The sequence below is a fragment of the Salvelinus namaycush genome, unplaced genomic scaffold (assembly GCF_016432855.1).
Source record: "Salvelinus namaycush isolate Seneca unplaced genomic scaffold, SaNama_1.0 Scaffold177, whole genome shotgun sequence".
In the NCBI taxonomy this organism is placed as follows: domain Eukaryota; kingdom Metazoa; phylum Chordata; class Actinopteri; order Salmoniformes; family Salmonidae; genus Salvelinus; species Salvelinus namaycush.
Window position 1 is genome coordinate 207,522 of NW_024058530.1, and position 72,089 is coordinate 279,610.

A 72,089-nucleotide genomic window follows, 5' to 3' on the forward strand; every position below is an offset into this window, starting at 1 on the left:
TAGGTGTTACCTCACCTAAAATGAACTGGGGTCACGAGGAATTAGTATAGGTGTTACCTAACCTAAAATGAACTGGGTCACGAGGAATTAGTATAGGTGTTACCTAACCTAAAATGAACTGGGGTCACGAGGAATTAGTATAGGTGTTACCTAACCTAAAATGAACTGGGTCACGAGGAATTAGTATAGGTGTTACCTCACCTAAAATGAACTGGGGTCACGAGGAATTAGTATAGGTGTTACCTCACTTAAAATGAACTGGGGTCACGAGGAATTAGTATAGGTGTTACCTAACCTAAAATGAACTGGGGTCACGAGGAATTGGTATAGTGGTTACCAAACCTAAAATGAACTTTTAATTATTTTTATGTGGTGTGGTTATGGAGAATCGTGGGGAAAAGGAGACCAAGAATCGTTAGACTCGGTGGAGAGACACTGTCGCCGTGTTGTGGAGTTTACTGGATGGGGTCTTTTCAGTGCAGTTAAATTGGGTCTGCAGGAGGATGGAAATGTTTTGAAGAGGTATTTAAATGGTTTCCGAAGGACAGGGAAAGAAAGGGTGAGGAAACATTTCAATGGTGTCGAAAGCCCTGTATACTATACATCTCTAATGAGGAATGATCAACCTCAATTGATATTAACGGAACAGGGGGATTTAATTATATAATTAATGAGAAACACCATTCTCTATTCAACTTGGACCATTACTTTAGGAGATCATTATTTCCGTAGAGAGTTATAAAGAGTTGTAATTCTAAGATGATTAGTTATTCAAATTGGGTTTTTTTTATCACGTGTTTGAAAGGGGAAAATGACCAGTTCCCTGAGGTCCTACTCTTTGGGGTACTTATACAGTGATACTGTGTTCAGACTGCATATAGAAATGAAAATATATGTCAATAAGGAATGACAGTTACTTCAAATGGATTGTGATATATGTATTGCTGATTTCATTTTGTGTTTTTGATTTGATACACAATTCCCCAGATTGGGATCCTGGAGTGGGAATTCTGTGAGGGGTTAGGGTGCAGATTGGGATCCTGGAGTGGGAATTCTGTGAGGGGTTAGGGTGCAGATTGGGATCCTGGAGTGGGAATTCTGTGAGGGGTTAGGGTGCTAACTTCATGATCTAGTAACTCCTCCTAGAGGTCGCCAGTAAAATAAGGGAGTATGGACTAATTTAGAAAATGTTTTTTAGCAGTAACATTATGTTATGCTTTTTGACATTAGTCTTAGAGATGTTATTAAGAAAAGGTTAATGTAATTCTTCGTCATATAGTCAATGTTTATCTGAATTTCCTGGAACAGAAATGTAATGAACTTAACTGTTGTTGTGATCTGTGCTTTGTTGAGGTTATCATGGAAGGTGACGTCAGATCGTGTCTTAATGCATGGTAGGAATAATTTGACCACAGACAGTGTGTGTAAACCTCAAAACCCTCCCTCACCGGCTGAAGAAAGAGCGACAAAGGCGCGCAATGAGAGACGGTGACTTTTACCACTTCTATCTGAGTCCGAGCCATAAACCAGGTCCGGAGTGCTGAGAGCGCCTGTGGAGTGAGTGTGGAGAGAGAGAACAAGTTCAGGTGAGAGACTTGTGTACGCGGGAGAAACGGAAGTATCTCCTTGGATATTAAAATCGGGACATTATCAAGGGCCATGAAATGTGACAGGTAAAAGTTACATGTGCCGTTGGGAAAATGAACTGTCAACGATATCTGAAGAAGACACGCTAGAATGATAAGTTCCGGGTGAAGGAAAGGGGGGGGTGGTGGTATACGCCCTGGTAACTATTTAAACTGGGTGAAGGAAAGGGGGGGTGGTGGTATACGCCCTGGTAACTATTTAAACTGGGTGAAGGAAAGGGGGGGTGGTGGTATACGCCCTGGTAACTATTTAAACTGGGTGAAGGAAAGGGGGGGTGGTATACACCCTGGTAACTATTTAAACTGGGTGAAGGAAAGGGGGGGTGGTGGTATACGCCCTGGTAACTATTTAAACTGGGTGAAGGAAGGGGGGGGTGGTGGTATACGCCCTGGTAACTATTTAAACTGGGTGAAGGAAAGGGGGGGTGGTGGTATACACCCTGGTAACTATTTAAACTGGGTGAAGGAAAGGGGGGGGTGGTGGTATACGCCCTGGTAACTATTTAAACTGGGTGAAGGAAAGGGGGGGGTGGTGGTATACGCCCTGGTAACTATTTAAACTGAAAATGCATTGAGATACTGATCTTTCTTTACCAGGCCACTCATGACAGGAAAACCGGCAATAAAGAGTTGTTTATAAATGTATGTTCTAACAGGGATGATGTGTGAAGTTGATAAGCTGGAATATGATCCTTAGTCTCAGAGCATTGAGTTCAGTCATTCTACATTCGGGTTGGATAATTTATCAAATGTTTTAGTTGTGATTGGGATACAGCGAGAGAGAACTGCTGAAGCACGATGAGGGGTGGGGCCCAGAGAGTCTCCAGACACTTATCTCTAAGTGGCATCGTGAGGGGAGGTGGTTTGTTTGGGGGAATCACTGGATGATGGCTTAGGACAACCATGAAAGTTTTTCTATTTGACCCTGTATTCAGAGTTTTTATGTTACATCTCATCAATGAGTGGTGCTAAGTTATTAAACATGTACTTTGTTTCTCTTTTCTTTTCAAGTCAATATGTTTTCAGGTTTCGTGGAACATGAGGGTGTTCATTGTTCCAGAGGAGGGAATGATGTATATTGACTAACTGATTTGAGAATGTGTTACTATGTTTATAACTGTAGAAAATGCATTAGGAGTATAGTGTGTTATGGGTTAGATGTAATGATAGAGTATAGTGTGTTATGGGTTAGATGTAATGATAGAGGAGTATAGTGTGTTATGGGGTAGATGTAATGATAGAGTATAGTGTGTTATGGGTTAGATGTAATGATAGAGGAGTATAGTGTGTTATGGGTTAGATGTAATGATAGAGTATAGTGTGTTATGGGTTAGATGTAATGATAGAGTATAGTGTGTTATGGGTTAGATGTAATGATAGAGTATAGTGTGTTATGGGGTAGATGTAATGATAGAGGAGTATAGTGTGTTATGGGTTAGATGTAATGATAGAGTATAGTGTGTTATGGGTTAGATGTAATGATAGAGTATAGTGTGTTATGGGTTAGATGTAATGATATAGTATAGTGTGTTATGGGTTAGATGTAATGATAGAGTATAGTGTGTTATGGGGTAGATGTAATGATAGAGGAGTATAGTGTGTTATGGGTTAGATGTAATGATAGAGTATAGTGTGTTATGGGTTAGATGTAATGATAGAGGAGTATAGTGTGTTATGGGTTAGATGTAATGATAGAGGAGTATAGTGTGTTATGGGTTAGATGTAATGATAGAGTATAGTGTGTTATGGGTTAGATGTAATGATAGAGGAGTATAGTGTGTTATGGGTTAGAAGTAATGATAGAGTATAGTGTGTTATGGGTTAGATGTAATGATAGAGTATAGTGTGTTATGGGTTAGATGTAATGATAGAGGAGTATAGTGTGTTATGGGTTAGATGTAATGATAGAGTATAGTGTGTTATGGGTTAGATGTAATGATAGAGTATAGTGTGTTATGGGTTAGATGTAATGATAGAGGAGTATAGTGTGTTATGGGTTAGATGTAATGATAGAGTATAGTGTGTTATGGGTTAGATGTAATGATAGAGTATAGTGTGTTATGGGTTAGATGTAATGATAGAGGAGTATAGTGAGTTATGGGTTAGATGTAATGATAGAGTATAGTGTGTTATGGGGTAGATGTTATGATAGAGGAGTATAGTGTGTTATGGGTTAGATGTAATGATAGAGTATAGTGTGTTATGGGTTAGATGTAATGATAGAGGAGTATAGTGTGTTATGGGTTAGATGTAATGATAGAGGAGTATAGTGTGTTATGGGTTAGATGTAATGATAGAGTATAGTGTGTTATGGGTTAGATGTAATGATAGAGGAGTATAGTGTGTTATGGGTTAGAAGTAATGATAGAGTATAGTGTGTTATGGGTTAGATGTAATGATAGAGTATAGTGTGTTATGGGTTAGATGTAATGATAGAGGAGTATAGTGTGTTATGGGTTAGATGTAATGATAGAGTATAGTGTGTTATGGGTTAGATGTAATGATAGAGTATAGTGTGTTATGGGTTAGATGTAATGATAGAGGAGTATAGTGTGTTATGGGTTAGATGTAATGATAGAGTATAGTGTGTTATGGGTTAGATGTAATGATATAGTATAGTGTGTTATGGGTTAGATGTAATGATAGAGGAGTATAGTGTGTTATGGGTTAGATGTAATGATAGAGTATAGTGTGTTATGGGTTAGATGTAATGATAGAGGAGTATAGTGTGTTATGGGTTAGATGTAATGATAGAGTATAGTGTGTTATGGGTTAGATGTAATGATATAGTATAGTGTGTTATGGGTTAGATGTAGTGATAGAGGAGTATCATTCCCAGAGACTGTATATTGCTACAGGAAATCGCTCATAGAAGAGGGAGAGCAGCTAACTGTACACAATATGGGGATTTAGTTGAACATTACACACACCTAGATCATGGTGAGAGTAGAAGAGATACCAGTGGCATTTCAGACACTATGGTAAACCTTCAGGACACCTGTGAGTTTTGTTAGGTTGGATATTATTCCCAACTCATTCATTTTCCAATGTGATACCAATGTGATACCAATGTGGTGCCAATGTGGTGCCAATGTGATGCCAATGTGATACCAATGTAATGCCAATGTAATGCCAATGTGATACCAATGTAATACCAATGTGATACCAATGTAATACCATTGTGATGCCAATGTGATGCCAATGTGATGCCGATGTGATGCCGATGTGATGCCAATGTGATGCCAATGGATTCTGTTCAAATATGATTCCAATACCAAGTTAATTAGTTTATCTTAAATGATCTCAGTATGTATTGTTAGGTTCTTATTTTTCAGAGTAAATAACCCACGGACACTAGAGAAGCTTTAACCAAGTTTAGTTCTTCCCCAGAGGTTCTGTACAGCTGTAATTCAGACAACCCAACATTTGTCCCATCCAGATATTTATATCCCACTTAAAACACTCCTCCTTCTCTTCAATCATTTCATCTTATGGTCCTACAGGAAGAGAGTAAAAAGGGTAACAGGATACCAAACCTTTATTACTCCCTTCAGGTGACCTGTCCACACCTCCTGACCTCAACCCCTCCTTCATCTAATCCGCAGATGTCCATCTGTCTCCCCTGTTTCACACTTTGCTCTACTCTCGTCCCCCAACACATTCCACAGCTATCTGTCTTTCTACAGAGACCCAGTCTCTTTTACTCCTTAATATACTATGTGTCTAATCGATCATGTCTTTAATATCTCAATGTTCAAACTGTCGAATCCAACAGTCCCTCGTCTTGAACAATAGCATCCTAATGTTCAATTCATATAAACTTGGAAATTACTAATACATGTATAAACAATGATAATAAAACATGAATTAAAAAACTAACACATGATTATAATACAATAATTAAACAAATAAACTACTGAACAAACAATGGACAGACAGTCACTGTGAGGTTTACAAATTCAGAGACTTATGGCCTCTGAATTATGATCACACAACAAAATGCCATTCCAGCTGAATCTGCTGTCTCCTTCAATGGCAGATGGAGCAGCTTTTAGTTTCTCCACTTTCCCCTTCTGGTTCATAGGAGAGTGATAGTACAAGACTTGGAAAGCAACAAAAATACATAAAACATAACAGTATTAACAATGTGATAAGCTATGCATAATTATATATGCATGAAAACCAAAGTCTGAGACCATGACAATTCCCACTCTCTCTTCACCTGACTCTATGCCTCCAGGATAATTTCCTGCTGGGTTCCACAGTAATGAGAGCTCTAAAAAGCTTCCTCATGCTTTCACCCAGTCTTCCCCTTTAGGCCCCAGGTTCTGAGAGGTGGTCCCAAGTCATGTCACTTTCACTTTGTTCCCCATTCCTCCATTTCACCTGATAGGCACGTCACCTGATATGCAAGTGCGTATCCCTAATCCACATTACATCCTCTTGAGGTAACTCAGCACTGTATCTGCTTTCACATCAATGCCTTCAACATGTTGTTCACAGTACAATTACCCCTCTATCCTCTATCATATGATGCATTAACCCATAAAGCTGCTAAACCCCAAACCAGCTATGATGTTTATAGTAGTTCCCAGACCCAACCCATCTGTATGTCTTACAGTGGAATCTAGTCTCTCTCTCTCTCCACTTCCTGTGTCATGGTGTCTTCACTCACCCATTATGCAGCTGGACTTCACTTCACGTGAGAACTATGCCCCCCCCCCCCCCCCCCCCCCCCCCACCAAGGAGAGACACTACGATCTTAACCACTGCAGGTACTGTACGGAGTAGTGTGTCTCTCAAACCAGCGCTGTCCCAACACCCCCTCCCCCTAATACAGAGACACTACGATCTTAACCACTGCAGGTACTGTACGGAGGAGTGTGTCTCTCAAACCAACGCTGTCCCAACACCCCCTCCCCCTGCTACAGAGACACTACGATCTTAACCACTGCAGGTACTGTACGGAGTAGTGTGACTCTCAAACCAACACTGTCCCAACACCCCCTCCTGCTGTATCTGGATGAACACTCAATCTCCAGAATTCAGCCTGTGCCCTTGGTTATATCTCTGCTTTCACCTGAGGATTTACACACTGCAACACATGGGTCATTTCCTGACAACATCATTTGTGATATTTGAATAACCGCATCCCCTGTTCTCCCATTGGTCCCCCTAGTTACCAGTAACCAATCCATGTGACATGAGTCTTCATAACTGATATCCCTACAATGCTACTACAGTAACCACTGCTACTTCCAACATGACACATGACTATAGTCTCACAATACCCCTCATTTGTGTAGTAGTCCAGTTCCATGCTATCAATATAGCATCCTACGCTACTAGTACTGCTCCTTCAGTTACTGTCCCTACAGCTCCTTCAGTTACTGTCCCTACAGCTCCTTCAGTTACTATCCCTACAGCTCCTTCAGTTACTGTCCCTACAGCTCCTTCAGTTACTGTCCCTACAGCTCCTTCAGTTACTGTCCCTACAGCTCCTTCAGTTACTGTCCCTACAGCTCCTTCAGTTACTGTCCCTACAGCTCCTTCAGTTACTGTTCCTACTGCTCCTTCAGTTCCTGTCCCTATTGCTCCTTCAGTTACTGTCCCTACTGCTCCTTCAGTTACTGTCCCTACAGCCTCTGCCGTGAGAATACCTCCTGCATGTAATCTGTCAAATGTTCACCGGCTGTTAGAAATTGTAGAAAAATGAATGAGTTGTTAATAATATCCAACCTAACAAAACCCACAGGTGTCCTGAAGGTTTACCATAGTGTCTGAAATGCCACTGGTATCTCTTCTACTCTCACCATGATCTAGGTATGTGTAATGTTCAACTAAATACCCATATTGTGTACAGTTAGCTGCTCTCCCTCTTCTATGAGCTATTTCCTGTAGCAATATACCGTCTCTGGGAATGATACTCCTCTATCATTACATCTAACCCATAACACACTATACTCTATCATTACATCTAACCCATAACACACTATACTCTTAATGCATTTACTACAGTTATAAACACATTCTCAAATCAGTTAGTCAATATACATCATTCCCTCCTCTGGAACAATGAACACCCTCATGTTCCACGAAACCTGAAAACATATTGACTTGAAAAGAAAAGAGAAACAAAGTACATGTTTAATAACTTAGCACCACTCATTGATGAGATGTAACATAAAAACTCTGAATACAGGGTCAAATAAAAAAACTTTCATGGTTGTTCCAAGCTGTCATCCAGTGATTCCTCCAAACAAACCACCTCCCCTCACGATGACACTTAGAGATAAGTGTCTGGAGACTCTCTCGGCCCCACCCCTCATCGTGCTTCAGCAGTTCTCTCTCGCTGTATCCCAATCACAACTAAAACATTTGATAAATTATCCAACCCGAATGTAGAATGACTGAACTCAATGCTTACTCTGAGACTAAGGATCAAATTCTAGCTTATCAACTTCACACACATCATCCCTGTTAGAACATACATTTATAAACAACTTTTTATTGCCGGTATTCCTGTCATGAGTGGCCTGGTAAAGAAAGATCAGTATCTCAATGCATTTTCAGTTTAAATAGTTACCAGGGCGTATACCACCACCCCCCCTTTCCTTCACCCAGTTTAAATAGTTACCAGGGCGTATACCACCACCCCCCCTTTCCTTCACCCAGTTTAAATAGTTACCAGGGAGTATACCACCCCCCCCCCCTTTCCTTCACCCAGTTTAAATAGTTACCAGGGCGTATACCACCACCCCCCCTTTCCTTCACCCAGTTTAAATAGTTACCAGGGCGTATACCACCACCCCCCCTTTCCTTCACCCAGTTTAAATAGTTACCAGGGCGTATACCACCACCCCCCCCTTTCCTTCACCTAGTTTAAATAGTTACCAGGGCGTATACCACCACACCCCCCTCTTTCCTTCACCCAGCACTTATCATTCCAGCGTGTCTTCTTCAGATATCGTTTACAGTTCATTTCCCCAACGGCACATGTAATTTTTACCTGTCACATTTCATGGCCCTTGATAATGTCCCGAATTTAATATCCAAGTAGATACTTCCGTTTCTCCCACGTACACAAGTCTCTCACCTGAACTTGTTCTCTCTCTCCACACTCACTCCACAGGCGCTCTCAGCACTCCGGACCTGGTTTATGGCTCGGACTCAGATAGGAGTGGTAAAAGTCACCGACTCTCATTGCGCGCCTTTGTCGCACTTTCTTCAGCCGGTGAGGGAGGGTTTTGAGGTTTACACACACTGTCTGTGGTCAAATTATTCCTACCATGCATTAAGACACGATCTGACGTCACCTTCCATGATAACCTCAACAAAGCACAGATCACAACAACAGTTAAATTCATTACATTTCTGTTTCAGGGAATTCAGACAAACATTGACTATATGACAAATTATGACATTAACCTTTTCTTAAAACTTCTTATGGCTGGGGGGCAGTATTGAGTAGCTTGGATGAATAAGGTGCCCAGAGTAAACTGCCTGCTACTCAGTCCCAGTTGCTAATATGCATATTATTAGACATTTGGATAGAAAACACTGAAGTTTCTAAAACTGTTTGAATGATGTCTTAGATTTAGATACTTGTCATTAGATTTAAATAATGTTTCCATATCTCAGTATCTTTAGAGTCTCCTGTGAGGCAGATCAAGTTGCACTATGGTCAGGAGGAGAGCAGCTTCTTGAAGGTTTTGGGGAAACATTCCCCCAGATGAATCCAAATGTAGAGGCCTTTAAGACAGACAGGAGGAGGAGGCTCGTTCTCCTACAGCTGGACAGCATGTGTCCAGCAGCAATCAAATCAGCTGGACTATGGAGGTCTGCCCTGTACTTAAGATTGAAGGTGTTTGATAGTTTATGTGTTAGGAAGGGGGAGGAAATTGAGATGTATTTTGTCACTTGATAAATGCTAGAGGTAATGATTTAATTCTAAAAGAAACTGGAATTAATTAATTCTAAAAGAAACTGGATTTCCCTCTGTATACAAATGTTTTAAAGTAATTGATCAACTGGTGATTTCTTGTATTTTAATGTTAAAGGAAACTGTAAGGGAGGACAGAACCTCGGAGACAGAGACTCCACCTATGGAGACAGAGACTCCGCCTATGGAGACAGAGACTCCGCCTCTGGAGACAGAGACTCCGCCTCTGGAGACAGAGACTCCGCCTCTGGAGACAGAGACTCCGCCTCTGGAGACAGAGACTCCACCTCTGGAGACAGAGACTCCACCTCTGGAGACAGAGACTCCACCTATGGAGACAGAGAAACCACCTATGGAGACAGAGACTCCACCTCTGGAGACAGAGACTCCACCTCTGGAGACAGAGACTCCACCTCTGGAGACAGAGACTCCACCTCTGGAGACAGAGACTCCACCTACGGAGACAGAGACTCCACCTACGGAGACAGAGACTCCACCTACGGAGACAGAGACTCCACCTACGGAGACAGAGACTCCACCTACGGAGACAGAGACTCCACCTACGGAGACAGAGACTCCACCTCTGGAGACAGAGACTCCACCTCTGGAGACAGAGACTCCACCTCTGGAGACAGAGACTCCACCTCTGGAGACAGAGTCTCCACCTCTGGAGACAGAGACTCCACTTCTGGAGACAGAGACTCCACCTATGGAGACAGAGACTCCACCTCTGGAGACAGAGACTCCACCTCTGGAGGCAGAGACTCCACCTATGGAGACAGAGACTCCACCTATGGAGACAGAGACAGACAGAGACTCCACCTATGGAGACAGAGACTCCACCTATGGAGACTTCACCTATGGAGACAGGCCTCCCTGTTGCCTCACCACAAACTTCAATGACACTAGAGGTTTGGAACGTTAAATGACCTTTTCCACTTTTAGCATCAAATGATAAAGTATAATATTAGTTCTAGGATTCTCATTGTAACTTAACAATCAGGATGGCTTTATTTATTACTGTACCTGTATTGATTTCAGTCTCTAGTGGAAATGCAGGAGATACGACGTCTCCAAGATGAGGCTACCATCTCTCTCTGGCTGCAGACCAGGAGAAAGTATGTATATAATATAGCTGAGTAAATCTGTTCAGATCACATCAACGGCATTCCAACAGGAAACACTTACTTTTTCATACACGAAACAGAAGAATTCAATACTTATTTTTTGCCACAGGAGATGAAACATCGTCGTTTTGAGGAGTGGGAGAGCAGGCAGAGGAAGGTAAGGGATTTCACCAAGTTGATATCATCTGTATATTATGTAAGAGATAAACGCAGACGTTTTGTACATTACCTTGGAGATAATGGACGACGCAGCAGGACAAGGCGGAGCCGAGTCCCTTTGTGGAGTTATTTTTTTAACGTACAGAAAGGAGGCGTTTATCCTGCTTATACTACAGTTACCAAAGACAATAATACTAAAGCACACATTTATCTGCAGAAGCTCTGCTGCTGCTTGCTGCTACTGCTACTATGCACTGTCTTCCTGCTCCCAGCACCACCCCAGACTCCACCTGTTAGGTTCTGTGTTCCTGCCGGGGGCTTTGGTATAGCTTACCACACTCACTGCTGTAGGCTATTTTATATTGATGCTTTTGTTGGTCAATTTCTTCAACAGATGATCAGGTCTATCTTATCAGCAATTAAGATCTCAGAAGTGGGTTTGACTGAAACTTGACCTTTCATCACAAGTATCGGGTCATAACAAGGTGAACGAGTCCAAGCATCTTCTGACAGGTGGCTGTTTATCATCAGGCCTGCGGCAGCCTTGTGTTCTCAGACAACCAGTGGTATTGTCAGAACCTCAGATAGCCAGGTGGGGTCCAGACAGGAGGAGTATGAACGTAGACTGGTTTCTGCCTTCTGATAGTGTCTGAAGGGCACAACACTCAGAACAGGTGTTAATACACACACAGAGGTCTCCTAGAAGAGGAGACCTTACAGTTCATCATAACACCATTTATTAACCCTTTAAAAGGTATGAGACCTTGGTTTAACCCCTTCACTTTGCTTGGGTAGTGAGCTACCCTGAATGAGCAGAGCCTATATCACCAAGGCTTGCATTATTCATTACTAAATAAATGGTTATATGTATTTCTATGTGCTGTTTTCTTTCTGAACTGGTTTTAATGCCCATTCTAGAATTCAACAATGCTGTGGTATAAATATATTTATAACTTAACACTGACAGTAGTGCATATTGTAGTCAATAGAGGAGAGAAGACAGAGGGGGGTCTCTCATCCAAAGGAGCCTGATGGAGGGCCCTTTAAGATCAAATACCAGGATGGGAGGCAGCGGATTAGGAGATTCCTGCTCTCTGAATCCATTCAGGTAAATCATTAATTTACTTGTTTGTCACGCCCTGGCCTTAGTATTCTTTGTTTTCTGTAATATTTTGGTTAGGTCAGGGTGTGACAGGAGGGATGTTTGTACGTATTTGTCTCGTCTTGGGTGGTTGTATTGTATAGGGTTTTTTTGTAGAGGTTATGGGGTTGTGTTTAGTATAGATGTCTAGGTATGTCTATGGTTGCCTGAATGGTCCTCAATCAGAGACAGCTGTCTTTCATTGTCTCTGATTGGGAGCCATATTTAAGGCAGCCATAGGCATTAGGCTTTTGTGGGTAATTGTCTATGTGTAGTGTTTAGTGTCAGCACCATTTTGTTGATTTAGCTTCATGGTCGTCTGTTTGTTGTTTTTGTTCGTTTGTCGTCTTCATAATAAAAGAAGATGTCTTTCTATCACGCTGCGCCTTGGTCCTCTCTTCAAAGTTACGACGATCGTGACAGAATTACCCACCAAACCAGGATCAAGCAGTGTGATAAGCGGCAGCAGGAACGTACACAGGATTCATGGACTTGGGAGGAGATACTGGATGGTAAGGGACCTTGGGCACAACCGGGAGAATATCGCCTCCCTCGTGAAGAGCTGGAGGCAGCTAAAGCCGAGCGGAGGTGATATGAGGAGGCAGCACGGAAGCAAGGCTGGAAGCCCGCGAGTCAAACCCAAAAATATATTGGGGGGGGCTACAACGGAGTGTGGCGAAGTCAGGGAGGAGACCTGCGCCAACTCCCTATGCTTATCGTGGAGAGCGAGAGTACGGGCAGACACCGTGTTACGCAGTAGAGCGCATGGTGTCTCCTGTACGTGTGCATAGCCCGGTGCAGGTTATTCCACCTCCCCGCACTGGCAGGGCTAGATTGGGCATTGAGCCAGGTGCCATGAAGCCGGCTCAACGCGTCTGGTCTCCAGTGCGTCTCCTCGGGCCGGCATACATGGCACCAGCCTTACGCATGGTGTCCCCGGTTCGCCAACACAGCCCAGTGCGGGTTATTCCACCTCCCCGCACTGGTCGGGCTACGGGGAGCATTCAACCAGGTAAGGTTGGGCAGGCTCAGTGCTCAAGGGAGCCAGTACGCCTGCACGGTCCGGTATATCCGGCGCCACCTCCCCGCCCCAGCCCAGTACCACCTGTGCCTACACCACGCACCAGGCTTCCAGTGCGTCTCCAGAGCCCTGTTCCTCCTCCACGCACTCGCCCTATGGTGCGTGTCTCCAGCCCGGTACCACCACTTCCGGCACCACGCACCAAGCCTCCTGTGCGTCTCCAGAGTCCTGTGCGTCCTGTTGCTGCTCCCCGCACTAACCTTAAGGTGCGTGTCCTTAGCCCGGTACCACCAGTTCCGGCACCATGCACCAGGCCTACTGTGCGCCTCAGCCGGCCAGAGTCTGCCGTCTGCCCAGTGCCGCCTGCACTGCCCGTCTACCCAGAGCCTCCTGGGCTATCCGTCAGGCCAGCGCCGTCTGAACTGCACGTCTGTCCCGAGCCGTCAGAGTTGCCCGTCTGTCCCGAGCCGTCAGAGTTGCCCGTCTGTCCCGAGGCGTCAGAGCTGCCCGTCTGTCCCGAGCCGTCAGAGCTGCCCGTCTGTCCCGAGCCGTCAGAGCTGCCCGTCTGTCCCGAGCCGTCAGAGCTGCCCGTCTGTCCCGAGCCGTCAGAGCTGCCCGTCTGTCCCGAGCCGTCAGAGCTGCCCGTCTGTCCCGAGCCGTCAGAGCTGCCCGTCTGTCCCGAGCCGCTAGAGCCGTCCGCCAGACAGGAGCCGCTAGAGCCGCCCGCCAGCCAGGAGCAGCCAGAGCCGCCCGCCAGCCAGGAGCAGCCAGAGCCGCCCGCCAGCCAGGAGCAGCCAGAGCCGCCCGCCAGCCAGGAGCAGCCAGAGCCGCCCGCCAGCCAGGAGCAGCCAGAGCCGCCCGCCAGCCAGGAGCAGCCAGAGCCGCCCGCCAGCCATGACCAGCCAGAGCCGCCAGTCAGCCAGGAGCCGCCAGTCAGCCATGATCTGCCAGAGCCGCCAGTCAGCCAGGATCTGCCAGAGCCACCAAAGCGGGTATTAACTATGGTGGAGTGGGGGCCACGTCCCGCACCCGAGCCGCCGCCGTAGGAAGGCCCACCCGGACCCTCCCTTTCTGTGTCAGGTTTTGCGGCCGGAGTCCGCACCTTTGGGGGGGGGGGGGGGGGGGGGTACTGTCACGCCCTGGCCTTAGTATTCTTTGTTTTCTGTAATATTTTGGTTAGGTCAGGGTGTGACAGGAGGGATGTTTGTGTGTATTTGTCTCATCTTGGGTGGTTGTATTGTATAGTTTTTTTTTGTAGAGGTTATGGGGTTGTGTTTAGTATAGATGTCTAGGTATGTCTATGGTTGCCTGAATGGTTCTCAATCAGAGACAGCTGTCTTTCATTGTCTCTGATTGGGAGCCATATTTAAGGCAGCCATAGGCATTAGGCTTTTGTGGGTAATTGTCTATGTGTAGTGTTTAGTGTCAGCACTATTTTGTTGATTTAGCTTCACGGTCGTGTTTTTGTTCGTTTGTTTCGTCTTCATAATAAAAGAAGATGTCTTTCTATCACGCTGCGCCTTGTTCCTCTATTCAAAGTTACGACGATCTAGACATTGTTGATAAACTCAGTACTATTAATGTAAATTTCAGAATGAATTACAATTGTTAATGTTGGTCTTTTGTTACACCACCCATAAATAAATACCCCACCCAGGAATAAATACAAAAATAACCCCAAAAATAAATAAATGTATAAATAAATTCCCCTCCCAGATATAAAGAAATAAATTCCCCACCCAGAAATAAATACAGAAACACAATTCAAATCTCTCTCTCTTTCTCTCTCTCCGTCTCTCAGAAACTTCAGACAGGGTGGAGCCGATTACTGCAGGTAAGAAGTCACAAATAGCCCCTTGTAGCATGTCTAGTATTACTACTCTATATTAACAGGTCTAATATTACTACTCTATATTAACAGGTCTAATATTACTACTCTATATTAACAGGTCTAGTATTACTACTCTATATTAACAGGTCTAATATTACTACTCTATATTAACAGGTCTAATATTACTACTCTATATTAACAGGTCTAATATTACTACTCTATATTAACAGGTCTAATAGTACTACTCTATATTAACAGGTCTAGTATTACTTCTCTATATTAACAGGTCTATTATTACTACTCTATATTAACAGGTCTATTATTACTACTCTATACAACCAGAACATTTAAAAGGGGACATCTTACATACATCGTAAATGAAAAGTTATTCACACTATATTGTGAGTATCAAGGTATTTTGAGAGACATCTGGTGGTCAGAGAAGGTTACTGCATGTCTATTTAATTACTCACCGACCAGTCATATGGACATCTGCCTTCAGAATGATGCTCCATCACTTCCTCTGGTCTTCTCAAACTGCTGTCCTACAGTAGTAGTAGTAGTAGTAGTAGTAATAGTAGTAGTAGTAGTAGTAGTAGTAACAATAGTAGTAGTAGTAGTAGTAGCAGCAGTAGTGGTAGTAGTAGTAGTGACTATATCGTAGTAGTAGTAGTAGTAGTAGTAGTAGTAGTAGTAGTAGTAGTAGTAGTAGTAGTAGTAGTAGCAGCAGTAGTAGTAGTAGTAGTAGTAGTAGTAGTAGTAGCAGTAGTAGTAATAGTAGTAGTAGTGGTAGTAGTAGCAGTAGCAGTAGTGGTAGTAGCAGCAGTAGTGGTAGTAGTAGTAGTAGCAGTAGTAGTAGTAGTAGTAGTAGTATTAGTAACAGTAGTAGTAGTAGTAGTAATAGTAGTAGTACTAGTAGCAGCAGCAGTAGTGGTAGTAGTAGTAGTTAGTATCAGGAAAAGAGAGAGACGAGCTCAGTGTTGACAGCTCAGTGTTGACAGCCCAGTGTTGACAGCTCAGTGTAGACAGCTCAGTGTTGACAGCTCAGTGTTGACAGCTCAGTGTTGACAGCCCAGTGTTGACAGCTCAGTGTTGACAGCTCAGTGTTGACAGCTCAGTGTTGACAGCTCAGTGTTGATAACTCAGTGTTGACAGCTCAGTGTTGACAGCTCAGTGTTGACAGCCCAGTGTTGATAGCTCAGTGTAGACAGCTCAGTGTTGATAGCTCAGTGTTGACAGCTCAGTGTTGACAGCCCAGTGTTGATAGCTCGGTGTTGACAACTCAGTGTTGACAGCTCAGTGTTGACAGCTCAGTGTTGACAGGCCAGTGTTGACAGCTCAGTGTTGATAACTCAGTGTTGACAGCTCAGTGTTGACAGCTCAGTGTTGACAGCCCAGTGTTGATAGCTCGGTGTTGACAGCTCAGTGTTGATAGCTCAGTGTTGACAGCTCAGTGTTGACAGCTCAGCTCTGTACTGTAGAGAATCATCTAAGACAAACAATGTCCAAACACTGATGTCTTACAAAGTTCCATTTCTTTATTTCAACAATATCAGTCTCATGTGGTATCAGAGTTCCATTGGAATAGATTCCCAGCATCAATATGAAACATCACCATGGCAACTGGAAGCTACATCCACATCACTGATTACTACCCACTGGGTAATGGGCTCAACAAACAGACCATAATAAACACATGTATTACTCATCAATCCTTCACTGTGACCTCTGAACCCTGAACCAAATGTTATGTGAGCAGAGCGTAGCCTGTCTGTCCACTAGTGAGAACTGTAGAGATATGTTTAAGGTTTCAACTTGAAACATAACATCATAACAACAGCAGTATCCTGATGAACTTTGATTGATGAAGGTCAGCAAATAGAAAACAACAGTGTGACTGTGGTAAAACAATAACACTCCTATGTTTCACTCACAGTGGAGGAAAATACAGTGGGATTCTCTCTAACTGGTCTCCTCTCTAACCCCTACACAAAACAGTTGTCTCTCTAACTGGTCTCCTCTCTAACCCTACACAAAACAGTTGTCTCTCTAACTAGTCTCCTCTCTAACCCCTACACAAAACAGTTGTCTGTAACTAGTCTCCTCTCTAACCACTACAAAAAAAAGTTGTCTCTCTAACTAGTCTCCTCTCTAACCCCTACACAAAACAGTTGTCTCTATCTGGTCTCCTCTCTAACCACTACACAAAACAGTTGTCTCTCTAACTAGTCTCCTCTCTAACCCCTACACAAAACAGTTGTCTCTCTAACTAGTCTCCTCTCTAACCCCTACACAAAACAGTTGTCTCTAACTAGTCTCCTCTCTAACCCCTACACAAAACAGTTGTCTCTAACTAGTCTCCTCTCTAACCCCTACACAAAACAGTTGTCTCTCTAACTAGTCTCCTCTCTAACCCCTACACAAAACAGTTGTCTCTAACTAGTCTCCTCTCTAACCCCTACACAAAACAGTTGTCTCTCTAACTAGTCTCCTCTCTAACCCCTACACAAAACAGTTGTCTCTCTAACTAGTCTCCTCTCTAACCCCTACACAAAACAGTTGTCTCTCTAACTAGTCTCCTCTCTAACCCCTACACAAAACAGTTGTCTCTCTAACTAGTCTCCTCTCTAACCCCTACACAAAACAGTTGTCTCATCCAACTCATCCTTCTTCCTTCTCTTCCATAATCGACATCCAAGTCTTCGGCGCCCGGGGCGTGGGTTAACAGTGGATTAACTGCCTTGCTCAGGGGCAGAACGACAGATTTTGACCAAGACAGGATCAGACAGTATTCTGACCTGTTTTCCCACCAATGACACTCATCACAGGACAGACTATCACGTTGTTCTAGACAGGATCAGACAGTATTCTGACCTGTTTTCCCACCATGACACTCATCACAGGACAGACTATCACGTTGTTCTAGACAGGATCAGACAGTATTCTGACCTGTTTTCCCACCATGACACTCATCACAGGACAGACTATCACGTTGTTCTAGACAGGATCAAACAGTATTCTGACCTGTTTTCCCACCAATGACACTCATCACAGGACAGACTATCACGTTGTTCTAGACAGGATCAGACAGTATTCTGACCTGTTTTCCCACCATGACACTCATCACAGGACAGACTATCACGTTGTTCTAGACAGGATCAGACAGTATTCTGACCTGTTTTCCCACCATGACACTCATCACAGGACAGACTATCACGTTATTCTAGACAGGATCAGACAGTATTCTGACCTGTTTTCCCACCATGACACTCATCACAGGACAGACTATCACGTTGTTCTAGACAGGATCAGACAGTATTCTGACCTGTTTTCCCACCATGACACTCATCACAGGACAGACTATCACATTGTTCTAGACAGGATCAGACAGTATTCTGACCTGTTTTCCCACCATGACACTCATCACAGCACAGACTATCACGTTGTTCTTACATTGTCAGATAAATATCATGTGATTATCTCTAACTTCTCCAATCCCTCCATGAAAAAGTCATCTCATCTCTAACCTCGTTGTCAGGCGAATTCAGTGAAATGGTGAACTAGGTTACATCTGCCCAGACATTCCTCAGATCTTCATCAGTTCTCCCTGTCGTCTTCTTCTCCCTTCTTCTACCTCTCCATGTATCCCAGCACTTCTTCAGGCTAGTTACAATAACTCACTTGCACATCTCCCACAGTCTATCTATCAGTCCCTCTATCTCTCCATCCCTTTCCACAATCGCTCTATCCTTCTCCTCCATCTGTCTATCCTTCTCCTTCATCTGTCTATTCTTCTCCTCCATCTGTCTGCTGAACTCCCTCTGCAACTTTGTCTGTGAGATCATGATGTTCCTCTGTAACTCAGGTAGGACTATCTTCATCATGTTTCTCTCTGCTTCAACTCTGGCCTCTCCTTCATAGTTCTCCATCATCTCCTCTATCTCCTGTCTGTGTCTCTCCTCCATCTCCCTCCTCTCATTCTCTGTCTTCTCTCTCAATCTCTCCAGCTTTCTCTCCATCTCCTCCCTCCTATCAGACTCCCTCTTCAGCTCCCTCTCCAGTTCTATTTTCTTCTCCTCATCCCTCTCTTCTTTCACCTGTCTCTCCAGTTCACTGGTTCTTTCACTGAGTGTTCTGATATCTCCCTCATGTTCCTGGATCACTCCCTCTATCTTTATCAGAGAGTCCTGGAACTCCTTCTGAAGCCTCTCTCTCAAGTCTCTCTCCTCCCTCTGTTTCCTTTCTCCTTTCTCTCTCTGGATCTTTCCCTCCATCTCTCTAACCTGGGTCTCTGCCTCCTGGTAGGTCTGACTGCTGTAGAATCTCTCTCTGTTTCCTGCCACCATCTCCTCTACCTGATCCAGCAGCTCTGATACCTGAGTGCCATGGGCCCTGTCCTTAATGTTGAGGACGTGGTACCTGCTCCCACTTTTCTCTACAAGCTGCTGGAGGTCCTGACTTCCAGCTTGGAGAAACTCCTCAATGCTCTGCTCTTTCAGGACATCATCATGGGTGAATAGAATCACAGTGTGGTCCCAACAACCCTCCCCAAACATCTCCTCTATTCTCTCCAGCACCCCTCTCTCCTCCCCCTTAGAGGGCTCCACTGGTATGACCAGGAGGAAGGTGTGGGGTCCCGGGGCAGACAGACGGACACAGAGCCCCACATCCTGTCTCATCTCCTCCAGAGAGAATCCAGGACAGAACCAGTCTGGAGTGTCCACCATCACCAGCCGTCTCCCACACACGTCCCCCTCTCTCCTCTTACTCCTCTGGGTCACTGCAGAGGGGCTGGCCTGGGCCCCAAACTCCTCTCTGCCCAGGATGGTGTTTCCTGCTGCACTCCTCCCAGCCCCAGTCCTCCCCAGCAGCACCAGTCTCAGCTCAGACACACTGGGAGACACTGGGGAATCTGGACTGCTGCTCTCTCCTCCCACTGCAACACAACACACAGCACTGATCAACACTCTGACTCTCTGGAGGATGTACAACAGTGTCAAATATAATATAATCTACATCCATAACTCACTATCTGGAGGATGTACAACAGAGTCAAATATAATATAATCTACATCCATAACTCACTATCTGGAGGATGTACAACAGAGTCAAATATAATATAATCTACATCCATAACTCACTATCTGGAGGATGTACAACAGAGTCAAATATAATATAATCTATATCCATAACTCACTATCTGGAGGATGTACAACAGAGTCAAATATAATATAATCTACATCCATAACTCACTATCTGGAGGAGGTACAACAGAGTCAAATATAATATAATCTACATCCATAACTCACTATCTGGAGGATGTACAACAGAGTCAAATATAATATAATCTACATCCATAACTCACTCTCTGGAGGAATTAACTCCATGCTGATGGTCCTCCTCAGTGGAAGTGTGGGGTCTGTATCTGAGGTCTCTCCTCCCACTGTAACACAACATAGAGAACTGGTCAACATACTGACTCATCAGAGACACATTTAAAACATAGTATAAACAAACTACAAATACATTACACATCATAGTGAAATATAGATTATTGGAGAAAATAGAGAATATCAAGATTGATGACAGTTTGAGACAACATATATAACTCACTAAGTGAAGGATGGTTCACTATAGACTAGAAACAGTAGGAGACAACAGAACAATAGTGATAACTCACTAAGTGAAGGATAGTCCACTATAGACTAGAAACAGTAGGAGACAACAGGACAATAGTGATAACTCACTAAGTGAAGGATGGTCCACTATAGACTAGAAACAGTAGGAGACAACAGGACAATAGTGATAACTCACTAAGTGAAGGATGGTCCACTATAGACTAGAAACAGTAGAAGACAACAGGACAATATTGATAACTCACTAAGTGAAGGATAGTCCACTATAGACTAGAAACAGTAGGAGACAACAGGACAATAGTGATAACTCACTAAGTGAAGGATGGTCCACTATAGACTAGAAACAGTAGGAGACAACAGGACAACATGTATAACTCACTAAGTGAAGGATGGTCAACTATAGACTAGAAACAGTAGGAGACAACAGGACAGTATTGATATCTCACTAAGTGAAGGATGGTCCACTATAGACTAGAAACAGTAGGAGACAACAGGACGATATTGATAACTCACTAAGTGAAGGATGGTCCACTATAGACTAGAAACAGTAGGAGACAACAGGACAATAGTGATAACTCACTAAGTGGAGGATGGTCCTTGCTGTGTCTCCTCCTGACTGGGAGTATGGAACCTGTATCTGACGTCTCTCCATGTTCTAAAATAATAGAACAACCATTTAGAATGGGAACATTTACCTCAGTGACACATGAAGGCACATAGACCTACTGAAGGGGAGTTCTGGGTTTCTATTGAAATGTTAAGTATCACATATCTCACTCACCAGTCATCTGGGCTGAGATCTCTCTTCTCAGTCTCTCTACCTCAGTCTTCACATCACATATCTGTTGAGCTGAAATAACAAAGGAGGACTAGGATCTGAATTCTGTGTTAAAGACTTTAGACAGAAATATGATGCAGAGGGAAAGTATGAAGTGATGGACAACAATATTCACAACTCAGTGGAGAGTCGACAATAACCTGAGAATTGAGGAAAGTACAGAAGACTAAATGTATTAATGGTGTGAATAATCTTACCCAGTTCAGCATTTTCATTGTTGACATCCTCCACCTGTTTGTCTCTTTCCTTTAACTGCTTCTCTCTCTCCTCTAGTAGCTTATCTTTCTCTTCTACTTCCTGCCTCCTCTCTTTTAGTTCATTTGCTTTTTCCTCCAGTAGTTTGTCTCTCTCTTCCAGTTGTTTGTCTCTCTCTTCCAGTAGTCTGTCCTTCTCTTCCAGTAGTCTGTCTCTCTCTTCCAGTCGTTTGTCTCTCTCTTCCAGTAGTCTGTCCTTCTCTCCCAGTCTGTGTTTGCTGTCCTCTAGTTGAAGGTCTTTTTCCTGCAGTAGGACTCTGAAGTTCTCTACTTGGCTGTTCTTGTCCTGCAGGTTCTTTCTCAGTGCCTCTAGTTGAATGTCTCTATCCTTTAGTTGCCTGTCTTTCTCTTCCAGTTGGATTTCTTTCTCGTCTAATAGTTTCTCCCTCTGTCCCATTATCTGGTTCTTCTCCTCCAGGAGTCTCTCTTTCTCTCTCACTTCCTGGGTCATATCATCCAGTTGTGTGTCTTTCTCCTCTAGTTGTTTCATCATCTTCTGTCTTAATTTCTCTTTTAATTCTTTTTCCATCTTCAACTCTGAGAGAGAGCAATTAACATATTTAATTGGTTGTTTGAATAAGTAATGTATTAATTCATTCAATAGTATGCCTATAAAGACGTTATCATTTGATGGAGGTGGTACAATTATTAGTAATTATTTCCTCCAGTCAACAGTTATCTGAGCTGAACCAATCATCAACTGGTCTATTGACTATTTGATACATTACAAATGAATTAGTCTGAAAAACTGAATGACATCACTCATGTTCCCTGATTCAATCCTCTCTCCTCCAGACTCTCTCATACTTACCAAGCTCACCAGCTGATGCCTCCCTCTTCAGCTTCTTCTCCTGGGTCTCATCTTGTAAATACTGTGAACCTGATCCTATGGTGTAAAACAGAGAGGTGAGTTCTGTGTGGTAGACTACATCACTATATACAGAACAAACAGGACCAATCAGATTTCTCCTGTCATTCAAGCCTCCCTCATGTAGGGACTGTGGGCACCAATGAGATCTGGTTAACTTCATAAATAATGTTTTGTTATTGTCCTATCTCTGATCAAATGATTATGTTCATTGTTGGTGATAAGTAGCATTGGGCTCTATGGCAGATACAGGATATTGTGTCAGGAGGCAGGGTTCTATGGAATATACATTCAGTAGAATCTGAAGAACATCTGACATCATAATCCAACCTACCTTGAGAACATTTGGGGCGAGTATTGATAAATGTAAAGAAACTGATTTAATTTGTAGTCTTGAAGAAGACACACTGCTGTTCACAAGGCCTGTAGTTTTTATAGTATCAGATTAACACTCTGGTCTGTTCTTTGTCTTGTATTATTGGTTGTCAATAAACAAAACAGACAAATAAGTAATTACTCACGTGAAGCTGATCATCCATTATCCAAGATGGAGAGTCATGAATAATGATCATGTAAAACAGAATGCATTAGTTAATATTGTTCATTGAATTACTGTCTCATTACATAATATAATGAAATACCATACATCATATTGGAATGACTGTTCATCACATTCATTACTAATGTACATCTAGGGAAAGGGATGTAAGCAGCACTACTATGTGAGCAGTCTGAGAATGACTGAATGCATCATAATAAGACATCAAGCTAAATTCAAGCTGATTCTATTTTCATTTTGGTGTGTGAAATGTTGAGCTATATGGCAGATATATTGTGGGAGGTTTATGGTATTGCTCCTGAGCATCCATTATCCAAGATGGAGAGGAATGAATATTGATACTGTATAACAAAATGTATGAGTTATTACAGTTACATTCAATCCAATTTCAGTCATATTACTCAATCAAATACCATACATCATATTGATATGACTGTTCATCACATTCATTACTAATGTACATCTAGGGAAAGGGATGTAAGCAGCACTACTATGTGAGCAGTCTGAGAATGACTGAATGCTTCATAATAAGACATCAAGCTGAATTCAAGATGATTCCATGTTAATTTTGGTGTGTGAAATGTTGAGCTCTATGGCAGATATATTGTGGAAGGACTATGTGAAATGTTGACCTCTGTAGCAGATATATTGTGGGAGATCTATGATATGAAAATTCTGGATAATTTGAAGAACATCTGACATCTTAATCCAACCTACCTTGAGAACATTTGGGGAGAGAATTGATAAATGTAAAGAAACTGATTTAATTTGTAGCCTTGAAGAAGACACACTGCTGTTCACAAGGCCTGTAGTTTTTATAGTATCAGATTAACACTCTGGTCTGTTTTTTGTCTTGTGTTTTTGGTTGTCAATAAACAAAACAGACAAATAAGTAATTACTCACGTCGTCCTGATCATCCATTATCCAAGATGGAGAGTCATGAATAATGATCATGTAAAACAGAATGCATTAGTTATTATTGTTCATTGAATTTCTGTCTCATTACATCATTTAATGAAATACCATACATCATATTGGAATGACTGTTCATCACATTCATTACTAATGTACATCTAGGGAAAGGGATGTAAGCAGCACTACTATGTGAGCAGTCTGAGAATGACTGAATGCTTCATAATAAGACATCAAGATAAATTCAAGCTGATTCTATTTTAATTTTGGTGTGTGAATTGTTGAGCTATATGGCAGATATATTGTGGGAGGTTTATGGTAATGCTCCTGATCATCCATTATCCAAGATGGAGAGGAATGAATATTGATAATGTATAACAAAATGTATGAGTTATTACAGTTACATTCAATCCAATTTGAGTCACATGACATTATTCAATCAAATACCATACATCATATTGATATGACTGTTCATCACATTCATTACTAATGTACATCTAGGGAAAGGGATGTAAGCAGTGCTACTACTGGAACAGTCTAAACATCACAGAATGATTCATACTAGGACATCAAACTGAATTCATGTCACGTTCGTTGAAAGATGGATTGGACCAAGGTGCAACGTGGTAGGCGTACATCATCAATTTATTAAATCAACACCAAAAACAAGAAAGAATAATTGACACGTAAAGTTTTGTAGAGCTAACACAGCAACTAACCAAAAACAAGAACCATACCCGGCCAACAAAGAAATAGAAAAACTAGAATGCCCACCCAAATCAAACCCTGACCTAACCAAATAGAGAAATAAAAAGGCTCTCTAAGGTCAGGGCGTGACAATTCAAGCTGATTCCATGTTCATTTTGGAGTGTGATATGTTGAGCTCTATGGCAGAAATATTGTGGGAAGGCTATGTGAAATGGTGACCTCTATAGCAGATGTATTGTGGGAGGACTATGTGAAATATTGACCTCTATGGCAAATATATTGTGGGAGGACTATGTGAAATATTGACCTCTATGGCAGATATATTGTGGGAGGACTATGTGAAATGGTGACCTCTATAGCTGTCACGTTCCTGACCTGTTTTCTGTTAATTTTGTATGTGTTTAGTTGGTCAGGGCGTGAGTTGGGGTGGGCATTCTATGTTTTGTGTTTCTATGATTAGGTCACTTGTAATTAGCCTTATATGGTTCTCAATCAGGGACAGGTGTTTGACGTTTCCTCTGATTGAGAACCATATAAAGGCTGGCTGTTCACAATGTTTGTTTGTGGGTGGTTGTCTTCCGTGTCTGTGTCTGTGCACCGCGTTCTTCGTGTTATGTAAGTTCGTTTGTTCGGGTCTGTTTGACTTCGTTTATTATTTTGTATATTCTCAAGTATGTTTAGTTTTCGTCATGTTTAATAAATTTTCATGTCGTATCACAACGCTGCGTTTTGGTCAAATCCCTACTCCTCCTCTTCGTCTTAAGAGGAGGAGGACAACCGTTACAATAGCAGATATATTGTGGGAGGACTATGTGAAATGGTGACCTCTATAGCAGATATATTGTGGGAGGACTATGTGAAATATTGACCTCTATAGCAGATATATTGTGGGAGGACTATGTGAAATATTGACCTCTATAGCAGATATATTGTGGGAGGACTATGTGAAATATTGACCTCTATAGCAGATATATTGTGGGAGGACTATGTGAAATGGTGAGCTCTATAGCAGATATATTGTGGGAGGACTATGTGAAATATTGACCTCTATAGCAGATATATTGTGGGAGGACTATGTGAAATATTGACCTCTATAGCAGATATATTGTGGGAGGACTATGTGAAATATTGACCTCTATAGCAGATATATTGTGGGAGGACTATGTGAAATATTGACCTCTATAGCAGATATATTGTGGGAGGACTATGTGAAATATTGACCTCTATAGCAGATATATTGTGGGAGGACTATGTGAAATATTGACCTCTATAGCAGATATATTGTGGGAGGACTATGTGAAATATTGACCTCTATAGCAGATATATTGTGGGAGGACTATGTGAAATATTGACCTCTATAGCAGATATATTGTGGGAGGACTATGTGAAATGGTGACCTCTATAGCAGATATATTGTGGGAGGACTATGTGAAATATTGACCTCTATAGCAGATATATTGTGGGAGGACTATGTGAAATATTGACCTCTATAGCAGATATATTGTGGGAGGACTATGTGAAATATTGACCTCTATGGCAGATATATTGTGGGAGATCTATGATATGAAAATTCTGGATAATTTGAAGAACATCTATACATCTTAATCCAACCTACCTTGAGAACATTTGGGGAGAGTATTGATAAATGTAAAGAAACTGATTTAATTTGTAGCCTTGAAGAAGACACACTGCTGTTCACAAGGCCTGTAGTTTTTATAGTATCAGATTAACACTCTGGTCTGTTCTTTGTCTTGTGTTTTGGTTGTCAATAAACAAAACAGACAAATAAGTAATTACTCACGTCGTCCTGATCATCCATTATCCAAGATGGAGAGTCATGAATAATGATCATGTAAAACAAAATGCATTAGTTATTATTGTTCATTGAATTACTGTCTCATTACATAATATAATGAAATACCATACAACAAATTGCAATGACTGTTCATCACATTCATTACTAATGTACATCTAGGGAAAGGGATGTAAGCAGCACTACTATGTGAGCAGTCTGAGAATGACTGAATGCTTCATAATAAGACATCAAGCTAAATTCAAGCTGATTCTGTTTTAATTTAGGTGTGTGAAATGTTGAGCTATATGGCAGATATATTGTGGGAGATCTATGGTATGTAAATTCTGGATAATTTGAAGAACATCTATACATCTTAATCCAACCCACCTTGAGAACATTTGGGGAGAGTATTGATAAATGTAAAGAAACTGATTTAATGTGTAGCCTTGAAGAAGACACACTGCTGTTCACAAGGCCTGTAGTTTTTATAGTATCAGATTAACACTCTGATCTGTTCTTTGTCTTGTGTTATTGGTTGTCAATAAACAAAACAGACAAATAAGTAATTACTCACCACCTCCTGATCATCCATTATCCAAGATGGAGAGTCATGAATAATGATCATATAAAACAGAATGCATTAGTTATTATTGTTCATTGAATTTCTGTCTCATTACATAATTTAATGAAATACCATACATCATATTGGAATGACTGTTCATCACATTCATTACTAATGTACATCTAGGGAAAGGGATGTAAGCAGCACTACTATGTGAGCAGTCTGAGAATGACTGAATGCTTCATAATAAGACATCAAGCTAAATTCAAGCTGATTCTATTTTAATTTTGGTGTGTGAAATGTTGAGCTCTATGGCAGATATATTGTGGGAGGTTTATGGTAATGCTCCTGATCATCCATTATCCAAGATGGACAGGAATGAATATTGATAATGGATAACAAAATGTATGAGTTATTACAGTTACATTCAATCCAATTTCAGTCACATGACATTATTCAATCAAATACCATACATCATATTGATATGACTGTTCATCACATTCATTACTAATGTACATCTAGGGAAAGGGATGTAAGCAGTGCTACTACTGGAACAGTCTAAACATCACAGAATGATTCATACTAGGACATCAAACTGAATTCATGTCACGTTCGTTGAAAGATGGATTGGACCAAGGTGCAACGTGGTAGGCGTACATCATCAATTTATTAAATCAACACCAAAAACAAGAAAGAATAAATGACACGTAAAGTTTTGTAGAGCTAACACAGCAACTAACCAAAAACAAGAACCATACCCGGCCAACAAAGAAATAGAAAAACTAGAATGCCCACCCAAATCAAACCCTGACCTAACCAAATAGAGAAATAAAAAGGCTCTCTAAGGTCAGGGCGTGACACTTCAAGCTGATTCCATGTTCATTTTGGAGTGTGATATGTTGAGCTCTATGGCAGAAATATTGTGGGAAGGCTATGTGAAATGGTGACCTCTATAGCAGATGTATTGTGGGAGGACTATGTGAAATATTGACCTCTATGGCAAATATATTGTGGGAGGACTATGTGAAATATTGACCTCTATGGCAGATATATTGTGGGAGGACTATGTGAAATGGTGACCTCTATAGCTGTCACGTTCCTGACCTGTTTTCTGTTAATTTTGTATGTGTTTAGTTGGTCAGGGCGTGAGTTGGGGTGGGCATTCTATGTTTTGTGTTTCTATGATTAGGTCACTTGTAATTAGCCTTATATGGTTCTCAATCAGGGACAGGTGTTTGACGTTTCCTCTGATTGAGAACCATATAAAGGCTGGCTGTTCACAATGTTTGTTTGTGGGTGGTTGTCTTCCGTGTCTGTGTCTGTGCACCGCGTTCTTCGTGTTATGTAAGTTCGTTTGTTCGGGTCTGTTTGACTTCGTTTATTATTTTGTATATTCTCAAGTATGTTTAGTTTTCGTCATGTTTAATAAATTTTCATGTCGTATCACAACGCTGCGTTTTGGTCAAATCCCTACTCCTCCTCTTCGTCTTAAGAGGAGGAGGACAACCGTTACAATAGCAGATATATTGTGGGAGGACTATGTGAAATGTTGACCTCTATAGCAGATATATTGTGGGAGGACTATGTGAAATGTTGACCTCTATAGCAGATATATTGTGGGAGGACTATGTGAAATGTTGACCTCTATAGCAGATATATTGTGGGAGGACTATGTGAAATGTTGACCTCTATGGCAGATATATTGTGTGAGGACTATGTGAAATATTGACCTCTGTAGCAGATTATATAGAGGCAGGACTATGTGAAATGTTGACCTCTATAGCAGATACTTGTGGGAGGACTATGTGAAATATTGACCTCTATAGCAGATATATTGTGGGAGGACTATGTGAAATATTGACCTCTATAGCAGATATATTGTGGGAGGACTATGTGAAATATTGACCTCTATGGCAGATATGTTGTGGGAGGACTATGTGAAATATTGACCTCTATGGCAGATATATTGTGGGAGGACTATGTGAAATGGTGAGCTCTATAGCAGATATATTGTGGGAGGACTATGTGAAATATTGACCTCTATAGCAGATATATTGTGGGAGGACTATGTGAAATATTGACCTCTATAGCAGATATATTGTGGGAGGACTATGTGAAATATTGACCTCTATAGCAGATATATTGTGGGAGGACTATGTGAAATGTTGACCTCTATAGCAGATATATTGTGGGAGGACTATGTGAAATATTGACCTCTATAGCAGATATATTGTGGGAGGACTATGTGAAATATTGACCTCTATGGCAGATATGTTGTGGGAGGACTATGTGAAATATTGACCTCTATGGCAGATATATTGTGGGAGATCTATGATATGAAAATTCTGGATAATTTGAAGAACATCTATACATCATAATCCAACCTACCTTGAGAACATTTGGGGAGAGTATTGATAAATGTAAAGAAACTGATTTAATTTGTAGCCTTGAAGACACACTGCTGTTTACAAGGCCTGTAGTTTTTATAGTATCAGATTAACACTCTGGTCTGTTCTTTGTCTTGTGTTATTGGTTGTCAAAAAACAAAACAGACAAATAAGTAATTACTCACCTGATCCTGATCATCCATTATCCAAGATGGAGAGTCATGAATAATGATCATGTAAAACAGAATGCATTAGTTATTATTGTTCATAGATTTTCTGTCTCATTACATAATTGAATGAAATACCATACATCATATTGGAATGACTGTTCATCACATTCATTACTAATGTACATCTAGGGAAAGGGATGTAAGCAGCACTACTATGTGAGCAGTCTGAGAATGACTGAATGCTTCATAATAAGACATCAAGATAAATTCAAGCTGATTCTATTTTAATTTTGGTGTGAAATGTTGAGCTATATGGCAGATATATTGTGGGAAGGATATGGTAATGCTCCTGATCATCCATTATCCAAGATGGAGAGGAATGAATATTGATAATGTATAACAAAATGTATGAGTTATTACAGTTACATTCAATCCAATTTCAGTCACATTACATTATTCAATCAAATACCATACATCATATTGATATGACTGTTCATCACATTCATTACTAATGTTCATCTAGGCAAAGGGATGTAAGCAGTGCTACTATTGGAACAGTCTAAACATCACAGAATGATTCATACTAGGACATCAAACTGAATTCATGTCACGTTCGTTGAAAGATGGATTGGACCAAGGTGCAGCGTGGTAGGTGTACATCATCAATTTATTAAATCAACACCAAAAACAAGAAAGAATAAACGACACGTAAAGTTTTGTAGCGCGAACACAGCAACTAACCAAAAACAAGAACCATACCCGGCCAACAAAGAAATAGAAAAACTAGAATGCCCACCCAAATCATACCCTGACCTAATCAAATAGAGAAATAAAAAGGCTCTCTAAGGTCAGGGCGTGACAATTCAAGCTGATTCCATGTTCATTTTGGAGTGTGATATGTTGAGCTTTTTGGCAGAAATATTGTGGGAGGACTACAAGAAATGTTGACCTCTATAGCAGATATATTTTGGAAGATCTATGATATGAAAATTCTGGATAATTTGAAGAACATCTATACATCTTAATCCAACCTACCTTGAGAACATTTGGGGAGAGTATTGATAAATGTAAAGAAACTGATTTAATTTGTAGCCTTGAAGAAGACACACTGCTGTTCACAAGGCCTGTAGTTTTTATAGTATCAGATTAACACGCTGGTCTGTTCTTTGTCTTGTGTTATTGGTTGTCAATAAACAAAACAGACAAATAAGTAATTACTCACCACCTCCTGATCATCCATTATCCAAGATGGAGAGTCATGAATAATGATCATGTAAAACAGAATGCATTAGTTATTATTGTTCATTGAATTTCTGTCTCATTACATAATTGAATGAAATACCATACATCATATTGGAATGACTGTTCATCACATTCATTAGTAATGGACATCTAGGGAAAGGGATGTAAGCAGTGCTACTATTGGAACAGTCTAAACATCACAGGATGCTTCATACTAGGACATAAAACTGAACTCAAGCTGATTCCATGTTCATTTTGGAGTGTGAAATGTTGACCTCTATGCCAGATATATTGTGGAAGGACTATGATATGTAAATTCAGAAGAATTTTAAGAACATCTATACATCTTAATCCAACCTACCTTGAGAACATTTGGGGAGAGTATTGATAAATGTAAAGAAACTGATTTAATTTGTAGCCTTGAAGAAGACACACTGCTGTTCACAAGGCCTGTAGTTTTTATAGTATCAAATTAACACTCTGGTCTGTTCTTTGTCTTGTGTTTTGGTTGTCAATAAACAAAACAGACAAATAAGTAATTACTCACGTGGTGCTGATCATCCATTATCCAAGAAGGAGAGTCATGAATAATGATCATGTAAAACAGAATGCATTAGTTATTATTGTTCATTGAATTTCTGTCTCATTATTTAATTTCATGAAATACCAAACATCATATTGGAATGACTGTTCATCACATTCATTACTAATGTACATCTAGGGAAAGGGATGTAAGCAGCACTACTATGTGAGCAGTCTGAGAATGACTGAATGCTTCATAATAAGACATCAAGATAAATTCAAGCTGATTCTATTTTAATTATGGAGTGTTAAATGTTGAGCTCTATAGCAGATATATTGTGGGAGGACTATGTGAAATGTTGACCTCTATAGCAGATATATTGTGGGAGGACTATGGTATGTAAATTCAGAAGATTTTTAAGAACATCTATACCTCTTAATCCAACCTACCTTGAGAACATTTGGGGAGAGTATTGATAAATGTAAAGAAACTGATTTAATTTGTAGCCTTGAAGAAGACACACTGCTGTTCACAAGGCCTGTAGTTTTTATAGTATCAGATTAACACTCTGGTCTGTTCTTTGTCTTGTGTTATTGGTTGTCAAAAAACAAAACAGACAAATAAGTAATTACTCACGTGAAACTGATCATCCATTATCCAAGATGGAGAGTCATGAATAATGATCATGTAAAACAGAATACATTAGTTATTATTGTTCATTGAATTTCTGTCTCATTACATAATTTAATGAAATACCATACATCATATTGGAATGACTGTTCATCACATTCATTACTAATGTACATCTAGGGAAAGGGATGTAAGCAGCACTACTATGTGAGCAGTCTGAGAATGACTGAATGCTTCATAATAAGACATCAAGCTGAATTCAAGCTGATTCTATTTTAATTATGGAGTGTTAAATGTTGAGCTCTATAGCAGATATATTGTGGGAGGACTATGTGAAATGTTGACCTCTATGGCAGATATATTGTGGAAGGACTATGGTATGTAAATTCAGAAGAATTTTAAGAACATCTATACCTCTTAATCCAACCTACCTTGAGAACATTTGGGGAGAGTTTTGATAAATGTAAAGAAACTGATTTAATTTGTAGCCTTGAAGAAGACACACTGCTGTTCACAAGGCCTGTAGTTTTTATAGTATCTTGTGTTATTGGTTGTCAATAAACAAAACAGACAAATAAGTAATTACTCACCACCTCCTGATCATCCATTATCCAAGATGGAGAGTCATGAATAATGATCATGTAAAACAGAATGCATTAGTTATTATTGTTCATTGAATTTCTGTCTCATTACATAATTTAATGAAATACCATACATCATATTGGAATGACTGTTCATCACATTCATTACTAATGTACATCTAGGGAAAGGGATGTAAGCAGTGATACTATTGGAACAGTCTAAAAATCACAGAATGATTCATACTTGGACATCAAACTGAATTCAAGCTGATTTCATGTTCATTTTGGAATGTGAAATGTTGACCTCTATGCCAGAGATTTTGTGGGAGATCTTTGATATGACAATTCTGGATATATTGAAGAATATCTATACATCTTAATCGAACCTATCTTGAGAACATTTGGGGAGAGTATTGATAAATGTAAAGAAACTGATTTAATTTGTAGCCTTGAAGAAGACACACTGCTGTTCACAAGGCCTGTAGTTTTTATAGTATCAGATTAACACTCTGGTCTGTTCTTTGTCTTGTGTTATTGGTTGTCAATAAACAAAACAGACAAATAAGTAATTACTCACGTGGTTCTGATCATCCATTATCCAAGATGGAGAGTCATGAATAATGATCATGTAAAACAGAATACATTAGTTATTATCATTACCTTCAAATGACCATCTGTCACATTATCCTCTCATGTACCATAGTGATGTGATATACATCAGAGGGGTATGAGTGTTCATCACATTCATTACTAATGACAATCAAGGGACGTGACAGTAATGTTGGAATGGTTCTAATGCTTTAGGACCAGCTCAAAGCTCAGAGTGATGGTAATATGCATTGTAACTAGTTGATATTCAGAATGAATCTAGTCTATTCATCTGTAACTCCTACTATGAACTCCTACCTACATGAGAAAGTACAAGTGTTCTGTACAGGGAAAGAGACTGGTTGTTATTGTTGTTGTTTAGGTGTTTAGAAACATTACTGGACTTCTAGAACACTTACCTTCTCTGACCCTTAAACCCACTACAGCCTCCTCCTTCTGTTCTCCATGGATGACCTGACATACGTAGACTCCTGTATCTGACCTCCTGAAGTCTCTCAGCCTCAAAGACACGTTGCCTCTCTCCAGCTCCTGGGTGATCAGACTCACTCTGCCCTCATAGCCACTCCTCTCTGTCACCTGGCCATTCTTACACAGGTAAATACACTCTGTCCCTTTAAACCACCTGATCGTTGTGTCAACAGCACTGGTGTCAGGTGAGAGGTGACAGGGGAGGGTGACCTCTTCACCAACTTTAACCTCCAAACAGTCTTCTGAGGTGAGTTTAAACTGATCTGTTCAGAAAGAGAGAACATTTCATGTTTAATGACATCATCTGTGTCAGGAACACAAATCCTCTCAGTACATTTATAAACACAGCTGAATTAAAAACTACAATAGACATACAACAACCAGGACCATGTCAATTCTAAAATACAACCCCCACAATCCCAGACAGACAGATTCATTTGAAGGAAAGTATATATGTCATAGAAGAATGTGATGCTACAATCTAGAATGATATTATCCCATTTGTTCCCACATCTTTCCCAGACATGCCACTATGCTAATCTTATGCCACTAGTAAGCCTAACATGTCATCCATTTTGATTATTTATTTATTTATTTAAAAGTATGTTTTATTCTTGGTCACAATTGTGACAGAGTGCTCTGTCTATAATAACATGAACAGATATTTATCCCTATTCCTCAACCTCAATATCTATATACCTCAGTCCACTTACCCACACACCTAAACTCAATGACCCACACACCCCAGCCCTGTTACCCCCATGCCCTAACCCTAACACCCACATAACAATACCCTCAAATGTATACTATCATGTACAGATACAGGTATATCTGAAATAAATTAGAAAATTAGAGGCAGTGTATTTTCCCATTAGTCAGACATGTTTGGCAGGTAGCCTGGCACTTAAGGGCATTGGGCCAGTAACCCAAACGTATTTGGTTTGAATCCCTGAGGAAACTAGGAAAAATTTGTTGATATGCCCTTGAGCAAGACACTTAATCCTAATTGCTCTGGATACATATTTCATTTAACAAGGCAAGTCAGTTCAGAACAAATTTTTATTTACAATGACAGTCTAGAAACAGTGAGTTTACTGCCTTGTTCAGGGGCAGAAGAACAGATTCTTGCCTTGTCAGCTCGGAGATTCGATCTAGCAACCTTTCGGTTACTGGCCCAACGCTCTGACCAATAGTCCACCTGCCACTCATGTTACAAACACATTTCATCCAGACACACATTTACACATGAAGAGAAATAAAACCACTAACACATTTCATTTTCAATAGTTGGTTTAGTTCTGTTCTCCCAGATACATGAAAGAAAAGTTCATCATTAATTATAGCATGGTGACTTACTATGAAGTCTGGACTCTGCCATTTTAACTGCAATAAAAAGAGAAAACATTCATATTTACATCATTACCATTCATCAAATTCTCTCTTTTGCTCAATCACACAGATACAAACATCACTTCCTCTTTCTCCAGTCCTCATTGTTTTAAAACAGGACTGTTGTGTCTAGTTTGGAAAGTGAAATATACTGAGATCTCCTCTTACCTTTACTGGTCTTCACGTCCTCCACTTCACATTCAAAATAGTTGATTTAAATCCATAACCACTCTAATAGTCACTATATGTGCATATCTACACGTTTTTACAGAACAATCTACACCTCAGGCCTAAACTGAGACACAACTTTCACCTTCACCTCTGCACAGGCACTTGGAGTAAACTCCTCCCCCCAGCCTCTCTGGTTATTAGAAAACCCAGTCACAAAGTCTAAATTGTCTACAGGCCTATCGTAACATGTCATGAAAACAAAAATGTACATTTCTGATCTTAATTTAGGTTTAAGGTTAGGCATAAGGTTAGCAGTGTGTAGAATAGGGTTCAAATCAGAAGACCGATCCAGCCAGCAGATGGTAGTGATGTTCTTTAATTATAGTCATATTATCCTGAGCTGTAAAGATTTAACAGTGCCTATCAATATTAGCTTCTCTTATCTCTTTGGATACATTCACATGAGTAAATGAGTGGAATTGCTTCCATGACAAATAGTCCCAATGCTTTTCCATCCCCTCCTAACAAAATAAATGTAGCTGACTGGTGGTCATTTACTGTCTGAGAAGAGAGTATCATTGCCACCTGCTGGTCAATGTTGGGAACTGCAGTGAATTTACAAATCAGAAAGTCAGACATATGATTTAGGGGGCTGTTGTTGTGGGCAGTCCGGCTCTTTTTGGCTCCCAAAAAGCTCTTTCATAAAAATATGTTTTGTATTTTTTCAAGTCAAACAGTTTGCAATAGTTTGACTATGATTGGTGTTAAAACAATTCTAATTAAATTATTAAATTAAATCATTCTCTACCTTAACCACAATGTATTTAAAAATGCATTGGATTTTTATGATAAAGAATGCTATTTAACATGTGCATTTAAAGTATAACTTTGTAATGTATATAAACAAAGTGCATATAAATGTAACAATTCAAAACGAATACAATCTGAACAACATAATAATAGAATATTGCACCATATCAAAGAAAAATAAATAACAATGTGCAAAACTGCAGCATCCCACTTAAAACATTAAACTGGTCCCTCTTTTCTCTCTCTTCTTTATTACCATGTTATAACCAGCATCCCACTAAAACATTAAACTGGTCCCTCTTTTCTCTCTCTTCTTTATTACCATGTTATAACCAGCATCCCACTAAAACATTAAACTGGTCCTCTTTTCTCTCTCTTCTTTATTACCATGTTATAACCAGCATCCCACTAAAACATTAAACTGGTCCCTCTTTTCTCTCTCTTCTTTATTACCATGTTATAACCAGCATCCCACTAAAACATTACACTGGTCCCTCTTTTCTCTCTCTTCTTTATTACCATGTTATAACCAGCATCCCACTAAAACATTAAACTGGTCCCTCTTTTCTCTCTCTTCTTTATTGCCATGTTATAACCAGCATCCCACTAAAACATTAAACTGGTCCCTCTTTTCTCTCTCGTCTTTATTACCATGTTATAACCAGCAGCACACAGTACTGCTGACTATATTTTGCTTTTATGAGAGGTTTGCATTCAGAAATGCAAGCTGCCTCACTTTCGAGGGGCTGATGAGGTTTCTTCTCTCACTTCTTCTTCTTCTTCTGCTTCTTCTTCTATGATGTCATGGCGGTCCGCAAACAATAGTTTAAGTGCATGACGTCACCTACTGTGCTAGAAAGTACTATCAATCATGATATGCCCAATTCTGTATAATCATGAAAATAAAATGAAAACCAAATAAATCCCTACTAACTTCTACCACCCCCCCCCCCCCTTTCCTTGTCCCATCGCGCGCTAGTGACTCCTGTGGCAGGCCCCGGGCGCAGTGCACGCTGACACCGTCGCCAGGTTGGTACATTGGTGCTGCTGGCTTCCGGGTTAAGTGGGCATTGTGTCAAGAAGCAGTGCAGCGTGGATGGGTTGTGTTTCGGAGGATAAATGGCTCTCCACCTTTACCTCTCCCGAGTCCGTACGGGAGTTGCAGCGATGAGACAAGACTGTAACTACCAATTGGACACCACGAAATTGGGGCGATTTTTTTTTTTTAAGTAACACCAGCCCGACTGTAGGTTCTCTTACTACAGGAGCAGCCATGGAAGCTCCATCAGTCTGACTGTATGTTCACTTACTACAGGAGCAGCCATGGAAGCTCCATCAGTCTGACAGTAGGTCCTCTTACTACAGGAGCAGCCATGGAGGCTCCATCAGTCTGACAGTAGGTTCACTTACTACAGGAGCAGCCATGGAGGCTCCATCAGTCTGACAGTAGGCCCTCTTACTACAGGAGCAGCCATGGAAGCTCCATCAGTCTGACAGTAGGCCCTCTTACTACAGGAGCAGCCATGGAAGCTCCATCAGTCTGACAGTAGGCCCTCTTACTACAGGAGCTGCCATGGAAGCTCCATCAGTCTGACAGTAGGTCCTCTTACTACAGGAGCAGCCATGGAGGCTCCATCAGTCTGACAGTAGGTTCACTTACTACAGGAGCAGCCATGGAGGCTCCATCAGTCTGACAGTAGGCCCTCTTACTACAGGAGCAGCCATGGAAGCTCCATCAGTCTGACAGTAGGCCCTCTTACTACAGGAGCAGCCATGGAAGCTCCATCAGTCTGACAGTAGGCCCTCTTACTACAGGAGCTGCCATGGAAGCTCCATCAGTCTGACAGTAGGTTCTCTTACTACAGGAGCAGCCATGGAAGCTCCATCAGTCTGACAGTAGGTTCACTTACTACAGGAGCAGCCATGGAAGCTCCATCAGTCTGACGGTAGGTTCACTTACTACAGGAGCAGCCATGGAGGCTCCATCAGTCTGACAGTAGGTCCTCTTACTACAGGAGAGGCCATGGAAGCTCCATCAGTCTGACAGTAGGTCCTCTTACTACAGGAGCAGCCATGGAAGCTCCATCAGTCTGACAGTAGGTTCACTTACTACAGGAGCAGCCATGGAAGCTCCATCAGTCTGACAGTAGGCCCTCTTACTACAGGAGCAGCCATGGAAGCTCCATCAGTCTGACAGTAGGCCCTCTTACTACAGGAGCAGCCATGGAAGCTCCATCAGTCTGACAGTAGGCCCTCTTACTACAGGAGCAGCCATGGAAGCTCCATCAGTCTGACAGTAGGCCCTCTTACTACAGGAGCAGCCATGGAAGCTCCATCAATCAATCAATCAATCAAGTTTATTTTATATAGCCCTTCGTACATCAGCTAATATCTCGAAGTGCTGTACAGACACCCAGCCTAAAACCCCAAACAGCAAGCAATGCAGGTGTAGAAGCACGGTGGCTAGGAAAAACTCCCTAGAAAGGCCAAAACCTAGGAAGAAACCTAGAGAGGAACCAGGCTATGAGGGGTGGCCAGTCCTCTTCTGGCTGTGCTGGGTGGAGATTATAACAGAACTATGCCAAGATGTTCAAAATGTTCATAAGTGACAAGCATGGTCAAATAATAATCATGAATAATTTTCAGTTGGCTTTTCTTAGCCGATCATTAAGAGTTGAAAACAGCAGGCCTGGGACAGGTAGGGGTTCCATAACCGCAGGCAGAACAGTTGAAACTGGAATAGCAGCAAGGCCAGGTGGACTGGGGACAGCAAGGAGTCATCATGCCCGGTAGTCCTGACGTATGGTCCTAGGGCTCAGGTCCTCCGAGAGAGAGAAAGAGAGAGAGAAGGAGAGAATTAGAGAGAGCCAAGATTTTCAAAATGTTCATAAATGACAAGCATGGTCAAATAATAATCAGGAATAAAAGTCAGTTGGCTTTTCATAGCCGATCATTAAGAGTTGAACAGGTAGGGGTTCCATAACCGCAGGCAGAACAGTTGAAACTGGAACAGCAGCAAGGCCAGGTGGACTGGGGACAGCAAGGAGTCATCATGCCCGGTTTGCCGTGACGTATGGTCCTAGGGCTCAGGTTCTCCGAGAGAGAGAAAGAGAGAATTAGAGAGAGCATACTTAAATTCACACAGGACACTGGATAAGATAGGAGAAGTACTCCAGGTATATACCAACTGACCCTAGCCCCCCGACACATAAACTACTGCAGCATAAATACTGTAGGCTGAAACAGGAGGGGTCAGGAGACACTGTGGCCCCGTCCGATGATACCCCCGGACAGGGCCAAACAGGAAGGATATAAACCCACCCACTTTGCCAAAGCACAGCCCCCACACCACTAGAGGGATATCTTCAACCACCAACTTACAATCCTGAGACAAGGCCGAGTATAGCCCACAAAGATCTCCACCACAGCACAAACCAAGGGGGGGGCGCCAACCCAGACAGGAAGATCACGTCAGTAACTCAACCCACTCAAGTGACGCACCCCTCCTAGGGACGGCATGAAAGAGCACCAGTAAGCCAGTGACTCAGCCCCTCTAATAGGGTTTGAGGCAGAGAATCCCAGTGGAGAGAGGGGAACCGGCCAGGCAGAGACAGCAAGGGCGGTTCGTTGCTCCAGAGCCTTTCCGTTCACCTTCACACTCCTGGGCCAGACTACACTCAATCATATGAGTCCATCAGTCTGACAGTAGGCCCTTTACTACAGGAGCAGCCATGGAAGCTCCATCAGTCCACACTGCAATTCCACCAATCTGTTTTACAGCATCGACATACGATACATCAGATGCATCACACACACAATTACAGCACTTGTCCTCCACATTGCTTCCACATTCATCGTAATTATGTTCCCCTCCACACATATATTTTATTTCCTTTACACTTAGCAGCTACATGTCCCATTATTTGGCATTTAAAACACTGCAGTGCATATGGGACAAATTCTCTAACATTGAAATTAAGGAATCCTATCTGTACTTTTCCAGGAAAAACCTTCTCAAACCTCAGCAGCACTGATAGGCTTTCACTTCTTCGACCCTCTTTCCTGCTGATCAACCTTTTGGCCTCAGTCACTCTGCCTCCCTTCACATGTTCTTTAATATCATCTGTGGACATAGATATAGGGACACCAGTGATGACTCCCCTCAACCTAGCATAAACAACAGGGACATGGCTTTTAATTTTTTAATCCATTAAGCTTTTCCATTTTCACAATCTTCTCTTGCTGAGCCTGGCTACCACAAAATATGAACAATCGCTAAAAGTCACACTCAAAATCTCTCAAGTTTAATTTGCGCGCACCACGCTGGCCTGCCCTTGCGGCACCATCCTCTGCTCGATTTACCACAGTTCTTCTCTCTCCACTCAAGTGTTTGCTAGTGCAATGATGTTTCATCTTGCTCGCTGGCGCCATCTTGTGCCCGGTCGCCTCTTGAACCGGGAATTGACACCACAGATGAGCCTCACCATCACTAATACCACACCACAAAAATGCACTTCAGTTTGGTTTCAAAGTCATACTGATGGTCACAACAAAAAAAATGTGTTTTGCTCAACTCATCAAACAGAGGCAGTGCCCAGGATAGTGATATTAGTAGGTTAACTGAAAAGGCCTGCTGCCTCTGGTCTGCAGCAATTCAACACACACATCATTTCTACTATGAACTTCCTCTTGTCACTATGGGCGGCCTAGCGGGTAAGAGTGTTAGGCCAGTGAGTGTTAAAGGTCTCTGGTTCGATTCCCCGAGAAGACTAGGTGAAAAATCTTTCGATATGCCACTGAGCAAAGCACTTCACCCTAATCTGCTCCTGTAAGTCCCTCTGGATAAAAATGTCTGCTAAATGACTAAGCTGTAACTATATAGGCCTAACAAACCAGGCAGAAGCACGCCAACGTATAAATGTCAAAGTGCGGTGAACTTGTTGGTTCCGGTATGTCTAACTTGTCCCACCTAGCTATCTTCAGATGAACACACTAAACTGTAAGTCTCTCTGGATAAGAGCGTCTGCTAACAGTCCTTTAGTGTGGGAGCCGGCAGCAGCCAACCGTATGAAACAGATGAGGTTAGGTTCACACTCATCATTTCCAATGGAAACTACTGGGACCAACATGCCTGATAGTTACAGTATGAGCTGCAATAGTTTCCACTGAATGAAACAGTGTGATTCTCACAGTTAGTGTTATAATGTCTATATAACAGTGTTATAATGTCTATATAACAGTTAGTGTTCTAATGTCTATATAACAGTGTTATAATGTCTATATAACAGTGTTATGATGTCTATATAACAGTGGTATAATGTCTATATAACAGTGTTATAATGTCTATATAACAGTGTTCTAATGTCTATATAACCGTGTTATAATGTCTATATAACCGTGTTATGATGTCTATATAACAGTGTTATAATGTCTATATAACAGTGTTATAATGTCTATATAACAGTGTTATAATGTGTATATAACAGTGTTATAATGTCTATATAACAGTGTTATAATGTGTATATAACAGTGTTATAATGTCTATATAACAGTGTTATATTGTCTATATAACAGTGTTATAATGTCTATATAACAGTGTTATAATGGCTATATAACAGTGTCATGAGGTCTATATAACAGTGTCATAATGTCTATATAACAGTGTTATAATGTCTATATAACAGTGTTATAATGTCTATATAACAGTGTTATGAGGTCTATATAACAGTTAGTGTTATGAGGTCTATATAACAGTTAGTGTTATGAGGTCTATATAACAGTTAGTGTTATAATGTCTATATAACAGTGTTATAATGTCTATATAACAGTGTTATAATGTCTATATAACAGTGTTATAATGTCTATATAACAGTGTTATAATGTCTATATTACAGTGTTATAATGTCTATATAACAGTGTTCTAATGTCTATATAACAGTGTTCTAATGTCTATATAACAGTGTTATAATGTCTATATAACCGTGTTATGAGGTCTATATAACAGTGTTATAATGTCTATATAACAGTGTTATAATGTCTATATAACAGTTAGTGCTGTTTGCACAAGCACTCAGACTTGATCCAAATGTTTTTCTACCCATGTTATTCTACCCATGTTATTCAACCCATGTTATTCTACCCATGTTATTCAACCCATGTTATTCTACCCATGTTATTCAACCCATGTTATTCTACCCATGTTATTCAACCCATGTTATTCTACCCATGTTATTCAACCCATGTTATTCAACCCATGTTATTCTACCCATGTTATTCAACCCATGTTATTCTACCCATGTTATTCAACCCATGTTATTCAACCCATGTTATTCTACCCATGTTATTCAACCCATGTTATTCTACCCATGTTATTCAACCCATGTTATTCTACCCATGTTATTCTACCCATGTTATTCAACCCATGTTTTTCTACCCATGTTATTCTACCCATGTTATTCAACCCATGTTATTCTACCCATGTTATTCAACCCATGTTATTCAACCCATGTTATTCTACCCATGTTATTCAACCCATGTTATTCTACCCATGTTTTTCTACCCATGTTATTCTACCCATGTTATTCTACCCATGTTATTCAACCCATGTTATTCTACCCATGTTATTCAACCCATGTTATTATACCCATGTTATTCTACCCATGTTATTCAACCCATGTTTTTCTACCCATGTTATTCTACCCATGTTATTCAACCCATGTTATTCTACCCATGTTATTCAACCCATGTTATTCAACCCATGTTATTCTACCCATGTTATTCAACCCATGTTATTCTACCCATGTTATTCAACCCATGTTATTCTACCCATGTTATTCTACCCATGTTATTCTACTCATGTTATTCAACCCATTGTATTCTACCCATGTTATTCTACCCATGTTATTCAACTCATGTTATTCTACCCATGTTATTCAACCCATGTTATTCAACCCATGTTATTCTACCCATGTTATTCAACCCATGTTATTCTACCCATGTTATTCAAACCCATGTTATTCAGCCCATGTTATTCTACCCATGACTGTACTATTGTGTTATTGACTGTATGTTTGTTTATTGTGTAACTCTGTGTTGATGTTTTTGTCGAACTGCTTTGTTTCATCTTGGCCAGGTCGCAGTTGTAAATGAGAACTTGTTCTCAACTGGTCTACCTGGTTAAATAAAGGTTAAATTAAAATATAAAAGGATTGTTATTAGATGATAATAAGAAGAGATACATGCTTACCACAAACAAGTCTTACGAAATTTGAAACATCTTGCTATTTTTGATGAATGGGAATTCCAAGGAGACTAATTAATTCAGAGTTTTTTTCTTCCTGCCACTAATTCTGCTTTTTTGAAAGCACTGCAGGCCTTAATGCTCAAATCAGTTATGTTTTTCAAATCCGTTTTGGAATTTTCTCACTGTCCAAACAGCAAGTTACAAGTGACCTCATTGGATTAGTATGTGTTCAGACAGCATTCATTTGATGACATGGCTAGTTGTCATAGTAACGATGGGTGTGTGTTCAGACGGCATTCATTTGATGACATGGCTAATTGTCATAGTAACGATGGGTTTGTATTCAGACAGCATTCATTTGTTGACATAGCTAGTTGTCATAGTAACGATGGGTGTGTGTTCAGACAGTATTAATTTGATGACATGGCTAGTTGTCATAGTAACGGTGGGTGTGTTCAGACAGCATTCATTTGATGACATGGCTAGTTGTCATAGTAACAATGGGTGTATGTGCAGTGGTGTAGGCTGATTGGTGCTCCTGCTTCCTATCATTCAGAAGTTATGTAGCAAGCTAAGGTGACAACAATGCCTGCCAGGGATGTTTCCCACATACTTTGAATGTTCAAAATCATAGTGTAAGAACACCTTTAAAGCCTCAAAGGATAAGTTGATCCAACTTTCAAAACAAATTATTTTTCAGCCACAGCAGTCAGCTAGCTAGCCACAGCAGTCAACTAGCTAGCCACAGCAGTCAGCTAGCTAGCCACTTCAGTCAGCTAGCTAGTCAACTAGCCACAGCAGTCAGCTAGCTAGCCACATCCATCAGCTAGCTAGTCAACTAGTCAACTAGCTAGCCACAGCAGTCAGCTAGCTAGCCACAACAGTCAACTAGCCACAGCAGTCAGCTAGCTAGCCACATCAGTCAGCTAGCTAGTCAACTAGTCAACTAGCTAGCCACAGCAGTCAGCTAGCTAGCCACAACAGTCAACTAGCTAGCCACAACAGTCAACTAGCTAGCCACAACAGTCAACTAGCTAGCCACAGCAGTCAGCTAGCTAGCCACAACAGTCAACTAGCTAGCCACAACAGTCAACTAGCTAGCCACAACAGTCAACTAGCTAGCCACAGCAGTCAACTAGCTAGGCACGGCAGTCAACTAGCTAGCCACAACAGTCAACTAGCTAGCCACAGCAGTCAACTAGCTAGCCACAGCAGTCAACTAGCTAGTCAACTAGCTAGCCACAGCAGTCAACTAGCTAGCCACAACAGTCAGCTAGCTAGCCACAACAGTCAACTAGCTAGCCACAGCAGTCAGCTAGCTAGCCACAACAGTCAACTAGCTAGCCACAGCAGTCAGCTAGCTAGCCACAGCAGTCAGCTAGCTAGCCACAACAGTCAACTAGCTAGCCACAACAGTCAACTAGCTAGCCACAGCAGTCAACTAGCTAGCCACACCAGTCAACTAGCTAGCCACAGCAGTCAACTAGCTAGCCACAACAGTCAACTAGCTAGCCACAGCAGTCAGCTAGCTAGCCACAGCAATCAGCTAGCTAGCCACAACAGTCAACTAGCTAGCCACAACAGTCAACTAGCTAGCCACAGCAGTCAGCTAGCTAGCCACAGCAGTCAGCTAGCTAGCCACAACAGTCAACTAGCTAGCCACAACAGTCAACTAGCTAGCCACAGCAGTCAACTAGCTAGCCACAACAGTCAACTAGCTAGCCACAGCAGTCAACTAGCTAGCCACAACAGTCAACTAGCTAGCCACAACAGTCAACTAGCTGGCCACAGCAGTCAGCTAGCTAGCCACAACAGTCAACTAGCTAGCCACAGCAGTCAGCTAGCTAGCCACAACAGTCAACTAGCTAGCCACAACAGTCAACTAGCTAGCCACAACAGTCAGCTAGCTAGCCACAACAGTCAACTAGCTAGCCACAGCAGTCAGCTAGCTAGCCACAACAGTCAACTAGCTAGCCACAACAGTCAACTAGCTAGCCAAAACAGTCAACTAGCTAGCTGTTTACTTTTCTACCACATTCACTCATTTGTTTGTAAACAACTAACAAGCTAGTTAGCTCTCTCATGTTCTTGTCAAACTGTCAACAGACTAGCTATGAAGCAACAAGACATGCTAAACAACAGCCTAAAAACCACTTGAGGGCAAATAAATCAGATTTGACCTTTCAGACACAAGTCTCATGGCCAGGAATCAGATTTGTATCTGACTTAAAACCACCGATGAAGGTGGTTTGAAATGTGACTTGAAATGTCCAATTCCATGTGCTTTTTGCTGTTCAGACTGCAGGAAAAATAACAGATTAGAATCGGATATGCAAAAAATGTGGATTTGAGTCATTTCAAACTGCCAATGGGAACAAGCCTTATATGTAAGTCGCTCTGGATAAGAGCGTCTGATAAATGACCACAATGTAAAATTAGATGTGATCTTCACCGGGCAGTCCACTGCCAATAGAGAGCTCTTTCCATCAGTCTGCTAATAGAAAAAAACATTGTCTGGCTTCCTAATGCTTGTTGGAATTTTCAGTTCCTTATTCTGGGTTCCTTGCACCCGATCAAGTGAAATGAATCTAAATTAAACACAAGTGATATGAAGCTATCAGCCTTGATAAATGTGTGGCAGAGTGATTCTGATAGGGAAAAGAACACAAGTGATATATGAAGCTATCCGCCTTGATAAATGTGTGGCAGAGTGATTCTGATAGGGAAAAGATACGACCGGGTAATAATACTACTGTATTAATTCTTCATTCTCATAACCTAATGTAGCAGGTCTAAGATCCCTCCTGATGTGTTCTTCATTCTCATAATCTAACGTAGCAGGTCTAAGATCCCTCCCGATGTGTTGTTCATTCTCATAACCTAACGTAGCAGGTCTGAGATCCCTCCCGATGTGTTCTTCATTCTCATAACCTAATGTAACAGGCATAAAAGAAGATCCTATAAAACATTGTAGAAAAAGGCTCAGTGGCCATTATTTTTTTGCATACAACAGTGTTTGTATAATTGATTTCATACATTTTATTGTTAATCTTTATCAAGGCCAATAATTATGGACCTGTCTGTATGTCTACGAGAAATTCCGTTTTTAAACGCTATCCAATCTTAACCACTGAATTTCTACTTGTTCTACTCAGCATTTACCATGTTTTGACTAGATTGCTGAAGTATTATTTGATTATATTATCATTAAAATCCTCTTTACAATTGTAACAAGACAGATTCTCAATATGGCATGTTTAATTTAGAATGAATAACTAGGCTAGAAATTAAGGATAAAGTTAAAATAGTGAATATATATAGACATTTTTATAAACTCCAAAAGTCTGATCATCATTTTGCGTGAAGACGAGGGATTCCCCCACACTTCCTTTTTTGCAGCAATATAAACCCAGAGACAACATCATTCAGTTTCAGTAGACACCAGCCGACCACAGCCAACACAGACTCAAGATGCCTTTCAAGCCACACTACCTGTTGGACTCCCTGACTCTCTGCTGGTTCGTGGCTCTTCAAGGTGAGATATTGCATCTTTATCTATATATATATGAATCTGTTCAACTTGACTCTTGAACTATCGACAAACCAAACCTATTATCATTTTTTTTTTTTTTTACAATTTAATGGCTGTCCTATTTGCACAACACGACTGCACCTGTCAACACCTGTCCTAGTATCTCATCTTAATAACCCCTCTGGCCCCTAAGGCACCCGGATCTATTAAGTTATTTTTATTTAACGGTAGTGCACCTTACCTCAGGTCAATTTCAGACCTGCCCCATTATCGATACCTGTAAATTGGTCATACAAAACCCCTTGGATCTGTTTGGAATAGCAAAGGTCCTATTATTGATAAATTCTAAACATTTTAGAACATTAAATCAAGGATAACTTAAATCATTCCCCCCAGAATCGAGAATATAGGCTACTGACCTTGTCGCTGACTGGGAAAAGCAATGTTCATTGGATCTCGTCACCACCTCTGTCGTGTACCAGTTCACCACTGGCCTGAAATAAAGAAATAAATAAATCAATTCAGAGGTCAGGTCTTTGTCTTACGGATCCTGGATCCGCCCGTGCATGGTTTTCAGCAGTTTCTTGGAACGACAGAGGCAGATTTTGAGATCCGACTCGAAGGACCAAATTGTTAAAGGAATTTTGATTCCTGTTTATTAACCAATTCAATTAAAACACTCTGCCCATAAATAAGAATTTGTAAGATCATTATTTGCATAAAATGGACAGATACCAGTCTTAAAATCAATCAATCTATAGCTTTTATTCTCGAGAGTACTGATCATAATACATTTTACATCAGGTTATATAATAAAGATGATGTCATAGGTTTTAATGTCCAACCTCCTCTCGGATACAATGGCAATACAGTTTGAGTTCTCATTACTGTCTGCCACCTGTTCAACTATCTACAACCAACTCAAGGTCTTTCCCCTCCCTGGGTAGAGACAGAATGTCCTGTAAGGAACACAGCATTCCAGCCTGTCTGAAGATAACTCCATTCTTTCTAATAAGGAACATATTACACTCAACATTTATGAGTTATAATTCTAAGTCAAATGTATACATATTTTAGTCATTAAACACAAAAATCCCGTAACACAAAACAACATTATTTATGAAGTTAACCAGATCTCATTGGTGCCCACGGTCCCTACATGAGGGAGGCTTGAGTGACAGGAGAAATCTGATTGGTCCTGTTTGTTCTGTATATAGTGATGTAGTCTACCACACAGAACTCACCTCTCTGTTTTACACCATAGCCTCAGGATCACGGTATTTACAACATGAGACCCAGGAGGACAAGCTGAAGAGGGAGGCATCAGCTGGTGAGCTTGGTAAGTATGAGAGAGTCTGGAGGAGAGAGGATTGAATCAGGGAACATGAGTGATGTCATTCAGTGTTTCAGACTAATTCATTTGTAATGTATCAAATAGTCAATAGACCAGTTGATGATTGGTTCAGCTCAGATAACTGTTGACTGGAGGAAATAATTACTAATAATTGTACCACCTCCATCAAATGATAATGTCTTTATAGGCATACTATTGAATGAATTAATACATTACTTATTCAAACAACCAATTAAATATGTTAATTGCTCTCAGAGTTGAAGATGGAAGAAGAATTAAAAAGGAAATTAAGACAGGAGATGATGAAACAACTAGAGGAGAAAGACACACAACTGGATGATATGACCCAGGAAGTGAGAGAGAAAGAGAGACTCCTGGAGGAGAAGAACCAGATAATGGGACAGAGGGAGAAACTATTAGAAGAGAAAGAAAACCAACTGGAAGAGAAAGACAATCAACTAAAGGAAAAAGACCTTCAACTAGAGGACAGCAACCACAGACTGGGAGAGAAGGACAAACTACTGGAAGAGAGAGACAAACTACTGGAGGGAAAAGAAAATGAACTAAAAGAGAGGAGGCAGGAAGTAGAAGAGAAAGATAACCTACTAGAGGAGAGAGAGAAGCAGTTAAAGGCAAGAGACAAACAGGTGGAGGATGTCAACAATGAAAATGCTGAACTGGGTAAGATTATTCACACCATTAATACATTTAGTCTTCTGTACTTTCCTCAATTCTCAGGTTATTGTCGACTCTCCACTGAGTTGTGAATATTGTTTTACATCACTTCATACTTTCCCTCTGCATCATATTTCTGTCTAAAGTCTTTAACACAGAATTCAGATCCTAGTCCTCCTTTGTTATTTCAGCTCAACAGATATGTGATGTGAAGACTGAGGTAGAGAGACTGAGAAGAGAGATCTCAGCCCAGATGACTGGTGAGTGAGATATGTGATACTTAACATTTCAAAAGAAACCCAGAACTCCCCTTCAGTAGGTCTATGTGCCTTCATGTGTCACTGAGATAAATGTTCCCATTCTAAATGGTTGTTCTATTATTTTAGAACATGGAGAGACGTCAGATACAGGTTCCATACTCCCAGTCAGGAGGAGACACAGCAAGGATGATCCTCCAGACAGTGAGTTATCACTATTGTCCTGTTGTCTCCTACTGTTTCTAGTCTATAGTGGACCATCCTTCACTTAGTGAGATGTCAATATTGTCCTGTTGTCTCCTACTGTTTCTAGTCTATAGTGGACCATCCTTCACTTAGTGAGTTATCAATATTGTCCTGTTGTCTCCTACTGTTTCTAGTCTATAGTGGACCATCCTTCACTTAGTGAGTTATCACTATTGTCCTGTTGTCTCCTACTGTTTCTAGTCTATAGTGGACCATCCTTCACTTCGTGAGTTATCACTATTGTCCTGTTGTCTCCTACTGTTTCTAGTCTATAGTGGACCATCCTTCACTTAGTGAGTTATCACTATTGTCCTGTTGTCTCCTACTGTTTCTAGTCTATAGTGGACCATCCTTCACTTAGTGAGTTATCAATATTGTCCTGTTGTCTCCTACTGTTTCTAGTCTATAGTGGACCATCCTTCACTTAGTGAGTTATCAATATTGTCCTGTTGTCTCCTACTGTTTCTAGTCTATAGTGGACCATCCTTCACTTAGTGAGTTATCACTATTGTCCTGTTGTCTCCTACTGTTTCTAGTCTATAGTGGACCATCCTTCACTTAGTGAGTTATCAATATTGTCCTGTTGTCTCCTACTGTTTCTAGTCTATAGTGGACCATCCTTCACTTAGTGAGTTATCAATATTGTCCTGTTGTCTCCTACTGTTTCTAGTCTATAGTGGACCATCCTTCACTTAGTGAGTTATCAATATTGTCCTGTTGTCTCCTACTGTTTCTAGTCTATAGTGGACCATCCTTCACTTCGTGAGTTATCACTATTGTCCTGTTGTCTCCTACTGTTTCTAGTCTATAGTGGACCATCCTTCACTTAGTGAGTTATCAATATTGTCCTGTTGTCTCCTACTGTTTCTAGTCTATAGTGAACCATCCTTCACTTAGTGAGTTATCAATATTGTCCTGTTGTCTCCTACTGTTTCTAGTCTATAGTGGACCATCCTTCACTTAGTGAGTTATCAATATTGTCCTGTTGTCTCCTACTGTTTCTAGTCTATAGTGGACCATCCTTCACTTAGTGAGTTATCAATATTGTCCTGTTGTCTCCTACTGTTTCTAGTCTATAGTGGACCATCCTTCACTTAGTGAGTTATCACTATTGTCCTGTTGTCTCCTACTGTTTCTAGTCTATAGTGGACCATCCTTCACTTAGTGAGTTATCAATATTGTCCTGTTGTCTCCTACTGTTTCTAGTCTATAGTGGACCATCCTTCACTTAGTGAGTTATCAATATTGTACTGTTGTCTCCTACTGTTTCTAGTCTATAGTGGACCATCCTTCACTTAGTGAGTTATCAATATTGTCCTGTTGTCTCCTACTGTTTCTAGTCTATAGTGGACCATCCTTCACTTAGTGAGTTATCAATATTGTCCTGTTGTCTCCTACTGTTTCTAGTCTATAGTGGACCATCCTTCACTTAGTGAGTTATCAATATTGTCCTGTTGTCTCCTACTGTTTCTAATCTATAGTGGACCATCCTTCACTTAGTGAGTTATCAATATTGTCCTGTTGTCTCCTACTGTTTCTAGTCTATAGTGGACCATCCTTCACTTAGTGAGTTATCAATATTGTACTGTTGTCTCCTACTGTTTCTAGTCTATAGTGGACCATCCTTCACTTAGTGAGTTATCAATATTGTCCTGTTGTCTCCTACTGTTTCTAGTCTATAGTGGACCATCCTTCACTTAGTGAGTTATCAATATTGTACTGTTGTCTCCTACTGTTTCTAGTCTATAGTGGACCATCCTTCACTTAGTGAGTTATCAATATTGTCCTGTTGTCTCCTACTGTTTCTAGTCTATAGTGGACCATCCTTCACTTAGTGAGTTATCAATATTGTCCTGTTGTCTCCTACTGTTTCTAGTCTATAGTGGACCATCCTTCACTTAGTGAGTTATCAATATTGTCCTGTTGTCTCCTACTGTTTCTAATCTATAGTGGACCATCCTTCACTTAGTGAGTTATCAATATTGTCCTGTTGTCTCCTACTGTTTCTAGTCTATAGTGGACCATCCTTCACTTAGTGAGTTATCAATATTGTACTGTTGTCTCCTACTGTTTCTAGTCTATAGTGGACCATCCTTCACTTAGTGAGTTATCAATATTGTCCTGTTGTCTCCTACTGTTTCTAGTCTATAGTGGACCATCCTTCACTTAGTGAGTTACACATGTTGTCTCAAACTGTCATCAATCTTGATATTCTCTATTTTCTCCAATAATCTATATTTCACTGTGATGTGTAATGTATTTGTAGTTTGTTTATACTATGTTTTAAATGTGTCTCTGATGAGTCAGTATGTTGACCAGTTCTCTATGTTGTGTTACAGTGGGAGGAGAGACCTCAGATACAGACCCCACACTTCCACTGAGGAGGAGACACAGCATGGAGTTAATTCCTCCATCTAGTGAGTTATGGATGTAGATTATATTATATTTGACACTGTTGTACATCCTCCAGATAGTGAGTTATGGATGTAGATTATATTATATTTGACTCTGTTGTACATCCTCCAGATAGTGAGTTATGGATGTAGATTATATTATATTTGACTCTGTTGTACATCCTCCAGATAGTGAGTTATGGATGTAGATTATATTATATTTGACTCTGTTGTACATCCTCCAGATAGTGAGTTATGGATGTAGATTATATTATATTTGACTCTGTTGTACATCCTCCAGAGAGTCAGTGTGTTGATCAGTGCTGTGTGTTGTGTTGCAGTGGGAGGAGAGAGCAGCAGTCCAGACTCCCCAGTGTCTCCCAGTGTGTCTGAGCTGAGACTGGTGCTGCTGGGGAGGACTGGGGCTGGGAGGAGTGCAGCAGGAAACACCATCCTGGGCAGAGAGGAGTTTGGGGCCCAGGCCAGCCCCTCTGCAGTGACCCAGAGGAGTAAGAGGAGAGAGGGGGACGTGTGTGGGAGACGGCTGGTGCTGGTGGACACTCCAGACTGGTTCTGTCCTGGACTCTCTCTGGAGGAGATGAGACAGGATGAGGGGCTCTGTGTCCGTCTGTCTGCCCCGGGACCCCACGCCTTCCTCCTGGTCATACCAGTGGAGCCCTCTAAGGGGGAGGAGAGAGGGGTGCTGGAGAGAATAGAGGAGGTGTTTGGGGAGAGTTGTTGGGAACACACTGTGATTCTATTCACCCATGAGGATGGCCTGAAAGAGCAGAGCATTGAGGAGTTTCTCCAAGCAGGAAGTCAGGACCTCCAGCAGCTTGTAGAGAAAAGTGGGAGCAGGTACCACGTCCTCAACATTAAGGACAGGGCCCATGGCACTCAGGTATCAGAGCTGCTGGATCAGGTAGAGGAGATGGTGGCAGGAAACAGAGAGAGCTTCTACAGCAGTCAGACCTACCAGGAGGCAGAGGACCAGGTTAGAGAGATAGAGGGAAATATCCAGAGAGAGAGAGTAGAGAGGAAACAGAGGGAGGAGAGAGACTTGAGAGAGAGGCTTCAGAAGGAGTTCCAGGACTCTCTGATAAAGATAGAGGGAGTGATCCAGGAACATGAGGGAGATATCAGAACACTCAGTGAAAGAACCAGTGAACTGGAGAGACAGGTGAAAGAAGAGAGGGATGAGGAGAAGAAAAGACAGCTGGAGAGGGAGCTGAAGAGGGAGTCTGATAGGAGGGAGGAGATGGAGAGAAAGATGGAGATATTTAGAGATAAGACAGAGAATGAGAGGAGGGAGATGGAGGAGAGACACAGACAGGAGATAGAGATGATGGAGAACTATGAAGGAGAGGCCAGAGTTGAAGCAGAGAGAAACCTGATGAAGATAGTCCTACCTGAGTTACAGAGGAACATCATGATCTCACAGACAAAGATGCAGAGGGAGTTCAGCAGACAGATGGAGGAGAAGAATAGACAGATGAAGGAGAAGAATAGACAGATCGAGGAGAAGAATAGACAGATGAACGAGAAGGATAAACATATGGAGGAGAAGAATAGACATATGGAGGAGAAGGATAGACATATGGAGGAGAAGGATGGAGAAATGGAGAGACTGAGACAGAATTTGAAAGAAGTCAGGGAAGCTCACTCAGTGTTGCAGAAGAGAATGGAACGAGAGGGGAAAGGTCAGAGGGCACTGATAGGGTTGTTGGGCTGGGTCAGGAGAAACTCATCAAGTTGGCTTCTCCACAATCTGACATGATTCACCATCACCGTCTATGTGTAGAACCAGACCAGGTCTACTGTCCACTGTACCGTGGTGAGTGACCATGGATCATGGTGATCATGGGGAAAACAGGTCAGAATAATGTCTGGTCCAGTCTACAGTGTCTAGAGAAGGAGGGGAGGGAGGTCTGTAAATATCTTGATGAGACTTAGAAAACAGGTCAGAATAATGTCTGGTCCAGTCTACAGTGTCTAGAGAAGGAGGAGGGGAGGGAGGTCTGTAAATATCTTGATGAGACTTAGAAAACAGGTCAGAATAATGTCTGGTCCAGTCTACAGTGTCTAGAGAAGGAGGGGAGGGAGGTTTGTAAAGATCTTGATGAGACTTAGAAAACAGGTCAGAATAATGTCTGGTCCAGTCTACAGTGTCTAGAGAAGGAGGGGAGGGAGGTCTGTAAAGATCTTGATGAGACGTAAAACAGAATTCCAAACCAACGTAGATTATTGACCTTTGCACTGCAGACTTTTAGAATGGAGAGGGTTGTGGGGGGTCAGGAGGTCAGTGGGCGGAGTCAGAGACTGAGAACTCTAAAGATCTGAGTGAGACTTTTACTCAGTGTTTGAGGAGGTCTACTATTGAACAGAGAGAACCATGCTGTATCTGAGTGAGACTTTTACTCAGTGTTTGAGGAGGTCTACTATTGAACAGAGAGAACCATGCTGTATCTGAGTGAGACTTTTACTCAGTGTTTGAGGAGGTCTACTATTGAACAGAGAGAACCATGCTGTATCTGAGTGAGACTTTTACTCAGTGTTTGAGGAGGTCTACTATTGAACAGAGAGAACCATGCTGTATCTGAGTGAGACTTTTACTCAGTGTTTGAGGAGGTCTACTATTGAACAGAGAGAACCATGCTGTATCTGAGTGAGACTTTTACTCAGTGTTTGAGGAGGTCTACTATTGAACAGAGAGAACCATGCTGTATCTGAGTGAGACTTTTACTCAGTGTTTGAGGAGGTCTACTATTGAACAGAGAGAACCATGCTGTATCTGAGTGAGACTTTTACTCAGTGTTTGAGGAGGTCTACTATTGAACAGAGAGAACCATGCTGTATCTGAGTGAGACTTTTACTCAGTGTTTGAGGAGGTCTATTATTGAACAGAGAGAACCATGCTGTATCTGAGTGAGACTTTTACTCAGTGTTTGAGGAGGTCTACTATTGAACAGAGAGAACCATGCTGTATCTGAGTGAGACTTTTACTCAGTGTTTGAGGAGGTCTACTATTGAACAGAGAGAACCATGCTGTATCTGAGTGAGACTTTTACTCAGTGTTTGAGGAGGTCTACTATTGAACAGAGAGAACCATGCTGTATCTGAGTGAGACTTTTACTCAGTGTTTGAGGTGGTCTACTATTGAACAGAGAGAACCATGCTGTATTTACCATACACTACTTCCTGTTCTTTATCAAATTGTTTCATGTTGAAACTTTAAATATACACCGAGTGGACAAAATAATAAGAACACCTTTCTAATATTGAGTTACACTCCAAACAGCATGAACTCTACAAGGTGTTGAAAGCGTTCCACAGGGATGCTGGTCCCATGTTGACTCCAATGCTTCCCACAGTTGTGCCAAGTTGTCTGAATGTCCTTTGGGTGGTGGACCATTCTTGATACACACAGGAAACCCAGTAGCGTTGCAGTTCTTTACACAAGCCAGTGCTCCATGCACCCGTTACCATACCCTGTTCAAAGGCATTTATATATTGTATCTTGCCCATTCACCCTTTGAATGGCACACATACACAATCCATGTCTCAACATCCTTATTTAACCTTCCTCCTCCCCTTTATCTACACTGATTGAAGTGGACTTAACAAGTGACATAAATAAGGGATCATAGCTTTCACCTGGATTCACCTGGTCAGTCTATATCATGGAAAGATCAAGTGGCCTTCATGTTTTGTACACACAGTGTATGTCTACAGTGAATTGATGAGTAATGCATTAGATTATTGTTCTGTTGCTGTTGAGACAACTGTTTTGTGTAGTGGTTAGAGAGGATACCAGTTAGAGAGAAAACTGTTTTGTGTAGTGGTTAGAGAGGAGACTAGTTAGAGAGACAACTGTTTTGTGTAGTGGTTAGAGAGGATACCAGTTAGAGAGAAAACTGTTTTGTGTAGTGGTTAGAGAGGAGACTAGTTAGAGAGACAACTGTTTTGTGTTGTGGTTAGAGAGGATACCAGTTAGAGAGAAAACTGTTTTGTGTAGGGGTTAGAGAGGATACCAGTTAGAGACAACTGTTTTGTGTAGTGGTTAGAGAGGATACCAGTTAGAGAGAAAACTGTTTTGTGTAGTGGTTAGAGAGGATACCAGTTAGAGAGAAAACTGTTTTGTGTAGTGGTTAGAGAGGAGACTAGTTAGAGAGACAACTGTTTTGTGTTGTGGTTAGAGAGGATACCAGTTAGAGAGAAAACTGTTTTGTGTAGGGGTTAGAGAGGAGACTAGTTAGAGAGACAACTGTTTTGTGTAGGGGTTAGAGAGGAGACTAGTTAGAGAGACAACTGTTTTGTGTAGTGGTTAGAGAGGAGATTAGTTAGAGAGACAACTGTTTTGTGTAGTGGTTAGAGAGGAGACCAGTTAGAGACAACTGTTTTGTGTAGGGGTTAGAGAGGAGACTAGTTAGAGACAACTGTTTTGTGTCGGGATTAGAGAGGAGACTAGTTAGAGACAACTGTTTTGTGTAGTGGTTAGAGAGGATACCAGTTAGAGACAACTGTTTTGTGTTTGGGTTAGAGAGGATACCAGTTAGAGACAACTGTTTTGTGTAGGGGTTAGAGAGGAGACTAGTTAGAGACAACTGTTTTGTGTAGGGGTTAGAGAGGAGACTAGTTAGAGACAACTGTTTTGTGTCGGGATTAGAGAGGAGACTAGTTAGAGACAACTGTTTTGTGTAGTGGTTAGAGAGGATACCAGTTAGAGACAACTGTTTTGTGTTTGGGTTAGAGAGGATACCAGTTAGAGACAACTGTTTTGTGTAGGGGTTAGAGAGGAGACTAGTTAGAGACAACTGTTTTGTGTAGGGGTTAGAGAGGAGACTAGTTAGAGAGAAAACTGTTTTGTGTAGTGGTTAGAGAGGAGACTAGTTAGAGACAACTGTTTTGTGTAGTGGTTAGAGAGGAGACCAGTTAGAGACAACTGTTTTGTGTAGGGGTTAGAGAGGAGACTAGTTAGAGACACCTGTTTTGTGTAGGGGTTAGAGAGGAGACTAGTTAGAGACAACTGTTTTGTGTCGGGATTAGAGAGGAGACTAGTTAGAGAGACAACTGTTTTGTGTAGGGGTTAGAGAGGAGACCAGTTAGAGAGACAACTGTTTTGTGTAGTGGTTAGAGAGGAGACTAGTTAGAGACAACTGTTTTGTGTAGGGGTTAGAGAGGAGACTAGTTAGAGAGACAACTGTTTTGTGTAGGGGTTAGAGAGGAGACCAGTTAGAGAGACAACTGTTTTGTGTAGTGGTTAGAGAGGAGACTAGTTAGAGACAACTGTTTTGTGTAGGGGTTAGAGAGGAGACTAGTTAGAGAGACAACTGTTTTGTGTAGGGGTTAGAGAGGAGACCAGTTAGAGAGACAACTGTTTTGTGTAGGGGTTAGAGAGGAGACCAGTTAGAGAGACAACTGTTTTGTGTAGGGGTTAGAGAGGAGACCAGTTAGAGAGACAACTGTTTTGTGTAGGGGTTAGAGAGGAGACTAGTTAGAGAGACAACTGTTTTGTGTAGGGGTTAGAGAGGAGACTAGTTAGAGAGACAACTGTTTTGTGTAGGGGTTAGAGAGGAGACTAATTAGAGAGACAACTGTTTTGTGTAGGGGTTAGAGAGGAGACTAGTTAGAGAGACAACTGTTTTGTGTAGGGGTTAGAGAGGAGACTAGTTAGAGAGACAACTGTTTTGTGTAGGGGTTAGAGAGGAGACTAGTTAGAGAGACAACTGTTTTGTGTAGGGGTTAGAGAGGAGACTAGTTAGAGACAACTGTTTTGTGTAGGGGTTAGCTAGGAGACTAGTTAGAGAGACAACTGTTTTGTGTAGTGGTTAGAGAGGAGACTAGTTAGAGACAACTGTTTTGTGTAGGGGTTAGCTAGGAGACTAGTTAGAGACAACTGTTTTGTGTAGTGGTTAGAGAGGAGACCAGTTAGAGACAACTGTTTTGTGTAGGGGTTAGAGAGGAGACTAGTTAGAGAGACAACTGTTTTGTGTAGGGGTTAGAGAGGAGACTAGTTAGAGACAACTGTTTTGTGTAGGGGTTAGAGAGGAGACCAGTTAGAGAGAATCCCACTGTATTTTCCTCCACTGTGAGAGAAACATAGGAGTGTTATTGTTTTACCACAGTCACACTGTTGTTTTCTATTTGCTGACCTTCATCAATCAAAGTTCATCAGGATACTGCTGTTGTTGTGATGTAATGTTTCAAGTTGAAACCTTAAACACATCTCTACAGTTCTCACTAGTGGACAGACAGGCAACGCTCTGCTCACATAACATTTGGTTCAGGGTTCAGAGGTCACAGTGAAGGATTGATGAGTAATACATGTGTTTATTATGGTCTGTTTGTTGAGCCCATTACCCAGTGGGTAGTAATCAGTGATGTGGATGTAGCTTCCAGTTGCCATGGTGATGTTTCATATTGATGCTGGGAATCTATTCCAATGGAACTCTGATACCACATGAGACTGATATTGTTGAAATAAAGAAATGGAACTTTGTAAGACATCAGTGTTTGGACATTGTTTGTCTTAGATGATTCTCTACAGTACAGAGCTGAGCTGTCAACACTGAGCTGTCAACACTGAGCTGTCAACACTGAGCTATCAACACTGAGCTGTCAACACCGAGCTGACAACACTGAGCTGTCAACACTGAGCTGTCAACACTGAGCTGACAATACTGAGCTGTCAACACTGAGCTGTCAACACTGAGCTGACAACACTGAGCTGTCAACACTGAGCTATCAACACTGAGCTGTCAACACTGAGCTGTCAACACTGAGCTGTCAACACTGAGTTATCAACACTGAGCTGTCAACACTGAGCTGTCAACACTGAGCTGTCAACACTGAGCTGACAACACTGAGCTGTCAACACTGATCTATCAACACTGAGCTGTCAACACTGAGCTGTCAACACTGAGCTATCAACACTGAGCTGACAACACTGAGCTGACAACACTGAGCTGTCAACACTGAGCTGTCAACACTGATCTATCAACACTGAGCTGTCAACACTGAGTTATCAACACTGAGCTGTCAACACTGAGCTGTCAACACTGAGTTATCAACACTGAGCTGTCAACACTGAGCTATCAACACTGAGCTGTCAACACTGAGCTGTCAACACTGAGCTGACAACACTGAGCTGTCAACACTGAGCTGTCAACACTGATCTATCAACACTGAGCTGTCAACACTGAGTTATCAACACTGAGCTGTCAACACTGAGCTGGTCTCTCTCTTTACCTGCTACTAACTGCTACTGCTGCTACTGTGAACGCTGCGTGTAACACATCCGGTGTCAGGATAAATAAAAAGCAAGGTCTGCTAACTTTCTTTAATTATGTTTAATTACCGCAAACAATGAATGGCAAATGCAATTTTCGTATATACGGGTTCGCTGTATCACCGCGCAGGATGAACAGGGAACTGGCAAGAAGTACGTAAACAGCTGTTCTTATACCGTGATGACGTAGTTTCAACGCGTCTGTTAGCCTATCACAGTAGAGGCTGGGCTTGGTTTAGACTTTGCCCCCCTTTGCTGGCCCTTTGTCCAAGCCCCTTGGCGCGTTCCTTTGTCCACATCTGGTTGCTGGGTAGATTTGCTCCGTCTTGTGTCTGTCGATTCTACACTAAAACAGTTCCTAATATGGTATTGTCCAGTATTCTAACCTCCTGGTTGGTCTAGAGAGATGCACCCCTCCCCTCTCCAGACTGTCCACAGCTTTTATGGCCTGTGTTGGTCAGTCCTTACACCTACACACATACCCCCCTCTGTATAGTTTGTGTATGTGTGTAACAAAACAATATTCCTCTTCAACCAATATGCTAACAGGCTATTATGCATAAACATAAATCCTAACAATTTCCCCCATTTTACACCCTCATGGGGTGTAACCAACTTATATATCCATATACTGGGTTGCCGTTGAACCCAGGGACTTGAACCCTTCAACCAGGAGGATAGTATATATATTTTTTTATTTTTTTTCATGAAATGTATCATTTTTATGCAAAACAGTATATATAAAAAACATCAGCGGGGTCTTTTGATTCCCCCTTTTGACACCCCCCTAGGGTGTCATCACAACCAAATGATTACATATATATTCTGTATTTAAAAAATTAAACCCTCTGGTCTCTCCCTCTATACATCTTGTACCAGGTGGGCTCCTTGCCACACGGGAACTTCAAACCTTCACAACAGGGAGGACTAATGTAATGACCTGGATAAAAAGTATATTGTTTCTTTTTATTACTTTTCATTTGTTTATTTTTATTTTTATTACTCGCCAACCTCACCCACAGCAAACCAAGAGTCATCCTCAGTCAGACACATCTTTCTCCTGTAGTTTGACTCAGTATCAGCATCTCCATCCGGAGCATCAAACACAGGCATCATACCAGCAGCCTTCGCTACATCTGTAACAGATTTCTTTAGACAAGGTATGATGCAAGCAGCACAACACATTAACATGAGGAATATATCTACTAGGGTCAGAAATCCAGTAACCATCAATGCAGTGTACTTACCAAACCAACCATCCAGCCAGGGTAACAGTCCATCCTCCTCCACAACTTTTATGGTCTGTGTTGGTCAGTCCTTACACCTACACACACCCCCCCCTCTGTATAGTTTGTGTATGTGTGTAACAAAACAATATTCCTCTTCAACCAATATGCTAACAGGCTATTATGCCTAAACATAAATCCTAACACTACTACTACTACTACTGCTGCTACTACTACTACTACTGCTACTACTACTACCGCTACTACTACTACTACCGCAACTACTACTACTACTACCGCTACTACTACTACTACTACTACTACTACCGCTACCGCTACTACTATTACTACCGCTACTACTACTACTGCTACAACTACTACTACTACTGCTGCTACTACTACTACCGCTACTACTACTACTACCGATACTACTAGTACTACCGATACTACTACTACTACTAGTACTACTACTACTACTACTACCGCTACTACTACTAATACTACTACTAATACTACTACTAGTACTACTACTACTAGTACTACTACTACCACTACTACTACTAGTACTACTAGTACTACTACTACTACTACTACTACTACTGCTACTACTGCTACTACTGCTACTACTACTGCTACTACTACTACTACTACTACTACTAGTAATACTAACAGTCAAGAACAGCAGTTTGAGAAGACCAGAGGAAGTGATGGAGCATCAGTCTGAAGGCAGATGTCCATATGACTGATAGGTGAGTAATTAAATAGACATGCAGTAACCTTCTCTGACCACCAAATGTCTCTGTTACACCACCAGAGGATCAGGAGGAACCATGAGGACTATAGGAGTAGCAGTTGTCCATTCAACACCTGACTCCAATACTTGATTCCAACTCTTTTGATTTGATATCAGACACACATAGAAATATCAGTATTATGTTGCTTGTTTTACTATATAGAAAGTGTTTTGTTGCTTTGTATCACACATAGTATATGTTACTTCAACAATATTGTATTAAATCATTATCACTAAATAACATATCAGTGGTTATGTTGTAGAGTAGTAAGCACACTTTGGATTACATTTTCTGTCCCCCAAAAATTCCTTGAATTTAGTATAGCATGAATAATGTTGTAACTTTTCATTTACGATGTATGTAAGATGTCCCCTTTTAAATGTTCTGGTTATTTAGTGGAGCTTTGTCCTTTGAGAGGGCTGTTTTTACATCAGAAACTGTATTTATTTAATTCACATATTGACGTCATAAGTCAATGGTGCCACCTGCCAATGATTTTAAAAGGCAGGATAATGATGATTTAAATAGTTTACCTTTCCACATCTGTCTACACTTGTAAGATATCCAGACACAATGCATGTCTGACTACCTGCGGAGGTGTTCAGGAAAATCACAATCACATCATAATGTGTCTTTTAATCATCTACCCGAGTCGTTCCCAAATGTGGCATAGTGACGTACCCCTTCAAACATTCAACCTCCAGCTGTGTACCACCTCTAGCACCAGGGTCAAATATTACTTTTTGCCATCATTGTAAGCCTGCCCCACACACTATCTGATAAATGTATTAAATGTATTAATAATTAAATATTTGTGCTCTTTATTCAGCCATCTTACATATAAAAACGTGTTTGTTTATCAAAAATTGTGAATAACTCATCACAGGTTAATGTGAAGGGTGTGCTTGAAAGGATGCACATAACTCTGCAACTGTTACGAATCCCTTTGGCCCGACAGTCTAGGGGGGATGGTAACGAGACCCGTAACATAACTCCTGCAAATTATACTAGTGACAAACCTGCGAAGGATGAGTCCTAGGGGGTAACTCCGGCGGGGTTGGTTCCCTGCATAAACTAGAACGGGGTGAGAGCCGAGTTGTAGTAGCCATACAAGTGTGTGTGTGAATGGGAGGTTAGTTGTGTTCCCTGTTGGGGTGGTGAACCATGGCAGATTACGTGGAAATAGGAAGACAAGTGTGAATAATTTTGGTGATGTGTGTTATCAATAATATGGATATTGGAGGAGATACGGTACAAAGCCATTAAGAAATCAGTATTATCCAGTAATGAATACAGACGCTGTGGTATCGGTTCTAATACAAGGTATTAGGTGCTGTGACAAATTAATTATTATCCGGGGAAGTGTGTAGTGCTATCTTAGAAAATAGTTCATAGAAGCTGTGTATTATAGACGGGAGTGAAGAAATCTCAAATACACTGAACACCGACGGGAGTGTTTAGGGAATAATAACTATTGGTATGGCGACAAACGGACCCATTTCTCCCTGTAATATAGAGATAGCGGAATTTAATAAAGCCGTGGAGGCGCTTAAAGAAGCACACGGACATTCTACCAATTCAGCTGGAATATGGGAAGAATTGAGCAGATTAGACAAAAATGGACAACATTTTCCTGCTGAAGGTGAATTTAAATCAAATAAAGAATTCAGGGAGTCATTATGACTTGGCACAAGGACATGAAACCAGAATCAAAAGCTCAATATACCAGTGTTTTGATGTCAGCATTGTATCAACAGAAAATGCATAACGATAAACCCCAGAAAGTGTAACACCAGTACTTTACTACAGAAGGACTGGGAACGGGAGAGTATTGATAAAATTTGCGCTTCTGTTTTGATGACGGGGTTGAACCCTGTGATCAAAACGGTAATTGCGGGGTAGTAGATTAAATTCAAGACGATGTTTTGACAGTGGAATATGACTCCGCTCACCTCGCAGACGTGCGAGGGGTTAATAGGGCCATAGAGGAAATCAGTAACTATCGTTTCAACCCAGGATAAGACTAAGAAACGTAGCGAAAAAACATCAAAGCGTAAGGAGACCGAGTCCTGTTTTAGGTGTGGGGCTATTGGTCATTGGAAAAGGGAGTGTGAAGTGGGTATGGAGCGCAACAACAAATCCTCCGGAAAGTAGATTACAGTTTCTATATGATGGAAGACGTATTAGATCACGTTTTACCTAACTTTTAGTAGAGTAACGATGGGATTTACAAATAGTGCCACTTGGTATCATTCTGCATTAAAACAATCGTTAAAAGGGTGTCAATTTGTTGGTTCTGTGTTGGTACAATTACGTGGATGATTTGTTATTAGCGTCGAAAGACGAAGAAAATTATATGTGAGACCTCACCACATTGTGTCACGTTCTGATCATAGTTATTTTGTATTTTCTTTGTTTTAGTATGGTCTGGGCATGACTTGGGTGGGTTATCTATGTGTTGTGTTTCTATGTTGGGTTTGTCGTTTGGCCTGATATGGTTCTCAATCAGAGGCAGGTGTTTGTCATTGTCTCTGATTGGGAACCATATTTAGGTAGCCTGTTTTCTATTGTGTTTTGTGGGTGGTTGTTTCCTGTGTTAGTACCATATGGGACTGTTTCGGTTGTTTGTTTGTTTTGTCTTTTGGTTTGTGGGTGTTTGTCTTCCGTGTCAGTGTTTGTCGCCACACGGTACTGTTTCGTTTGTTCATCGTTTTGTTTAGTGTTCTGAGTTTGAATTAAACGTCATCATGAACACTTACCACGCTGCGCTTTGGTCCTCCTCTCTTTCTCCCGAAGACGGACGTTACACATTGGTAGACTATTTGGCAAAACAGGGTCATGTAGCATTGTATGTGAAATCACATGTTACTAGTGCAAGATGGACAAACTGTGAGTTAACGTTAAATGGGGAAAATCTACAACTTCAATAGATTGGTGCTTTGAATCCTGCATCGTTAATATTGTTGCATTGGGAGGGTGAATCGCATACATGTCACCACGATCAGATTACTCCAAAACCCAGGCCCGATTTGCAAGAGACGGCATTGGAATCGGGAAAAATATAGTATACAGATGGCTCTAGTTACATGACCACGGAAGGGAAGAGAGTAACGGGGTAAGCTGTGTGTGGTATGCATTTGGAGTAGTTCATGATTTCGGTACATTGTGGTCACAACGGGGCATGTTAACAGCGACAGGAACACCAATAAAAAATGGTCTGGAGGAAGAGGCATTATTAGAAGCATGTCAGTTACCCAGTAAATTAACAGAGGTGAAATGTGAACCTCATACTAGTCGTACAGATAAAATCACCATAGGTAATTGTGAAGCAGACGGAATGGCTAAGGCGGCTGCCTTGGTGAGAGAAAGTGTTAGAGAACCACATGTAAATATTGCGGATTCCTTACGAGGAGAAATTGGCTAAATTTGTCACAGGAAAACGTATTTGGGTTTGAAGATTCTAGGCGAAATGCCAGGGGAATGGATTCTAAAGGTAACACATTTAAATTATATGACACAACACTCTCAGAAGGCCTTGGTTTTTTTAAATCATGAGACATTTTATGTGGTTTTATTTTGAAATAAATGTAAGTTTTATGTCGTCTTATTCTGGAATAGGATTATTGAATGGAAGGGTGGAGGGGTCACGAGGAATTAGTATAGTGGTTACCTAACCTAAAATGAACTGGGGTCACGAGGAATTAGTATAAGTGTTACCTAACCTAAAATGAACTGGGGTCACGAGGAATTAGTATAGGTGTTACCTAACCTAAAATGAACTGGGGTCACGAGGAATTAGTATAGGTGTTACCTAACCTAAAATGAACTGGGGTCACGAGGAATTAGTATAGGTGTTACCTAACCTAAAATGAACTGGGGTCACGAGGAATTGGTATAGTGGTTAACAAACCTAAAATGAACTGGGGTCACGAGGAATTAGTATAGGTGTTACCTAACCTAAAATGAACTGGGGTCACGAGGAATTAGTATAGGTGTTACCTAACCTAAAATGAACTGGGGTCACGAGGAATTAGTATAGGTGTTACCTCACCTAAAATGAACTGGGGTCACGAGGAATTGGTATAGTGGTTACCAAACCTAAAATTAACTTTAATTTTTTGATGTGGTGTGGTGGTTATGGAGAATCATGGGGAAAAGGAGACCAGTGAATCGTTAGTGTTATGCTGGTGAATGAGGACCCAAAAGCGACGTAATAGTAACAGAGTCTTTATTCCAGTATTAAACAAATAATGATTCTCCTGGATATTATCAATGGTAAATCCAAAACAGGAAACTGAAATCCTCTCGTCAATAGAGAGGAACGACTGGAGACGCGACCACAGACTGCAGGTCGCTTCAGGAAGGCACTGGCCGTAGCTGACATAGACACCTGCTCACACGCAGCATCTGAAGAAGGCAAAGAACACGACAGGGCGGAACAAGGACACAGGAACAGCAAACATCAAACAAGAATCCGACAAGGACAGAAGCGGAAAACAGAGGGTGAAATAGGGACTCTAATCAGAGGGCAAAATAGGGGACAGGTGTGAAAGAGTAAATGAGGTCGTTAGGAGAATGAGAAACAGCTGGGAGCAGGAACGGAACGATAGAGAGAGAGAGCGGGAGAGGGAGAGAGGGAGGAGGAGAGAGAGAGAGAGAAAGAGGGAAAGAACCTAATAAGGCCAGCAGAGGGAAGCACAGGGACAAGACATGATCAAAGACAAAACATGACAGTACCCCCCCCACTCACCGAGCGCCTCCTGGCGCACTCGAGGAGGAACCCTGGCGGCAACGAAGGAAATCATCAATCAACGAACGGTCCAGCACGTCCCGAGATGGAACCCAACTCCTCTCCTCAGGACCGTAACCCTCCCAATCCACTAAGTACTGGTGACCACGTCCCCGAGAACGCATGTCCATGATCTTCCGTACCTTGTAAATAGGAGCGCCCTCGACAAGGACGGGGGGGGGGGAGGGAAGACGAACGGGGGCGCGAAGAAAAGGCTTGACACAAGAGACATGGAAGACAGGGTGGACGCGACGAAGATGTTGCGGAAGAAGCAGTCGCACAGCGACAGGATTGACGACCTGAGAGACACGGAACGGACCAATGAACCGCGGAGTCAACTTGCGAGAAGCTGTCGTAAGGGGAAGGTTACGAGTGGAAAGCCACACTCTCTGACCGCGACAATACCTAGGACTCTTAATCCTACGTTTATTGGCGGCTCTCACAGTCTGCGCCCTGTAACGGCAAAGTGCAGACCTGACCCTCCTCCAGGTGCGCTCACAACGTTGGACAAAAGCCTGAGCGGAGGGAACGCTGGACTCGGCGAGCTGGGACGAGAACAGAGGAGGCTGGTACCCAAGACTACTCTGAAACGGAGATAGACCGGTAGCAGACGAAGGAAGCGAGTTGTGAGCGTACTCAGCCCAGGGGAGCTGTTCTGCCCAAGACGCAGGGTTTCGAAACGAAAGGCTGCGTAATATGCGACCAATCGACTGATTGGCCCTTTCTGCTTGACCGTTAGACTGGGGATGAAACCCGGAAGAGAGACTGACGGAAGCACCAATCAAACGACAGAACTCCCTCCAAAACTGTGACGTGAATTGCGGACCTCTGTCTGAAACGGCGTCTAACGGGAGGCCATGAATTCTGAACACATTCTCAATGATGATTTGTGCCGTCTCCTTAGCGGAAGGAAGCTTAGCGAGGGGAATGAAATGTGCCGCCTTAGAGAACCTATCGATAACCGTAAGAATCACAGTCTTCCCCGCAGACGAAGGCAGACCGGTAATAAAGTCTAAGGCGATGTGAGACCATGGTCGAGAAGGAATGGGAAGCGGTCTGAGACGACCGGCAGGAGGAGAGTTACCTGACTTAGTCTGCGCGCAGTCCGAACAAGCAGCCACGAAACGACGCGTGTCCCCCTCCTGAGTAGGCCACCAAAACCGCTGGCGAATAGAAGCAAGCGTACCCCGAACGCCGGGGTGGCCAGCTAACTTGGCAGAGTGAGCCCACTGAAGAACAGCCAGACGAGTAGAGACAGGAACGAACAGAAGGTTACTAGGACAAGCGCGCGGCGACGCAGTGTGAGTGAGTGCTTGCTTTACCTGTCTCTCAATTCCCCAGACAGTCAACCCGACAACACGCCCTTCAGGGAGAATCCCCTCGGGGTCGGTAGAAGCCACAGAAGAACTAAAGAGACGGGATAAGGCATCAGGCTTGGTGTTCTTATTTCCCGGGCGATAGGAAATCACGAACTCGAAACGAGCGAAAAACAACGCCCAACGAGCTTGACGTGCATTAAGTCGTTTGGCAGAACGGATGTACTCAAGGTTCTTATGGTCAGTCCAAACGACAAAAGGGACGGTCGCCCCCTCCAACCACTGTCGCCATTCGCCTATGGCTAAGCGGATGGCGAGCAGTTCGCGGTTACCCACATCATAGTTGCGCTCCGATGGCGACAGGCGATGAGAAAAGTAAGCGCAAGGATGGACCTTATCGTCAGAGTGGAAGCGCTGAGACAGAATGGCTCCCACGCCCACCTCTGAAGCGTCAACCTCGACAATGAATTGTTTAGTGACGTCAGGAGTAACAAGGATAGGGGCGGATGTAAAACGCTTCTTGAGGAGATCAAAAGCTCCCTGGGCGGAACCGGACCACTTAAAGCAAGTCTTGACAGAAGTCAGAGCTGTGAGAGGGGCAGCCACTTGACCGAAATTACGAATGAAACGCCGATAGAAATTAGCGAAACCGAGAAAGCGCTGCAACTCGACACGTGACTTAGGGACGGGCCAATCGCTGACAGCCTGGACCTTAGCGGGATCCATCTGAATGCCTTCAGCGGAAATAACAGAACCGAGAAATGTGACAGAGGAGACATGAAAGGCGCACTTCTCAGCCTTCACGTAGAGACAATTCTCTAAAAGGCGCTGGAGTACACGTCGAACGTGCTGAACATGAATCTCGAGTGACGGTGAAAAAATCAGGATATCGTCAAGGTAAACGAAAACAAAAATGTTCAGCATGTCTCTCAGTACATCATTAACTAATGCCTGAAAGACAGCTGGAGCATTAGCGAGACCGAACGGCAGAACCCGGTATTCAAAATGCCCTAACGGAGTGTTAAACGCCGTTTTCCACTCGTCCCCCTCTCTGATGCGTACGAGATGGTAAGCGTTACGAAGGTCCAACTTAGTAAAGCACCTGGCTCCCTGCAAAATCTCGAAGGCTGACGACATAAGGGGAAGCGGATAACGATTCTTAACCGTTATGTCATTCAGCCCTCGATAATCCACGCAGGGGCGCAGAGTACCGTCCTTCTTCTTAACAAAGAAAAATCCCGCTCCGGCGGGAGAGGAAGAAGGCACCACGGTACCGGCGTCGAGAGAAACAGACAGATAATCCTCGAGAGCCTTACGTTCGGGAGCCGACAGAGAGTATAGTCTACCCCGAGGGGGAGTGGTCCCCGGAAGGAGATCAATACAACAATCATACGACCGGTGAGGAGGAAGGGAGCTGGCTCTGGACCGACTGAAGACCGTGCGCAGATCATGATATTCCTCCGGCACTCCTGTCAAATCACCAGGTTCCTCCTGAGTAGAGGGGACAGAAGACACAGGAGGGATAGCAGACATTAAACACTTCACATGACAAGAAACGTTCCAGGATAGGATAGAATTACTAGACCAATTAATAGAAGGATTATGACATACTAGCCAGGGATGACCCAAAACAACAGGTGTAAAAGGTGAACGAAAAATCAAAAAGGAAATGGTCTCACTGTGGTTACCAGATACAGTGAGGGTTAAAGGTAGTGTCTCACATCTGATACTGGGGAGAAGACTACCATCTAAGGCGAACATGGGCGTGGGCTTCCCTAACTGTCTGAGAGGAATGTCATGTTTCCGAGCCCATGCTTCGTCCATAAAACAACCCTCAGCCCCAGAGTCTATCAAGGCACTGCAGGAAGCAGCCGAACCGGTCCAGCGTAGATGGACCGACAAGGTAGTACAGGATCTTGATGGAGAGACCTGAGTAGTAGCGCTCACCAGTAGCCCTCCGCTTACTGATGAGCTCTGGCTTTTACTGGACATGACATGACAAAATGTCCAGCAGAACCGCAATAGAGGCAAAGGCGGTTGGTGATTCTCCGTTCCCTCTCCTTAGTCGAGATGCGAATACCTCCCAGCTGCATGGGCTCAGTCTCTGAGCCGGTGGGAGGAGATGGTTGAGATGCGGAGAGGGGAAACACCGTTAACGCGAGCTCTCTTCCACGAGCTCGGTGACGAAGATCTACCCGTCGTTCTATGCGGATGGCGAGTGCAATCAAAGAGTCCACGCTGGAGAATCTCATCCTTAACCTCAGCGTGGAGTCCCTCCAGAAAACGAGCGAGCAACGCCGGCTCGTTCCAGTCACTGGATGCAGCAAGAGTGCGAAACTCTATAGAGTAATCCGTTATGGATCGATCACCTTGACATAGGGAAGCCAGGGCCCTGGAAGCCTCCTTCCCAAAAACTGAACGATCAAAAACCCGTATCATCTCCTCTTTAAAGTTCTGATAATCGTTAGAACACTCAGCCCTTGCCTCCCAGATAGCTGTGCCCCACTCCCGAGCCCGACCAGTAAGGAGTGATATGACGTAAGCGATCCGAGCTCTCTCACTAGAGTACGTGTTGGGCTGGAGAGAGAACACAATATCACACTGGGTGAGAAAAGAGCGACACTCAGTGGGCTGCCCAGAGTAACATGGTGGGTTATTAACCCTAGGTTCCGGAGACTCGGAAGACCAGGAAGTAGCTGGTGGCACGAGACGAAGACTCTGAAACTGTCCAGAGAGATCGGAGACCTGAGCGGCCAGGGTCTCAACGGCATGACGAGCAGCAAACAATTCCTGCTCGTGTCTGCCGAGCATTGCTCCCTGGAACTCGACGGCAGTGTTGAGAGAATCCATAGTCGCTGGGTCCATCTTGGTCGGATTCTTCTGTTATGCTGGTGAATGAGGACCCAAAAGCGACGTAATAGTAACAGAGTCTTTATTCCAGTATTAAACAAATAATGATTCTCCTGGATATTATCAATGGTAAATCCAAAACAGGAAACTGAAATCCTCTCGTCAATAGAGAGGAACGACTGGAGACGCGACCACAGACTGCAGGTCGCTTCAGGAAGGCACTGGCCGTAGCTGACATAGACACCTGCTCACACGCAGCATCTGAAGAAGGCAAAGAACACGACAGGGCGGAACAAGGACACAGGAACAGCAAACATCAAACAAGAATCCGACAAGGACAGAAGCGGAAAACAGAGGGGGATAATAGGGACTCTAATCAGAGGGCAAAATAGGGGACAGGTGTGAAAGAGTAAATGAGGTCGTTAGGAGAATGAGAAACAGCTGGGAGCAGGAACGGAACGATAGAGAGAGAGAGCGGGAGAGGGAGAGAGGGAGGAGGAGAGAGAGAGAGAGAAAGAGGGAAAGAACCTAATAAGACCAGCAGAGGGAAGCACAGGGACAAGACATGATCAAAGACAAAACATGACAGTTAGACTCGGTGGAGAGATCATGACGCTGTGTTGTGGAGTTTACTGGATGGGGTCTTTTCAATGCAGTTAAATTGAGTTTGCAGAAGGATGGAAATGTTTTGAAGATGTATTTAAATGGTTTCCGAAGGACAAGGAAAGAAAGGGTGAGGAAACATTTGAATGGTTTAATGGTGAACTAAACATGTCTAATGAGGAATGATCAACCTCAATTGATATTAACGGAACAGGGGAATTTAATTATATAATTAATGAGAAACACCATTCTCTATTCAACTTGGACCATTACTTTAGGAGATCATTATTTCCGTAGAGAGTAATAAAGAGTTGTAATTCTAAGATGATTAGTTATTCGAATTGGTTTATTTTTGATTTCACATGTTTTTTTTTAAATCACGTGTTTGAAAGGGGAAAATGACCAGTTCCCTGAGGTCCTGGTCTTTGTGGTACTTATACAGTGGTATTGTGTTCAGGCTGCATATAGAAATGAAAATATATGTTAATAAGGAATGACAGTTACTTCAAATGGATTGTGATATATGTATTGCTGATTTCATTTTGTGTTTTTGTTTTGATACACAATTCACCAGATTGGGATCCTGGAGTGGGAATTCTGTGAGGGGTTAGGGTGCTAACTTCATGATCTAGTAACTCTTCCTAGAGGTCGCCAGTAAAATAAGGGAGTATGAACTAATTTAGAAAATGTTTTTTAGCAGTAACATTATGTTATGCTTTTTGACATTAGTCTTAGAGATTAAGGAAAGGTTAATGTCATAATTCGTCATATAGTCAATGTTTGTCTGAATTTCCTGGAACAGAAATGTAATGAACTTAACTGTTGTTGTGATCTGTGCTTTGTTGAGGTTATTATGGAAGTTGACATCAGATCGTGTCTTAATACATGGTAGGAATAATTTGACCACAGACAGTGTGTGTAAACCTCAAAACCCTCCCTCACCGGCTGAAGAAAGAGTGACAAAGGCGCGCAATGAGATACAGTGACTTTTACCACTTCTATCTGAGTCCGAGCCATAAACCAGGTCCGGAGTGCTGAGAGCGCGTGTGGAGTGAGTGTGGAGAGCGAGAACAAGTTCAGGTGAGAGACTTGTGTACTGGGAGAAACGGAAGTATCTCCTTGGATATTAAAATCGGGACATTATCAAGGGCCATGAAATGTGACAGGCAAAAGTTACATGTGCCGTTGGGGAAATGAACTGTAAACGATATCTGAAGAAGACACGCTAGAAGGATAAGTGCTTGGTGAAGGAAAGGGGGGTGGTGGTATACGCCCTGGTAACTATTTAAACTGGGTGAAGGAAAGGGGGGGGTGGTGGTATACGCCCTGGTAACTAATTAAACTGGGTGAAGGAAAGGGGGGTGGTGGTATACGCCCTGGTAACTATTTAAACTGGGTGAAGGAAAGGGGGGGGGGGGGTGGTATACACCCTGGTAACTATTTAAACTGGGTGAAGGAAAGGGGGGGTGGTGGTATATGCCCTGGTAACTATTTAAACTGGGTGAAGGAAAGGGGGGGGTGGTGGTATACACCCTGGTAACTA

General features: G+C 42.0%; 2 protein-coding genes across 2 annotated transcripts; one reads left to right on the plus strand and one right to left on the minus strand.

The window, feature by feature from the left end:
• Positions 1–18,309: 18,309 nt before the first annotated feature.
• LOC120037601 (trichohyalin-like) lies at positions 18,310–34,988 on the minus strand. The gene is made up of 8 exons (XM_038983595.1): positions 34,967–34,988; positions 33,541–33,873; positions 22,407–22,481; positions 21,539–22,132; positions 21,285–21,353; positions 21,084–21,158; positions 20,233–20,310; positions 18,310–19,803 (listed from the first exon to the last, which is right to left on the minus strand). The coding sequence occupies exons 1-8, from the start codon at positions 34,986–34,988 to the stop codon at positions 18,545–18,547; spliced, it is 2,505 nt and encodes an 834-aa protein (XP_038839523.1). The 3' UTR covers positions 18,310–18,544.
• A 13,410-nt stretch (positions 34,989–48,398) lies between these two features.
• On the plus strand, positions 48,399–53,634 carry LOC120037599 (trichohyalin-like). The gene is made up of 5 exons (XM_038983593.1): positions 48,399–48,790; positions 48,976–49,044; positions 49,171–49,245; positions 51,627–51,704; positions 52,022–53,634. Exons 1-5 carry the CDS (start codon positions 48,409–48,411, stop codon positions 53,455–53,457), a joined length of 2,040 nt encoding a protein of 679 aa, XP_038839521.1. The 5' UTR covers positions 48,399–48,408; the 3' UTR covers positions 53,458–53,634.
• The last annotated feature ends 18,455 nt before the right edge of the window (positions 53,635–72,089 follow it).

What these genes read in the sequence shown, in the direction of transcription:
- LOC120037601 (XM_038983595.1), bottom strand. Translation starts at nt 34,988, where the DNA reads ATGGCAGAGTCCAGACTTCATA. An exon ending in GGCAGAGTCCAGACTTCATA is followed by an intron (nt 33,874 to 34,966) that starts GTAAGTCACCAT and finishes CTTTCTGAACAG; the next exon opens with ATCAGTTTAAACTCACCTCA. An exon ending in CAATGAAAATGCTGAACTGG is followed by an intron (nt 21,354 to 21,538) that starts GTAAGATTATTC and finishes TTGTTATTTCAG; the next exon opens with CTCAACAGATATGTGATGTG.
- LOC120037599 (XM_038983593.1), top strand. Translation starts at nt 48,409, where the DNA reads ATGATGAAACAACTAGAGGAGAAAGACACACAACTGGATGATATGACC. An exon ending in GATCTCAGCCCAGATGACTG is followed by an intron (nt 49,045 to 49,170) that starts GTGAGTGAGATA and finishes CTATTATTTTAG; the next exon opens with AACATGGAGAGACGTCAGAT. An exon ending in CAAGGATGATCCTCCAGACA is followed by an intron (nt 49,246 to 51,626) that starts GTGAGTTATCAC and finishes GTTGTGTTACAG; the next exon opens with TGGGAGGAGAGACCTCAGAT.